The 72089-nt window shown below is 40.1% G+C and overlaps 6 protein-coding genes across 6 annotated transcripts in view; 4 read left to right on the forward strand and 2 right to left on the reverse strand.

The window, feature by feature from the left end:
* Nucleotides 1-710, forward strand: part of LOC134650416 (MAP kinase-interacting serine/threonine-protein kinase 1-like) — a 19504-nt gene extending 18794 nt beyond the window's left edge. The window contains exon 7 of the mRNA XM_063505371.1: nt 479-710. Coding sequence (XP_063361441.1) covers nt 479-710 — 232 coding nt within the window. The remainder of the gene's footprint in view (nt 1-478) is intronic.
* Nucleotides 711-6250: 5540 nt separating this feature from the next.
* Nucleotides 6251-35157, forward strand: LOC134650013 (protein transport protein Sec24A). The gene is made up of 16 exons (XM_063504829.1): nt 6251-6436; nt 6637-8458; nt 15234-15336; nt 16609-16735; nt 17742-17929; nt 18932-19085; nt 20830-20987; nt 22940-23013; nt 23646-23797; nt 24981-25134; nt 26086-26261; nt 28652-28762; nt 29455-29639; nt 30469-30653; nt 31388-31624; nt 35039-35157. The coding sequence occupies exons 2-16, from the start codon at nt 6648-6650 to the stop codon at nt 35148-35150; spliced, it is 3927 nt and encodes a 1308-aa protein (XP_063360899.1). The 5' UTR covers nt 6251-6436; nt 6637-6647; the 3' UTR covers nt 35151-35157.
* Nucleotides 35158-43158: 8001 nt separating this feature from the next.
* On the reverse strand, nt 43159-45972 carry LOC134650508 (cytochrome P450 6B1-like). The gene is made up of 2 exons (XM_063505464.1): nt 44566-45972; nt 43159-43329 (listed from the first exon to the last, which is right to left on the reverse strand). The coding sequence occupies exons 1-2, from the start codon at nt 45923-45925 to the stop codon at nt 43160-43162; spliced, it is 1530 nt and encodes a 509-aa protein (XP_063361534.1). The 5' UTR covers nt 45926-45972; the 3' UTR covers nt 43159.
* Nucleotides 45973-52023: 6051 nt separating this feature from the next.
* LOC134650418 (uncharacterized) lies at nt 52024-55733 on the reverse strand. The gene is made up of 3 exons (XM_063505372.1): nt 55577-55733; nt 54834-54919; nt 52024-52383 (listed from the first exon to the last, which is right to left on the reverse strand). Exons 1-3 carry the CDS (start codon nt 55662-55664, stop codon nt 52024-52026), a joined length of 534 nt encoding a protein of 177 aa, XP_063361442.1. The 5' UTR covers nt 55665-55733.
* Nucleotides 55734-57250: 1517 nt separating this feature from the next.
* LOC134650419 (cytochrome P450 6B1-like) lies at nt 57251-60375 on the forward strand. Its single transcript, XM_063505373.1, has 2 exons — nt 57251-58708; nt 60304-60375. Exons 1-2 carry the CDS (start codon nt 57308-57310, stop codon nt 60373-60375), a joined length of 1473 nt encoding a protein of 490 aa, XP_063361443.1. The 5' UTR covers nt 57251-57307.
* Nucleotides 60376-62465: 2090 nt separating this feature from the next.
* Nucleotides 62466-65354, forward strand: LOC134650014 (cytochrome P450 6B6-like). Its single transcript, XM_063504830.1, has 2 exons — nt 62466-63835; nt 65145-65354. The coding sequence occupies exons 1-2, from the start codon at nt 62476-62478 to the stop codon at nt 65315-65317; spliced, it is 1533 nt and encodes a 510-aa protein (XP_063360900.1). The 5' UTR covers nt 62466-62475; the 3' UTR covers nt 65318-65354.
* Nucleotides 65355-72089: the final 6735 nt, after the last annotated feature.

Raw genomic sequence — 72089 nt, forward strand, 5'->3', positions numbered from 1 at the left:
GCTTGTTTTGCTCTATTTTTTGTTGATGGTGCGGAACCCTCCGTGCGCGAGTCCGACTCGCCCTTGGCCGGTTTTTTGTACGTACGTCCCTTTAAGATTTTACTGCAAGCAAGTAGTTTCGTAGATAGATGTCGGGCAAAGTTGAAAGCTCGAGACCTTAGGCCCCTCCCCCTACTAGATGGTGTTCTCAAATTATGGCACCTATGCAATTAAAACTGCACGAGGCCATGCTTGGCGGGGAACAGAACCCTATGGAGGAACCTGGTCTTCAACAGAAGGACATGTCCCTCAGTATTGAGGGACCGACTGAAGAAGAAGATAGCTTTCACTACTACTGAAGCAGAATATTTTATTTAATGTCAAATCGTGCAATCAATACTGAATATTTCATTAAACTTTATGGAACTTAGCAAACCTGTTAAATTATGTCAATGACAATAAAAACTTATATTTATATTGTGTTTCCCTTTGTCCACAGCAACATGTCGGCGCGCAACCTGTCCAACTTCGCCGAGTCCGCCATGGCGGTGAACCGCGTGATCCAGCAGCACTTCTCGATGAACTACTCGTACCTGGAGCCGAGTGCGCCGCTGCGGTCCAGCAAGTCGTGCCAGCCCTGGCCGTGCCGCGCGCCCGCGCCGCTCGGCCTCTCGCCGCCCGCAGACAGCCAGCTGCTGCGCCGGCGCATGCAGGACGCGCTGGCCCACTAGACACTACTGTCACAGTATGTACAAGAACAGTAGTGAATCTTCATAGAAATGTGCCGCTGCCGGCTTGAATGTGTGCGTGCGCGCCGGGCGCCGTGTACGCACGCGCTGTCACGCACACATTCGCATAAAATACGGGGGAATACGGTGGCGGCAGTGTGGGCCGTACCGCGACTGTGATCGCGCACATTCGAATACGCTCGCATTTGCCTGCTCTTACCGGCCTTAATTTATACCCCATTTATGAATTGATACAACATTTCATTATATTATATAAATAGAAACCTTGTGCTACTCATAATACGCAAATAATATTTAACTAAAAATAAAAGTGACAACCCTAAGCGCCAACGCAAGAGTAGGTAAATAACTTGCCGAGCGGCCTTAGATTCACTACTGTTCTTAGTGTACTGTGCTACTGTTCTCGTACCGTGCCGTAGCCTAAAGCCCGTTACACACTATAGCACCGCGACCTTGGTGCGATAGTGTGTTACGACTTTAAAGTAGGATTCCTTAACACTTTCACAGCCGGCACGAGCTACGAGCGAAACTCCGCTTCGGAGCGGTAAGCGCCTGCGAACGGTGGACCGGCCCGGGTCGCTGGCGGTGATAGCGTAAAGACGGTGGACAATTAAAACTCGTCGAGACTCTAAAAGCTCGGTGTTAGACTGAGATATCATTGTTTCGAGTTGATTTTGTAAGGCTGATCCTGATGCAGATTTCAAAATTGGAAATTCAGAACATTGAAATTAATTCTTGGCGTGGTCCGTCTTACACTGTAGCACTAATCCCTTGGACGAGTTTCGATTGTCGCCCAGCGAATATTCTGACCGCCGATCTGTTTGTCTGTAAGCCACAGAATTGTATATGCATAATCGGTGGTACCGGCAGATTGACAGGTAGACTTCCCGATTTCGCTGGATAGTCTTGTAATTTGTTTTTTTCGTGAACAGGCGGCGGGACGTTAATATAATTCGTAGTAAAGCTGTTGCTTCTAGGCCACATATTTCTTGAAATCTTTTCAGTTTCTATGTAGGCGAGTTTGTTTAAATCAAATTTTATTAACGTTTCGTCGTCCGTATTAGGCGCAGCGTTAAGATTACGTAGCATTTTACGAAGACGAAAGTTAGAATTATCTTGATTACCTGAAGAAATCTAATTTTGAGTGTGAAAAATTGTACGTTAATGAAATACCCGGCGTCTAGTTCTCGATGAATGTACATATTACCGTAGGTACTTGGCACGGCGCGACCCCCTAGAGTAGATGTCCCTAGAACACGCAGGTGTCACTCAGGGCGCCAGACACTGTGCCAACGTATATTCTCCAGTGATACGTCCGATCGCAACCATGTGAACGGTACTTATAGAGCTGTTAACAGTTTTATTTGAGCCTTTAAAGATATATTTTTATGAATAAATAAAAACGACTGAATAGTTTTTATCGATAGAGTATTGTGAGTTTATTTTGGCGGTGCGGAGGCCCGCTCGGACCCCGCGCGGTCTTTAAACGACGTATTAATATTCAGATAGTTATCCCGTTCTAAATGTCAACGCAGATTTAATATTATTATGTTTGGATTTATAAAATCCGTCAATTGAAATTTGAGCTTACTTGTGTAATTACTTTCGAGGCCTATCCTTTGCAATATTGTAAAATATTCTATTTTCGAAGGAGTTATTCGGAAACTAGTCTGTTATGTGATTGTTTTTTTGCATTTTACCAACGATGGAAAACCCACATCTCATTAATTAAGAGTGAATCGACCCTTTTGTATAAGATGAAGTTGATGGCAATATGTGACATTTAGCTACGAGACGCAAGAATGCTGCCGCTCGATTGTTTGTTGTGAGAATGAATCAAAATCGCTTTTTAATTAAATAGTGTTTATAAATTGTAATAGCACTTGTGAGCTGATTGTTTGAAATGTCATATATTTCTGAAGCTGTGGTACGTTAAGTGCATGGAGTTCCATGGGACTGCCATATGAACATGTGATCAGTTTGAATACTTTTATATTGCTGAGCGAGTGAAGTGTTGAAGTAGTGTTAAGTGTAGACCTGCTAGACTGTGTCCTTGATTGGAGAAAGAAACAAACATACAAACATAATACCATCCTCACATACATTTGGATTATTTTTATAATTTATTTAAATACAATCTAATTTTCACTTTATTTTATTTTATTATTATGTGGCTTTATCCAATCAAACCTGAACTTGCGCAGATTCTTGTTAAATTTTGTTTTCGACTAAATCATTGATTTGAAATGTCATTGAAAATACAGTTTGAATTTTGAAAAAGACTTTGTTTCATTCTATCTACCCTGCAGGTTTTTAAACAAAAAATACTGTTTCTCCAGAGTCTCGCCTTTCCACCTATCATTCAGATATCTGGTGAAACGTCACATATTCGCCCAAACGACAATACTTTGGTTCAAACAACCAAACAGGTGAAAAGTAAAACTGACTGCGTAATAGAGTCAGACCAAGAAAAGTCTGCAGCGGATTTGATAGCCCACGCAGTGCAAGTGTTATTTTAAACGTCAAACTTCTATGAAATTATGACGTATAAATAACACTTGCACTGCGTGGGCTATCAAATCCGCTGCAGACTTTTATTGGTCTGACTCTACGCTCCCTGGCTTGCCTGCTAAGGGCCCATTTAGACGATGCGAGAACTCGCATGCGAGTTTCATTACATTGCGGGTTTTAATCGGTCGGTTGAGTTGGACGTAGCCAACAGTCCGCAATGTAACTAAAATCGCATACGAGTTCGCGCGCCATCTAAATCAGCCCTACTCTTTGATCTAAATTATTCTAAATGCAGAGATTAGAGAGCTTAAAGATTACAGCGTAAGTATAAGTAAGTATAGTCTGTTTAAATTTAGCCGTAGTATCTCGTACTTGACACCAAGTCGTAAGGGCTAACGAAAGGGTTTATTGACGTACAGTCAGCAGCAAAAGTTGCTATGCGGGCGAGGTGATCAAAATGACCTTGACACGGTCTTATTCTCTTAAGAATAAAGTTGCGTCAAGATAATTTTGAACAACTGGCCCGCTTAGCAACTTCTGCTGCTGACTGTACTTAAATCATGCCGAGTTTCAATGAAAACTAGGGAACTATAGTGAACCTACTTCGAAGATACAGTACTCTCTTTTGCCAGTATTATATTATAGTTGTTCAAACCATAGAATTAATATGACTAGAACAACTGTCAATCTTCAAAAGTGCGACCAAAAATGAAATGCAAGTGTGTGCGTAAATTGTCTATGTGAGATCAAAAATAGTGATGTCATGTTACAACATATTAATAATCTGTCGATGTTTGATTGCTTTATCGACTACTTTTTCAAATGTGTTATTTTAAACGTTAAAATTCTACGACATTATGACGTATAAATAACACTTGCACTGCGTGTGCTATCAAAATCGTTGCAGACTTATCTTAATGTAACTCTTACTGTGTTGGAAAGTGAAGTTTAAATTTACCGCTAAACATGAGCACCTTCAAAAAGGTATAACAATCGTTATTATTTGAAGTCGGTTATAAAAGCTAATATCTTAATGATGTCTTGTGAAGAAATAATTACATAGCTATTAATATACCGACAAGTTATCGATACTGTCATATGAACATTTTGTCAAGCCCTAGCGTAAAGTAACAGGTTATGTTTTTACACAAAATATTTTAAATTATAGACTAATATGATAAAATATTAGCACACAAAGGAAGAAAAACTTATAATGAACTTTATAAACCGGCTTCCTACACTTTTTACGCTGTTAATTTGACAAAATATCGTTATGAAAATTTCGCTCGGAATATCATAAATCCTCTGAAATGAGTATTTCCTTGGATTATTTGGCACTGTAACACTGAAATCCGGTACACTACAAGACACCATCTTCACTGAATTACTTTATTTAATACTTTTCGTCCTAATCCGTGTATATTTTTCAATTTGAAAATTACCGTGATACGCTCTTGGCCGTCCGCGGCCGTCGTCAAACTCAAAAGTGGTTACGTTTTCTCATTGGTAGTCTGACTTTTTCGCACGCATGGGATGTTCATATACGTGATGGCATCCCTTTCGCACACTTAAGCTGTCTGTCAAGCGCGAGCGCGAATTGTATGTCTGTGGTTCAAACCAATTTGTCCTCGGAATTTGTCAGTCAGTAAGAACCAGGAAAACTATGCTCATCCTTTTCTTTTGGGTGCTGGTACTAGTGTAAGACAAAGATAGTATGATTACTAAGATTCTCTCTGTCTATGTTTGAAATGAGACAGTCCTTTGACAACTATTATACATGATACTATTAAATATACTTGCTTTACTCTTTGCTAAACACTAATAGCCTCCGTGCAAGGCAGCCTAGAGTCAGACCAATAAAAGTCTGCAGCGGATTTGATAGCCCACGCAGTGCAAGTGTTATTTATACGTCATAATTTCATAGAAGTTTGACGTTTAAAATAACACTTGCACTGCGTGGGCTATCAAATCCGCTGCAGACTTTTCTTGGTCTGACTCTAACTATTGTGCCGGACGTGTAACCACGGCAACCTACCCTGAGCATGACCTGGGGGCCGATTTTTGAAATTAGACCGCTCTATTTTGTGTATTACGTTCAGTAATATCTCCACTACTAGGCATGTAAATTCTACTAATAGAATTGAAAACGAGTGGTCAATACCACTAGATTCCCAATTTCTATCGGTCGTATGTCAAAAATCAGCATTTTGCCGTTTTCCACCGATTTTCGAGTGACGAAATCGAGCGATCGAAATTCAAAAATCGGCCCCCTGACCCGACATGCTCTCAGCCGGTTTTTCAAGTTATGTATGGTTAGAAAAAATTGAATGAAACTCCGTTTGTATGGGAAGGTGAAATTCGGCCGAGCTTGCTAAATTTATGCCAAATATTCCCCCACGCGACGAAGCTTGGCCCAATTATTTGATACGAACATAAAAAACATTCTGTCTCTTTTTCTATATTATACACATCGAGGAAAGTGTAAATATAAGTAGCTCACCAAATAAAAATTAAAAGTACCACTTATGTAAATGTAAAATTGCCGCCATAACTATAACGCCATAAATAACTCCTCAGACCAGTCAGACATGAGTCAGTCCCATGTCAGAGGGCCTACCGCGAACCACGTTCGACGTGTTGCCTCCCTGTCACACTTACGTACGAATTTACAAGTGCGACAGAGAGGCAACACGTCGAACGTGGTTCGCGGTAGGCCCTCAGACCCAACCCCAAATATTGTCTACGCCTTACTAGAGTATCCAAGAGACTACCGTGTGGGGTACCGTCAGGTGGGTACGGAACCCTGGGTCGTTTTAAAAACTCGTAACAAACAGCAACTGTATTTGAGGTTTGTTATTTTAATGAATTTGAATGAAACTAAATAAAAATAGATCAACTCCAATAAACATACGAGGCGAGAAACAAAAGCAAACACTTCACTAAAAGAGTATAAAATCGTGTAAAAGTCGCTTTAAATTTAACAGACTTTGTAAACTCAACGTCATTGACGTGACATGTCAAAAATCAATTTGCAGAGGGCGCTGTAAATCGCTCGGCCACGTAAGTCAGGGTCGTATTTTTCTTGACTTTATTGCTTTAATTACGTTGTTTTATGCTCCCTTTTAATATGTGAAAACAGTGCAATAGTGTAAAAGTGTGTGTACAGTATCCTGTCTAAATATTCCGTTCCGATCGCGGTAAGTGTTGAATTCCGTCTGGCAAACGTCTTCGCCCATCCGTCAGTCCAGCAGTGAATTTGCATGTTTAATGCAATAATGTCACTTATATCTCAATTTTAATATAACATGGACATGAAATGATACTATACAAAGCATCTGTGAACGTGTGAGCAGTTAAGTTCGATGACTATGTCATAATATTGCCTTAACTTTTCTAGATTGAGGAACAATGTCCAATTTACCACCAAATCCGTATAGCAACTTACCCGGGGCTCCGCCGACGAACGCCAACATGGGGCCACAGCCACAGCTGTTCAATCAGATCCCTCCTCTCAGCCAGCTGCCTCCCGGCTATGGACAAAAACAGGACACAAACTCAAACACTCCACAACATCTGCCGACGTCGATGCCCCAGAACCACTTCGCCGGACAACCTCCAAATGTGAATCATTTCAATCAAAGTGGAAGCAATTCACCTGCATTCAACAATTCAGGAATGATGCCATCTGTGCAAACTAGTTTAGGCTCATCGCCAATAAGACCACCATTAAAGCCGGTGACTCCAACTGGGTACCAGAATTCTCAGCAAGTTCCTGTCTCGTCAGCCAGCCCACAAACAGTGTCTAATGCAAATCCTTCCCCTAATCCATATCCTCCTAACATTCCACCTCAACAAAGACAGATAAACGACAATGCACCTCCACTCATTGCCTCTAGTCAGTTCCAACCTGTCATGAATGGTCCCGGTCCACAGCCACCAAGCCAGTACCCAGTGTTTTCAAGTGCACCACAAACAGTGTTACCACCTAATGTGAACAGTGCCTACAGACCTATACTTGGACCACAAATTCCAAAAGGAACGGGCTCTCCACTACCACCTGGACCTCAAGGACCAGCCAGTCAGGCTAACATACCATTTTCTGGGCCTCTGCAACCAGGGCAGATGAGAAGCAGCCCATTAATATCTAGTCCCCCCTTGAGTGGTCCACCAACAAGTGCTCCAATCACAAATGCACCTTCAGCGGCAACATCAAATATGCCTTTAGGAGTGAATGGGCCATCAAGCCAACCAGGGAGACAACCACAAGGTCCACCTATATCTGTGCCTAATCTGGGGCCACCAATGGCCCGCCCACCAAATGGCCCACCTTCTACAGGTGGATCAGTTCATCCACCTGTTAGTGGTTCTCTTGGACCAGGCATGCCACCAAAACAGATGTTCCCAGGTCCTAATTTGAATGGACCCTCAGGACCAACACAACCTGCAAGACCACCTGGTTCTTTCCCTCCAGGTTCATTCCCAGCTCCTAATCAACCACCAATGCAAGGTCCTCCTTCAGGACCCCAAAGCTTACCACCTACCAGTCTCCAAAGTTTACCGCCTACAAGTCTACATCAGTCTGGTGTGCCTAAAATGCCGCTTGGACCACCAGGACCTTTAAACATGCAGTCTGGACCAACTAGCATGCCTCCTGGTCCTTACAATATGCAACCGGGGCCCCCTAATATGCCTTTAGGGCCTTCCAGCATGCAATCTGGGCCTCTGGGACCGCCAAATGTTCAACCTGGGCATCATAACATACCTCCAGGACCAAACATGCAAACAAGACCTGGCATGCCTTCCGGGCCAATACAATCAGGACCAAACATGCCACCTGGAATGCCGCCTATGCCTGTACCTCAAAGCACACCTGGAGTCCCAGCAGGGCCACCTAAGAGCAACATGCAGAACAGATATCCACAAATGCCTCAGAGCAACTTAAACAACCAGCCAATGATGCCTCCGCAACCTACTATGGCTCAACCTGGTATGAACAGACAGTATGCCCAACCGCAATACAACGCTCAGCAGTATAATACCCAGGGTATAGCACAACAGATGGGTCAGTTGAGCGTCACGAAGCAAGGCTTTGACCAGCTCTGGGGTCACCAGATGATAGACTTGCTGCAGTGTACAAACATCTTGCCGGAATACCCGGAGGAACCACCTGAGATACGGCTCGGCCACCAATTTGCAGAGTCATCTAACTGCAGTCCAGAGTGAGTTTTGTTTCATAATTATTTCTTGCTTTTCAAAAGTGATTCAGCAAAGCCAGCCTAATTAATACAAAAAAAAATGTATCTATATTTGTGTGTTTACATTTAATTTAATCTCATTTCAATCTTATTTGAATTATTTTATGCTAGCTTTGAAGAATAAACTTTCACCTACTGTTTAAACTCAATAAGTTCCATGAACTGTAGTTTCGAAAAATAGAAACAAACAATCTGTCTTAATTATCACTCAGCTAGGTAAAGACTTTGCAATCGTATTAGTAGTTTCTTAATTCTTTAAAGTTTTTAAATAGAGTAGGTATGTTGACAATTTTACTTGCGTCTTAATAAATAATGTGGTCTAAATCTATCTAATTCTTGCTGCTTACACGTAATTTTAATTTTTTTGGCCAATAAGCGGTTTCAGACTAGCGTTTTCTTCTGCGCTGCCCGCGCTATATTTCGTTACATTCGGTTTATAAAACACGAGCTTAGAGGCGCTTATAAGACGCTAGTCTGAACCCGCACTGAAATGTATCTATTTACTCTATTCATCTTATACGAGTCTAATGCTACTGATAACATGTTACTGAACGTAGTCACGTATAGATTTAAATTTGACATATAACAGGAGATAACTCAGCCACATCTGCAACTGACATGCCCTCGTTTTAAGTGGCTACTAATTGTTTGGTCAATTTTCAACTCATCGTTAAGGTGGTCGTTAAATGACCGTGATCTGCTTCCGAAATGTTGATTTAAAAAATAACTGATTTTATATGGCTTAGTTTTCTTTTCTTTGGAACTGTACTTACGCATTAAATAAAATTGCGGTTTCTGAAAGAGTATCTTAGGTCATTTAAAAAAAGGTGACTAACAAATTATAGTGTGTCAAAGGACTGTCTTATTTCAAACATAGACAGAGAGAGTCATACTATCTTTGTCTAAGACTAGTACTAGTACCCAAAAGAAAAGGATGAGTATAGTTTTTTTTGTTCCTATTTACTGACAAATTGGTTTGACCATCTATAAGTTAAAGGTGTTCGAAAGAGGCATCATGCTCATATTTTCCAAAACACATGGTGTTTAATTTACCCAGGTGTTTAAAAATCCATACATCGTTAGTCTCCTCTCGTAAAGACAATAGTAGCGTGTCATCATATGAAAGTAGTAAAGATAAACTATGTGTGCTTTGTAATCTTTGATAATGATAACGATAAATCAGACGGAAGGTAAAAGTTCTTGGAATAACTTGTTAAAATTTTGTTTTGTAGTTAAACAAGTCATAAGAGTCAGATTGGAAAACGTCGTAAATCAATTATACATATTTTTAGACTAATTTCTAACGAACTGGTGGATGCTAGACTAGATCGGTTTGAATAAACTAGGCTTACTCATTGACGTATAATATCTAAGGACGGGCTAATGGGGCACTAAACATCGTTCGTACTATAGTCCGTCAACCAAATCTTGTCAGTAGCAATGTAAAGCAAACTAAAGTAGGGCAACACTCAAAGAGCAGTATTGCGCTAAGAAAAGCAGCAATGTACATCGAACCAACAGTTTTTTTTTCCGCTGAGCGCGCCCTGCGTACGTCAATTCAAATTGTCACTCGCGGTTTATTGAAAAAAATTGAAACATGGACGGACAATTTAAAAGCGATGTTAAAACAATGTTAATCAAAATGATGAACAAATTTGAAGATATCAAAAACAACTCCATATCGTAGTGCTTATATTCTCTTTGTTCCCTATCTATGTCTTCTAAGTTTACTAAAATAAAATCATATCAAAATGCAGATAATTAGATAGTGCATATATTTGTTATTTACAATATAATATGCCACTTGTTAATGTAAATTAGTGTACTGTTCTGGATGAATATGACATACCTGTGTAATTTTTTTGATTGGTATATATTGTACAATATACATATTAAAAATAAAACAACTGATATTTGGGTGTTTATTTAATTTAAAGGTAAATAAGATAAGGGTCACTTTTCGACTTGGTTGCGTTGTACACGTACATAAACCGCCATAGGTAAGTATTGTCTGAAAATATACTACCTACTACGAACGCCTTATATTGGGCAAGATTTAATCCTGCAACAAACATGTATGGATTAGGTAGATATTGCGAAAGAACGGCGATATAATCAAGGCTCTTAATACTGTTTAAAAGGTTTACCTTTGTAAATAGTCACAATTGATTGCTGAAAATATTAGACATGTGGGCCTATGGACGGTTTCCAGGACACAATTTATGGTCTTGTTGGATAGATTTAGGCATACGTTTTAATTTTATTTATGCCTTTTAACCCTAAAACAAAAAAACTGAACATAATCTTAAAAGTTCGAAAGAGTTCTTCCAATACTTGTCATAACCTCAATTTTTAGTAATGTTTACCATCAACGAGCATGATTGTACATTGTAGGCCCCTTAGCTTTGCTTATTCTTTATTAATGTATTGGTATTTAATGGTGACAGCAGAAATATCTCTTGAAACAGAAACGATTCAGAAATTTCAGAATGAAAACCAAATGAAAACAAATAAGGTGACGGCTGTCATTCGCGATCCACATTCCACAGATAAAACACAGATGACACGCGTTTTGGAATTATTTGAACACAGTGTTGCTAACCCGCGATTTTTCAAATTTGCCGCCTTTTACTACTGACAAGATTTGGTTGACGGACTTTAGTTCAGCGGTGCTACCCACAAATTCCAGCCAATCGTGCAGTCTAACGCGACTAGCTGCGACCAATAGCACGCGTAATGCGAACTCGTCAACCAATCGCGCGCGTGATGCGAACTCATCAACCAATCGCGTTGTAGCGATTTCACACCGCTGTACTGGCCCCTGTCATGCCTCTTTATTATTGCCCGTAAAGCCAGTCCCTAGATATCTATTAGGGATTACAGAACCGGTACTGTTTAAAAGAACCGGGATTTTCGGTACCGGGCAAAAATGGAACCGGGATTTCCCGGTATTTTCGGTACTTTCGGGACTGCCTTCAAAAATCAGTTTTCACATCAATTTTCAGTAAAAAAAAGCGTAAAACGACCACGAATCTTTCTTAAAACAATAAAAAAACCGGCCAAGTGTGAGTCGGACTCGCGCACGGAGGGTTCCGCACCATCAACAAAAAATAGAGCAAAACAAGCAAAAAAACGGTCACCCATCCAAGTACTGACCCCGCCCGACGTTGCTTAACTTCGGACAAAAATCACGTTTGTTTTGTTATATGGGAGCCCCACTTAAATCTTTATTTTATTCTGTTTTATTATTTATTGTTATAGCGGCAACAGAAATACATCATCTGTGAAAATTTCAACTGTCTAGCTATCACGGTTCGTGAGATACAGCCTGATGACAGACGGACGGACGGACGGACGGACGGACGGACGGACAGCGGAGTCTTAGTAATAGGGTCCCGTTTTTACCCTTTGGGTACGGAACCCTAAAAAGTACCACAGTGAATGTACACTTCTTTTGTACCATAATATGTGTCTTTAAGTCACACAATCATTAATATAATTTGTTTTTCTTTTCCTAAACTACATGATATTTTTACTATCTTTGTTGATTTGATTGGCAAAAACTGAATTGTGGCTCTGTAATATCATCTCTTTTTTTTTAAATATGTAAGACGTTTTGTGAAAAAGGATAAAAAAAATGATAATTTTCGCATGCGTTCAACAAGGGCTGTGGACCTTCGAACATATAATAACTATCAATACGACAAATCAAGAAATTATTCAGCCAGAATTATTAATTCATTTAAAATTTTTAAAATATCATTGTCATAAGTGAGTTTCTTATACCGTGTTTGAATTTGAATTAAAAGTAGTATTTTATTAATTACAAAATTGTCTCTATTTTTGCTTTTAGTTAGTATACAAATATGAAATAACTAATTGTTCGTATAAAATTATTATTCGTACAAATATTTATGCCCTTAAAGTATCAAATTACGCAATTTTATATTGTCGGCATTGTCAAACCCATTGACTTTTTTTTTAATGTATTTTAATGTAGTGATCAGCCGTAAAAGTATTACCATCAGCCTTAGATTGACAAAATATATTTATTTTCTTTATAAAACATGATATTTCATGCTAAGTAACAGAAAACAGTCAAATATTGTACCGGAAATTTTAGTCCTGAAAATCCCGGGAGTACCGGGATTTTAATTTTGAAATCCCGGTTCTTTGCTTGGCTCTAAATCCCGGGAATTCCCGGTACTTTCGGTACCGGTATTTCCCGGGAGCAAACCCTAATATCTATGTCAATGGGCTTACTATTAAAAAAAATTGGGTCACGTACAGATTTAGTGTTGAAAGTCTTTTCAACTTATACCTTAAAATTAATATCATAGGGTATGCATTATTACTATACAAATACTGTTTATTGCACACCTCTATACAGTGAACAATATAATGAATACAGCAAATCAAGTAGAGGTAAACAACAGGCGTTCGAGATCTTTTCTAAACAACCTAGCGGAAATTAATAAATTAATGTCATGTCTGTAGGTAGGTATGTCAATAAATATTAACCCCACAAGTTTGATTGATACTCCCGAAAACTAAGACGGGACTATTTTCGGTCGATGTAACGTACAACCAGAATTTAGTCTCTAGAATCCATCCAACTGCGGGTAAAGGAGAAATATTATTTTGTTGTGTCTGCTGTGTATGACCCTTATTGATAAGAACCGACGTTACCGCAGTCCTCTCGCAGTTAACTTGTAATGGCTGTATACAAACGCTAAGAGGCTGTCTGTTGACACTTTCCTGGTTGTTTGATTACGAGGAAAACGCACGAGTAGACTAGCACGGCATTACGTACTGTTGTTTGTCTTTTAGCCGTATTCTCTAATTGGTTGGGCCCTACACAATATACATCTCACTTACCGTTGCCTATGTAGAAGTGTGAAGTTATCCAGTTGTTAGAATCCTAAATTCGTCTTGTAGAATCTTGTCTCGTGGCAGAAATGTCTGCAAACGACAATGCTTAGATATAAAGGAAACGTGGAAAAAATCACTCTCGTGTTTTCCCACTTTTCCTTTATGATCTAAGCATTGTTAGAATCCTTACGCTACTTGCAATAACACATTGATACTCGTATCTTAATTATATACAGTGACGCTAACACGGTTATTCGCGGCCTGTCGCAGGATTTCCTTCGCCCTATCAAGAATAAAATACACAACGCATTTGAAGATAATAATTTAAAGCGATGTTTGTTTTACATATGCAACACGAGACAGGCATGTTATGAATAATATAAAGCCTGACCAGGTACCTATATATGATCACGCGCCATGTTGCGGAATTTCACTGGAACTAGTTTTTTTCATACTATACTGGACCGTCACCCTATACATGAGAATAACAGCATCCTCTTGACAATGATCATATATTACTGGTCAGGCTTTAAATGTTGTAAATACGGGCTATATTTGGACTTTGAGTCTTCGGTACATGCGTCATCGGGCAATGACTTAAATTGATTATGGTTACGATCTTACGATTATGACTGGGACTGGGCACAAAGATGCTTTGTGAAGTTTCCATCTGTTTATAAACAGACTCGAGATAAGTTTTTTTAATTACAAACTGTTGAGCACTGACGACGAGATCCAAGTTGTGACTAACTGGCTCAGTTAGTACCCTTAGTAGATCGCATTTTTTTAAATGGCTTATACACCATATTGTCCACTGCTGAGCATATTAGGCCTCTCTTCCAGTACGCTTGGGTAATAAATGATAAATGCGTGAAGTAAACATTGAAGTATGGATGAAAATGAATTCAATAGTAGTAAAGTATGAATGATAGGTATAAGTAACTACTCCTAGTAGATCACATTGAACAGGGTAGTAAAGTCTATTATTTTATTCGGTAGACTAAAATGACATTTCATAGTATGAACATAAAATGTCATTTCATACTATGAAATGTCATTTTAGTCTACCGAATAAAAAAATTGACTTTAGTTACAAAAAGTAAATGAAGTAAACAGGTAAATGGAATGATATTAATTTATTTTGTTGCATTTTTATTTTGTCAGACTGGCAACTGGCAATGCCAGTTTAGTTTGAGCATCCATTTATCAATTTTCTATAAGTACCTACCGTACGCTACATTGTGTTGAATAGTAATATCGATAAGGTGACGTTTTATCACGATTGTGTCTTTAATTATAGGATTGTTTACGAGCATGCAGTTGCACTATTGCATGCGCGCTTTGTGTGGTATAATTCGTTTCGTAATAGGACATTAGGGCACAATTATATATTAGGAATAACTTTACATTAAGTACATATATATTTTTTATGTTTTCGGAGTTTTTAAGTAACCCTAGAGTCCAGCGGATGCGATATGGAGTCGGCAGAAAAGTTACCTGTACCACCCAAACGATTTCAAATTTATGAAAAGAAAAGTCTAAACCCTAGGAATGGGAATCTAGGGTTTAAATTGTCTTTTCATAATTGTTGATTGCAAAAGGTGTTATGACACGAAAAATCCATCACAATCTGCCAAGATCCAGCACGCAATATATCTTATTTTATTGTATAATTACTCGTATAACAATACAATACAAATCCTCTTTATTGCACAACCTCAATCAAACATTTACAGAGACACGTATAATACATGAAGACAGAGGTAACAACAGGTGGTCTTATCGCAAAAGAGCGATCTTTTCCAGACAACGTAAACCTAAAGCTATAAACTCTTCTATGTTTAACATGTCGTGTTTTCGGTTTCAGGATCTTTCGGTGTACGATCAACCGTATACCCGAGACGAACAGCCTGCTGCAGAAGTCGCGCTTGCCCCTAGGAATACTAATCCATCCATTCAAGGATCTCAATGTAAGTTACATGTACAGTCACCACACGGATCCTAGCTAAATTGGTTGTTCCATACTTTCGCTATGGAATGTCCAGTTTAGCTAGAACCCTAAGCGCCACTTGCACCAGTCCACTAACCCGGGGTTAACCGGTTAAGTCCTTAATCCAGTGTCAAATTGTACTGGTAACCATGTTAACTCCATGGTTTAACCGGTTAACCCCGGGTTAGTTAATGGTGCAAGTGGCCCTAAATGGCGTAACAATCACGGAGCGTGACTGTACTTCTGACCAAACTAGCTAATGCCCACGTCTGCGTGGTATGATGATACTGATGATGATGTTTGATAAAGCAATATCCTTGACCTTCCTCGGGCCTCAAATTATCACCATACCAAATTTTATCTAAATCAGCTCAGCGGTTTAAGCGTGAAGAGGTAACAGACAGATAGACAGACAATAGCTTTCGCATTTATAATATTAGTAAGGATATATCGCAGTAATTAGTTTTTTAAGTGTTACAAAGATCTCAGAATTAAGCATGACTACTTCTATCGGGCACTTTATGCTGTAGGTGTAACAATGAAATAGGGTATTTAATAACAAACAAACTATATCTTATGTCGATAAGCGCGCCTATTGTTGTCATTTCGTGTACTTATTTGCTTATTTGAATGTCATCGCTGCTTGTGTATTTCATATTATATTATCGGTAACGGACCACTGTCGCAGTTTCTTCTGCTGTATAGCTTTCAAATTGTTTAATATTTATTTATATCACGTAAATATGTGCAATATACATTCACTAAATTTCGCGAAGTTTTCACGCGCGCTGCGTGCAAGTGCCTCGTCACACTTTCACTATTATTGTAGGTATTCCGTTCACACCCGCGGTGACCCCAATACCTACTTTAGATTCGTCAGTCGCCTTGACTCTAACCTTCACTATGTGCACGGCGGTGGCGCCTCCTGACGCATGAACGTCATACATGACGTTTGACAAAAGGGACATCCGAAAATGATTTTGACAGTTGGCTGTTGGAATAAGTTCCCAATGTTCCCATTTTAGTCACAGCGCGTGCTAAGATCGTTTCGACTTCGCACGTTGACATTAAATTATCGCAGAAATTCAAGTAAACATTTAGTACATAATGTGCTAATCCATCTCCATTTGTTAAAGAGTAAAAATAAAACTATTTTAAAGAGTTATTGATTGTAAAAGAGATATACTTATCTCAAACCAAAATTAGCGTAGGTAATTACACTAAGTTTGAACAAATGTTGTTCATATTCCAGCACCTCCCGGTGATACAATGCTCGACGATAGTGCGGTGCCGCGCGTGCCGGACGTACATCAACCCGTTCGTGTACTTCGTGGACGCGAAGCGATGGAAGTGCAACCTCTGCTACCGGGTCAACGACTGTAAGTATATACCGTTGTACAAACATGCATATAAAAAAAAAACTAAAAAAATATGGTTTGTTTAAAATGTATATTTGTGTAAGTAAAGTGTCTATTTTCATATCCACTATTTACAATCCTGCACCAAACTAACTGTCTCGTTTGTCTCTGTTTAAAAAAAAAAATATAAAATAAAAATCATTTATCTCAGAAAACAGGTTCATTAATTTGGTTAGTAACTTTTAACTTAAGAACTATGTTTGAAAAAGAAAGCACATAAAATTCGATAAATGAAAATTAAACCTAAAATATAATAAGTAACAAAAATACACAAATATGCGACCACTCCCCTATGTCGCCTCCCGTGAACTCGTCGTTTAGCCCAGTGGTTGACTGGTAGAGAATGCCTCAAGGCGTTAAGTCCGCCATTTGTACTCTTTTTGTGTAAATTTGTGCAATAAAGTTTCAATAAAGAAATATTCCCGCACCTCTCGTTATTCAGAGCTCGACGATACTGTGGCACTAAATGACAGCATAACTCCTAAATATCCACCAGTTGCACCATCCGCACTTGACATATTGATCAACGTCATCCGGCGCCGCGGCGGTTTACTATGAAACTTTCCATACAATAAAATGTAGCGAACTCCTTAACGATGACAAACAGTTTGGTGCAACCGACCCTTAAAGGTTCCGTCACACAGGCGAGTTTTCCGGGCGGGGTGCGCCGCTATTACATATAAAACGCTCACGCCCCGCTTACCTTACCTTACGAACCTTAAAGCGTTCATTTAAGGCAGTGGTTCCTAACCTGGGGGTAATTACCCCCGTGGGGGTAAAACTGGTATTTTACGGGGGTACTAAGCTAACCTAATATAACAATACAACAAACGTACACATTTTATTTTTTATTACCATTGGGAGGGGTAAAATCAGGTTCCCTAGTTAGTCATAGGGGTGACCGGATTGAAAAGGTTAGGAACCACTGATTTAAGGCATATTAAATCTTGTGATTTATATCTTTCAGTACCCGAAGAGTTTCAATACGACCCCGTCAGCAAGTCGTACGGTGACCCGACGCGGCGGCCCGAGATCAAGTCCGCGACCATCGAGTTCATCGCGCCCGGCGAGTACATGCTGCGCCCGCCGCAGCCCGCCGTCTACCTCTTCCTGTTCGATGTCTCGCAGATCGCCATGGACTCGGGGTACCTGCAAGTAAGTTTCTGGGAATCCCTTGTCGAAGAAGCTTATATTAGCTGTATTAGTGTAAGGCCTGAGTAGACGCTCGAAGCGGAGCGTTCGGCGGGGCGTGCAGCGTGGCGTCGGGGTCAGGAGTGATTTGAGCAGCGTGCACTAAGGCCGCTCCTATACGCTTGCATTTGTTTAACATGCACGCCGCACGCCCCGCCCCGCTGCACGCCCAACTCGAGCGTCCACTCAGGCCTTACACTTAGAAGTGGGAGTAGCAGCACTGAGCCGACATCCTTGCGCCATCACGCCCGCTACTGCGGCCAATGCAGGTTAAAGTGCTACTTCAAAGCCTTGTCACACGCTTTAACCAACAATGTATATGACTGTTTATACGACAACGGGTTCACTCACTTGAATTTTTAGTCGCTATTGGCGACGTGTTTTGGGCCCTTCGGGGGTCCATCCTCAGGCTCGAGTGCTCGCGGCGACGAGTGCGGCGGCAGTGCACGAGTGAAACCGTTGTCGTATAAACAGTTTAAAATATGTCTCACGAAAGTTTAATATCAATGTACTTATATGACCTTGGAGGATATAACCAAACGGAGTAGCCATTAACAGGCGTTCCCCTCTGTCGAAACTATGATCAAAGGTCATACACATTGTATGAACTGACGTTTGTCTGACATGGTTATTTTTACGTTACGTGTACATTTGACGTGCTCCTCCCCCGCAAAAATCGGCAGACTGTTTTGTACAGAAAATTACAGACAAGGCGTCCATTTGGTTATATCCTCCAAGTATATGACCGACGTTGATGGATTGATATCGGACCGGACTGTGTTTGCTTTTATATAGGTAAATGGCTATTGCCAAAACTAAACCATTATGTTACAAATATGGTTACACCATCGTCATTCTTCACTAGAGTCAATCTCTAAAATATCTCCCGAGACAATAATAAATAAAAACCTGTAGAATTTTTTCCTTATCACAAATTTTATTCTAATATTGATCTTACCTTTACAGGTAGTATGCGAGACCCTGAAGAACAATCTAGACCAGTTACCCGGCGACGCTCGCACGCAGGTGGGCTTCATCTGCTACGACTCGCACGTGCACTACTACCTCATGAGCGAGGGGCTCACGAGGCCTAAGGAGATGACTGTGCTGGATATTGACGGTGAGTGTTTGTTAGAACAATACAGCAGGCTCTATAGAACAATCTAGACCAGTTATCCGGCGACACTCGCACGCAGGTGGGCTTCATCTGCTACGACTCGCACGTGCACTACTACCTCATGAGCGAGGGGCTCACGAGCCCTAAGGAGATGACTGTGCTGGATATTGACGGTGAGTGTTTGTTAGAACAATACAGCAGGCTCTATAGAACAATCTAGACAAGTTACCCGGCACGCTCGCACGCAGGTGGGCTTCATCTGCTACGACTCGCACGTGCACTACTACCTCATGAGCGAGGGGCTCACGAGGCCTAAGGAGATGACTGTGCTGGATATTGACGGTGAGTGTTTGTTAGAACAATACAGCAGGCTCTATAGAACAATCTAGACAAGTTACCCGGCACGCTCGCACGCAGGTGGGCTTCATCTGCTACGACTCGCACGTGCACTACTACCTCATGAGCGAGGGGCTCACGAGGCCTAAGGAGATGACAGTGCTGGATATTGACGGTGAGTGTTTGTTAGAACAATACAGCAGGCTCTATAGAACAATCTAGACCAGTTATCCGGCGACACTCGCACGCAGGTGGGCTTCATCTGCTACGACTCGCACGTGCACTACTACCTCATGAGCGAGGGGCTCACGAGCCCTAAGGAGATGACTGTGCTGGATATTGACGGTGAGTGTTTGTTAGAACAATACAGCAGGCTCTATAGAACAATCTAGACAAGTTACCCGGCACGCTCGCACGCAGGTGGGCTTCATCTGCTACGACTCGCACGTGCACTACTACCTCATGAGCGAGGGGCTCACGAGGCCTAAGGAGATGACTGTGCTGGATATTGACGGTGAGTGTTTGTTACAACAATACAGCAGGCTCTATAGAACAATCTAAACCAGTTACCCGGCACGCTCGCACGCAGGATGGCTTCATCTGCTACGACTCGCACGTGCACTACTACCTCATGAGCGAGGGGCTCACGAGGCCTAAGGAGATGACTGTGCTGGATATTGACGGTGAGTGTTTGTTAGAACAATACAGCAGGCTCTATAGAACAATTTAGACAAGTTATCCGGCGACGCTCGCACGCAGGTTGGCTTCATCTGCTACGACTCGCACGTGCACTACTACCTCATGAGCGAGGGGCTCACGAGGCCTAAGGAGATGACTGTGCTGGATATTGACGGTGAGTGTTTGTTAGAACAATACAGCAGGCTCTATAGAACAATCTAGACAAGTTACCCGGCACGCTCGCACGCAGGTGGGCTTCATCTGCTACGACTCGCACGTGCACTACTACCTCATGAGCGAGGGGCTCACGAGCCCTAAGGAGATGACTGTGCTGGATATTGACGGTGAGTGTTTGTTAGAACAATACAGCTGGCTCTATAGAACCACCTAGACTAGTTACCTGGTGACGCTCGCACGCGGGTGGCTTCATCTGCTACGACTCGCACGATGTAGATGAGGTAGGAGCCTACCTCATGAGTAATGGGCGGACGACCGATGCAATATACGTCAAAATCATGTCAAACGTTATACGTAATTAAAATTGGTTTAAATAAGACAACACGATTTTGACGTATATTGCATCCGTCGTCCGCCCATTACTCATGAGCGAGGGCCTATTATTATTATTTTCAGGGAAGTATTTGTCCAAAGCGAGTACCGTAGAAACATTCGTTATTTTCTTCTAAATTCGCTGCCAATATAAAAAAAATCCCTCACGAAATTTTGTTTCCAGACATATTCCTGCCGTCTCCCGAGTCGCTACTAGTGAATCTTGGCGAGCGGAAAGAGCTAGTGAAGGAGTTGCTGGCCGTGCTGGGCGCGCGGCGCAGCGCCGGTGCCGCCGGGCCGTCCGCGCTCGGCGCCGCGCTGCAGGCCGGGTACAAGCTCATGGTAACTACTACACCGTCGGTCGACCTTCCGCCGTTGCTATAAGGGCCACATTTGATCAGTTATCTGTGTACATACGACGTTTATTACGAACCTCGGCGAACACAAACAACTCGTCACGGAGCTAAAGAACGTAAACATTACGCGGGTACAAGCTCATGGTAACTACTGCACCGCACCGTCGGTGGAGGTGGACCTTCCGCCACAAAACAGATACAGTACAGAAATCAATCTACATACAAAGTGCGCTCGAGCAACGCACACATAGACACTCCTCACAGACACGATATCTCGGACCGGTTGGGACCAGTGCGAGCGCGAGTGTCAACCGCTTGAGACACGCGTCTGTGAACTTTTTTGTGCAATTATGGAGAAACAAAAATAGTAGTTTATGCAACAGTGATATAATAAGGGTTCTTAAAATTCAAGGGTCGAAGTTACAAAACGAGACGTAGTCGAGTTTTGTAAAAAAAGACCCGAGAATTTTAAGAACCAATTATGAGCTGTTGCATACATTACTTTTTCTATGACAGCTGCAGCAAAAAAAAAGAGTTATTATTAAAAAAAAAAGAGTTATTATTTAAAAAAAATTGAGTTATTATTTAAAAAAAAAGTGTTATTATTGTAAATGAAAACATACCTCTTTCAATCAAGATGATCGGAACTTGTATCTTTAAAAAAAATAAAGCAGTTGTATTATACTCATAAGATGACTGCTAGCAGTCATCTTATGAGCCTATAGACAAATCATTCAAATGACATTGCTTTAGATATCACTGTCAGTCATTTAATTGACACATTTAAGTGCTGGAGTAGAAAAAAAAGTTATTATAACTGTTCAGTGGATGGTTGTTTAAATTCAACATTAAACGGTGAATTGTCGTTTTTTAAGCTACCAGTGGTTTCAGAGAGGTAAGTAGGTATCTGCTTGTATTTCGATGGTTCGTTTTAACATTAAACAGAACAGTTAGGTAGGTAGGTAAACACCCCGCCCCGGCCACTACTAGATACGAGTGCCACTACCACGATAGTTTTTTGTGCATAAATCATAGTTGACAACCCTAGAGCGACCGCCGCGCGTAGGTATGAAAAGTGAAGTACATACATGTGATTGACTTCTGTACTGTATCTATTTTGTGCTTCCGCCGTTGCTATAAGGGCCACATTTGGTCAGTTAACTGTGTACATACGACGTTTGATACCTGGGCGAACACAAACAACTCGTCAAGGAGCTAAAGAACGTAAACATAACGAGAATATCCTAGCGTCGTCGCGGCATCTTTCCCAATTTTCTATTTTTATAATCCCAAAAATGAAAACAGGCTTCCGTTTTTATGAAAGCGACTGCCGTCTGACCTCCCAACTCGAAGATAAAACTAGACCTCATTGGGATAAGTCCGGGTTTCTCACGATGTTTTCCTTCACCGAGAAGCGAGTTATAAACATCAAATCGTCAGGTCATAAATCAAGCGTGTTTTGTTACTAGGGTTCACTATGGTAAATTGGTGGTACTTTTTTTCTTGGACTTTTCCTAGCTAGCTAAATAAATCAAATTTAGTTCTAAGTTAGCAAAAACTATCAAATCTGTAGAAGTCCTAGGGTTAAGTAGCACTTTTAAGAATCTGTTTCTATTTCTTGATGAGCTAATCACTACATAGTATAAAACAAAGTCGCTTTCCTGTCTGTCTGTCTGTCTGTCTGTCTGTATGCTTAGATCTTTAAAACTACGCAACGGATTTTGATGCGGTTTTTTTAATAGATAAGAGTGATTAAAGAGGAAGGTTTATGTATAATTTGTTAAGCTGTGCGAAGTCGGGGCGGGTCGCTGGTACATAATATTTTATTTTTTTATTTAACCTGTATTGTGTCCCACTGCTGGGCAAAGGCCTCCCCTGTCTACATAATAAAATATTGTAGCTAATATATACTGTACTAAATAATGTGTTATGTTACAGGCACCAACAGGAGGTCGCATCACAGTGTTCCAGACATGTTTACCGACCATCGGACCCGGACGGTTAGAATCAAGGTAAGCTGTCACAGACAATCCAACCTCTAGACATAGCATAGTCGCGCTACCCCCTCTGCCACACATACGGTAGCGTTACTCCATCTTCGAGTCAATCCCGTGCCGTGATTGGTCCGTGTCTTTGAACGGACCAATCACGGCACGGGATTCGCTCACCTCGTCCCCCCGCATTTTTGGCAGCATCGGTTTCATGAAAGAATTGGCCTAAGCTCAGTCTAGAGGTTGGATTGTCAGTGTATGCTGTACACAAGCATTGTTTGTTTTAATCATTAAAATTATAACACATGCCTTTACTCATGCTCATCGCTTCGCTCGGGACGGATAATTGGGTATTTTCCTCTACTTAAAATAAATTATTTCACGCCGTGCACGAAATAAAGCACCAGATAATTATTAGAAAAATATAGACAGCAGTTATTTTTAAATACTATTTCTATTTAATAAATTGGATTGAAACATAAAAAGTAGGTGAGTTGACCGTGACGTCACTACACACGTTTTAATATAAATTCCATATTAGAAAATCGTTCTGACAGTTCTAAAATATAAGCTGATTTGACTAATAGGAAAGTAACCAATTTGCCTTTTTGTAAGTACAATCTACTATTTTGACCGTTCTTATTTTTTTTCAGGGAAGACCCCAACGCACGGTCATCGAAAGACGTGGCGCACTTAAAGCCGGCTACGGACTTTTACAAACGCATCGCGTTGGACTGCAGCGGCGCGCAGGTCGCCGTGGATCTGTTCTTGCTTAGTTCGCAATACAGCGATTTGGCGACATTAAGTGAGTATCGAAGCACTTGGTAGCCATTTTCAATGGTCCAAAAAATTCTATTTATTTATTTAATTCTATAGTAAAACGTGTTCGAGCTGATTATAGTATTTTTCAAACAGGAAGGGTACGCTGACAGACGTCATTCAATACAATTCAGTGAGATTTGGCGTTTTGAGGTTGTAAATTATATGGAGATGACACTTGTCAGCATACCTATCGTGTTTGAAAAATATTACGCGTGTCCTACACGACTTACTTGGGTCAATCAACTATTTCTTGTTGTTATTCTGTCCCATCAGCGAGGAGATAATAGTAACATAGATTGTTAGAAGACCCGCTGTACCATGTTCTACTAACATGCTCAGTAGATGTCCCATTATGGAAAAGTCTTACAACTACCATAAAATGCAAGTTTGGTTCATTTAAATACGAAAACGCATCGACACTGTTCGGCTGCATTCCGTGGAAGTTTCAGATATTTGGCAACACAATGCTGGAACAATCTTTCTCCGCCTTTGAGGAACCTGAAAAGTGTGCATAGTTTCAAAGTTACGTTAAAAAAAGAGATATATGAACATAAGCAAAGACAGGAAAATTTAAGTTGTGATACTAGCGCTATATTTGTTAGTCATTTCCAAATAATTAATTTAGGTTATAGTTTGGTCTGTTTAAAACTTTTGCTACTGGAAGTTTTTAAGTTTTCTGCACAAAATATACACGTGGCTTGCTATGTCATAGCACAAATATGGCCGTGCTGGTACCGTGCTGTGTGACGTGGCCGTGACGTGTAGCCAGCTGACAAGGCTGTTCTGGATACGGCAATTGCCTCAATGTTAAATAGTTTAGTTTAATTTTTATGTTTTAGGTATAGTTCTAGTTCTAATTAGTTTAGTTAAGCATAGCCGCCTCGTCGTCGAACGGCGTACGCCTGGGTCACAACGGAAGAACAGCGCTGGCTTTGCCAGCTACATGCTGAGTTGTGACCCTTTTATGGCAAAATACTCTTAATGTTATATATACATTGTACATTTGTCAACAAGTTTTTTGTCATCTGTGTTTGTCATAAATAAATGTATTTTCTTTCTTTCTTTCTTTCAAAATCCTAGAATTTTAAGAGTGCCTCAGGAGACCGTAACCATAGCAACGTGTGACAAGAAAAAGTTGATTAACCCACTTGTTTTTTGGTGGTCAGGTGGCATGAGCAAGTTTAGCGGCGGCACGGTGTACCACATCCCGCTGTTCAAGGCGAGCCGCTCGTGGCAGGCCGCCACGCTCGAGCGCATGCTCACCAGATACCTCACGAGGAAGGTCGGCTTCGAGGCAGTTATGCGGGTGCGCTGCACGAGGTACTGTTACACCCAAGCTCTTTTACACCCAAGATACTAAAATTACAGTTTATTTTTATTTAACATAATTTATTACACGGTAATTACTTAATATAGTGTATATTATTTGCATCCTAGACAGTAATAACAATAAATTTATACAGTTTAGTGAGCTAATAGGCGCTACATATGGGGCTACTTTTCCGCACTAGTGCGTAAAATAGCACTTTTCGTGCATATGTCGAAACTTTAAAGTGCCATATGTACTGTAAAACGTTGTTCGATACACGTGCGAATAGGTAATTCGCAACTCGTTTCGAATTTCCTCTTTTTCGCACTTGTATCGAAAATAGCTATTTTATAAAATCATACTTAGACTAATGCTTATAAGCAAACAACAGCATAACTATTAATACGTTCGCATAGATAGCTAACGTTTTTTGCATACGTTTGATTGCCTAAATTCTATATCACGTCTTGTTTCTTGTCGCAATTAACTTATCCTACAAAGACCCCCGGTACAAATTTTTGTATATATTCCACAATCTATTTTGAACTTTGGTTGAATAACAAAGAGTCCAAATTCAAAAACAATACAACTGCTTCTGGGTCTCAGGAGGATGTTTTTTGGGTGAAAAGAAAATTATGCCGAACTTGGATACTAAAAGCATTTATGATACCCAAAAATGTGCAGAATGTTTCGTAATCGACTATACAAATGAAATTACTAGTATCAAAAGGCCCTTAACAGCGATGTTCCTTAGATTATATTTTTTCCGGTGGTTTTTAAAATTAAAATTTCAAATGATCAAACACCTGCAGCGGTATCATGGTCGCGTTTTTATCACCTGTCACGTCATGCGTCACTTTCTCACCTACACACTTGTTAGAACGTGAAAGGCATGGTAGCATATATTATGATAAAGAGTAGGCCATATTACCCCTTCTGATTTATACCTTGGTTGTTTACAGGGGTATATCCATCCACACGTTCCACGGCAACTTCTTCGTCCGCTCCACGGACCTGCTGTCGCTACCCAACGTGTCGCCGGACGCAGGCTTCGGCATGCAGCTCGCTATAGAGGAGTCGCTGTCCGATCTGCAGCAAGTCTGCTTCCAGGCGGCGCTGCTGTATACTAGCAGTAAAGGTTAGTTGTATTCTAGTAGTATTATATACAGAGGTGTCTCTACACGGACCTGCTGTCGCTACCCAACGTGTCGCCGGACGCAGGCTTCGGCATGCAGCTCGCTATAGAGGAGTCGCTGTCCGATCTGCAGCAAGTCTGCTTCCAGGCGGCGCTGCTGTATACTAGCAGTAAAGGTTAGTTGTATTCTAGTAGTATTATATACAGAGGTGTCTCTACACGGACCTGCTGTCGCTACCCAACGTGTCGCCGGACGCAGGCTTCGGCATGCAGCTCGCTATAGAGGAGTCGCTGTCCGATCTGCAGCAAGTCTGCTTCCAGGCGGCGCTGCTGTATACTAGCAGTAAAGGTTAGTTGTATTCTACTGGTATTATATACAGAGGTGTCTCTACACGGACCTGCTGTCGCTACCCAACGTGTCGCCGGACGCAGGCTTCGGCATGCAGCTCGCTATAGAGGAGTCGCTGTCCGATCTACAGCAAGTCTGCTTCCAGGCGGCGCTGCTGTATACTAGCAGTAAAGGTTAGTTGTATTCTACTAGTATTATATACAGAGGTGTCTCTACACGGACCTGCTGTCGCTACCCAACGTGTCGCCGGACGCAGGCTTCGGCATGCAGCTCGCTATAGAGGAGTCGCTGTCCGATCTGCAGCAAGTCTGCTTCCAGGCGGCGCTGCTGTATACTAGCAGTAAAGGTTAGTTGTATTCTAGTAGTATTATATACAGAGGTGTCTCTACACGGACCTGCTGTCGCTACCCAACGTGTCGCCGGACGCAGGCTTCGGCATGCAGCTCGCTATAGAGGAGTCGCTGTCCGATCTACAGCAAGTCTGCTTCCAGGCGGCGCTGCTGTATACTAGCAGTAAAGGTTAATTGTATTCTAGTAGTATTATATACAGAGGTGTCTCTACACGGGCCTGCTGTCGCTACCCAACGTGTCGCCGGACGCAGGCTTCGGCATGCAGCTCGCTATAGAGGAGTCGCTGTCCGATCTACAGCAAGTCTGCTTCCAGGCGGCGCTGCTGTATACTAGCAGTAAAGGTTAGTTGTATTCTACTAGTATTATATACAGAGGTGTCTCTACACGGACCTGCTGTCGCTACCCAACGTGTCGCCGGACGCAGGCTTCGGCATGCAGCTCGCTATAGAGGAGTCGCTGTCCGATCTGCAGCAAGTCTGCTTCCAGGCGGCGCTGCTGTATACTAGCAGTAAAGGTTAGTTGTATTCTAGTAGTATTATATACAGAGGTGTCTCTACACGGACCTGCTGTCGCTACCCAACGTGTCGCCGGACGCAGGCTTCGGCATGCAGCTCGCTATAGAGGAGTCGCTGTCCGATCTACAGCAAGTCTGCTTCCAGGCGGCGCTGCTGTATACTAGCAGTAAAGGTTAATTGTATTCTAGTAGTATTATATACAGAGGTGTCTCTACACGGGCCTGCTGTCGCTACCCAACGTGTCGCCGGACGCAGGCTTCGGCATGCAGCTCGCTATAGAGGAGTCGCTGTCCGATCTGCAGCAAGTCTGCTTCCAGGCGGCGCTGCTGTATACTAGCAGTAAAGGTTAATTGTATTCTAGTAGTATTATATACAGAGGTGTCTCTACACGGGCCTGCTGTCGCTACCCAACGTGTCGCCGGACGCAGGCTTCGGCATGCAGCTCGCTATAGAGGAGTCGCTGTCCGATCTGCAGCAAGTCTGCTTCCAGGCGGCGCTGCTGTATACTAGCAGTAAAGGTAAACAAGATAAATACGTTAGATAATTTTTGTCTAAAAATGCATTCCCTAAATTAAAATTTATCTTAAATTAAAATTTGAATTTCTATGACTACTGTCTATGACTCCTGATTTTTCTATATGGACAATAAAAAAACCAGAGAGCATAAACAAAATTTAAATGAATGAGTCTTAGTGTGTGAAAGGAACGTTGAAAGACAGTACAGCAGCAGAAGTTGCAAAGCGGGCGAGGTATTCAAAATTACCTTGACACGCTCTTATTCTCTTGACAATAAAGTCGCGTCAAGAACATTTTGAACACGTCGCCCGCTTAGCAACTTCTGCTGCTGACTGTACTAAGGGGAAGAGAGGAGGGTGCAGTGCGACTTCAACATTATTTTAACTGGCGGAGATGTAAAAATAACCTTGTATAGCCGCGGTCCTGGGTTCGAATCCCAGTAAGGGCATTTATTTGTGTGAGCACAGATATTTGTTCCTGAGTCATGGTTGTTTTCTATGTATTTAAGTATTTGTATATTATATATATCGTTGTCTGAGTACCCACAACACAAGCTTTCTTGAGCTTACCGTGGGGCTTAGTCAATTTGTGTAATAATGTCCTATAATATTTATTTATTTATATACTTGTAATAAACGCTATAGAATCATTTATTCTAACAGGTGAAAGAAGGATACGGGTGCACACGCTGGCGCTGCCCATAGCCAACACGCTCACGGACGTGCTGCACTCCGCGGACCAGATGTGCATCATAGGACTACTTAGCAAAATGGGTGAGTACCAGTGTAGTTTGAGTTCTAGGATATTTTATACTTTTTTATAATTTGTATGAAATTTGGGAGGTTAAAAAAAGGTTTTTTTGTGTAACATCGCAAATAATACAACACAAGCATGAAGTCATTATTATAGTATCAAGGATAAATAGTCTGGTGAACCTTGGCGCCTATATTTTTAAATTTTGTCGCTTTTTTCTATTGAAACTACAAAACTGACTATAAAAACAGAGTTTGTAATGAAACTAGCGACCCCGCCCCGGCTTCGCTTCGCACGGGTAAACAAATTATACATAAACCTTTCTCTTGAATCACTCTATCTATTTAAAAAACGCATCAAAATCCGTTGCGTATGAACAGTCTGTCTGGTCTTGGTGGCTGTCCGTCGTGAACTGATCTTATTTTGTCGTGTCGTTGTCATGTCTAATTTTGAATTTAAATGTCCATAGTTCCAAATATGTATGTCAGTCAGCCAGTCAGTTAGTCTATGTCAGGTCGCCACGGAGGTTGGAAGCCACGACAGCGTAGTTTTAATCTGTCCTATCTCAATGGCTCAAATATGGGTCGTAATAAGGCGTCGCGAGGTCGTGGGATCGGAGAGGTAGATATAAGCATACATAGGGACAGACAGATAGCGGGAAGCGACTTTGTTTTATACTATGTAGTGATAATATCTACTTTATTTTTTCCAGCCGTAGACCGATGTGTAGACGCGTCCATGTCGGAAGCTCGGGAAGCGTTAATAAACGTAGCCATCGACGCTCTGTCCGCGCACCGGCTGTCGCAGAACCTGCCAGCCGGCGGCGCGAGCTCGGCGCTGCACGCGCCCGCCTCGCTGCGTCTGCTGCCGCTACTGCTGCTGGCCTTGCTGAAGAGGGTCAGTTTCTGTTTGACTTTGTTTCCGTGTAGTGGAGACCAGCGGCTAATAAACGTAGCTCGGCGCTGCACGCGCCCGCCTCGCTGCGTCTGCTGCCGCTACTGCTGCTGGCCTTGCTGAAGAGGGTTAGTTTCTGTTTGATTTTGTTTCCGTGTAGTGGAGACCAGCGGCTAATAAACGTAGCTCGGCGCTGCACGCGCCCGCCTCGCTGCGTCTGCTGCCGCTGATGCTGCTGGCCTTGCTGAAGAGGGTTAGTTCATTGGTTCGGTTTCAGGTGACTTCAGCTTATTTCAGCGGAGTGGACGCTGGCGGGCAGCGGGGCGACAACCGGCATTTCAAGGCCGTTTCTACATAGGTTCGATCAAATGTACGGCCTTGAACGCCCGCTTGTCACCTGGCGCTAGCGTGCATCCGCGGCCTAAGGGCGTCCAAACGCCACGACCAAACGAGCCTTACATGTTACATGCAATTCCCAGTTTTATTCGCTTAACGACCGTTTACAATAGGCTAGATGACAAGTTTTTAATAATGGTATCAGTCGATCAGGTTTGTTTTGACAATCAAATGGTACCCATTGCATTAAAGCAATGCAAAAATCAGAAAGGACAGTCGAAGTCTAACATTATGTAAGTTATATTGGCTTTTAAAATGGGACTCATCCTATATCGTGAAAGATAATTTTTGACTAATTTTTTTTGGGATTATTCTCATAGTAAAAATCGTTCGATATGAGTTATTTATTCATCTCGCGAAGTAAATCTATGGTTTCAACACGCTGCTTACAAAAATTATCCGTTGCTTACGTTACTAATGTCGTATTTTGTTACAGAAAGCGTTCCGAACGGGCACGTCGACGCGCCTAGACGATCGCGTGGCCGACATGTGCGACATCAAGTCCCTGCCACTACCACAACTAATACGCGCCGCGTATCCCCCTCTCTATCCTATACACGAGCTGTGCAATATGAGGGAAGAGGACCCCATGCTGCCGCAGCTCATGCTCAGTGCGCAGAGGTGAGAATAATGTAGATATCATATCTAGTATCATACTAGGGAGGAGTTAGTAGTGCTCTCTTACCGTTTTTCCGAAAACTTTAGTTTTTTCAAAACAACAAAATAGTAAAAACTGCTAATATAAAATAGTGAAAAATATCTGTATAATTTGGGTTCTTCTTAAACAAAGGTTTATTTCGAGGACACGTTACTTTAACTTGGCCGCAGTCTCATATCGTACTTCTTATACGCGTTGAGATTTGAGATCTCGCTTATATATTGTATTGGCTTAATTTTGTATTGGAAATGGGACGCTTGGCACTGAAAGTGTTAATAAATGAATCACGTTAAATCTTTGGCGCCGCCACTATTTAGTGATTTGACTTTATTTCAACAATTTGAAAAATGAGACTGATCCACCATGGAAACATGTGAAAGATTTCTTAGTGTAAGGCCTGAGTGGACGCTCGAGTTGTGCGTGCAGCGGGGCGGGGCGTGCGGCGTGCATGTTAAACAAATGCAAGCGTATAGGAGCGGCCTTAGTGCACGCTGCTCACATCACGCGTGAGCCCGACGCCACGCTGCACGCCCCGCCGAACGCTCCGCTTCGAGCGTCCACTCAGGCCTTACACAGAATTTGATTTTGAATGTCACACAGCTATACATGGTGATTCAGTTTCAAGTTGCGGTAATAAGGTTGCTATAACAAATTATGTTAACATCAGTTTGTTAAATTCGATGTTTTCTTCAATCAGGATAAACGCAAACGGCTGCTATCTCCTCGACGACTTAGACACGATGATCATCTACGTGTGCCACGGCGTCTCCCCCGCCTACCTGTCAGAGACCTTCGGCGTGGCCGCCTTCAGCCAGTTACCTGACGAAGCCAGAAGTCTACCTGCTATAGAGACGGACGCGAATGAAGCGCTACACGCGTTCATTGAAAAACTTAATGAAGACCGGCCTTATGAGTCCGGGATACTTGTTTTAAGGTCAGTATCTGATACTAGGTTAGTGAGACCTTCGCAGTTGTCGACTTTAGTCAGTTACCTGACGAAGCCAGAAGTCTACCTGCTATAGAGACGGACGCGAATGAAGCGCTACACGCGTTCATTGAAAAACTTAATGAAGACCGGCCTTATGAGTCCGGGATACTTGTTTTAAGGTCAGTATCTGATACTAGGTTAGTGAGACCTTCGCAGTTGTCGACTTTAGTCAGTTACCTGACGAAGCCAGAAGTCTACCTGCTATAGAGACGGACGCGAATGAAGCGCTACACGCGTTCATTGAAAAACTTAATGAAGACCGGCCTTATGAGTCCGGGATACTTGTTTTAAGGTCAGTATCTGATACTAGGTTAGTGAGACCTTCGCAGTTGTCGACTTTAGTCAGTTACCTGACGAAGCCAGAAGTCTACCTGCTATAGAGACGGACGCGAATGAAGCGCTACACGCGTTCATTGAAAAACTTAATGAAGACCGGCCTTATGAGTCCGGCATACTTGTTTTAAGGTCAGTATCTGATACTAGGTTAGTGAGACCTTCGCAGTTGTCGACTTTTAGCCAGTTACCTGACGAAGCCAGAAGTCTACCTGCTATAGAGACGGACGCGAATGAGGCACTACACGCGTTCATTGAAAAACTTAATGAAGACCGAGTCCGGCATACTTGTTTTAAGGTCAGTATCTGATACTAAGTTAATGAGACCCTCGCAGTTGTCGACTTTTAGCCAGTTACCTGACGAAGCCAGAAGTCTACCTGCTATAGAGACGGACGCGAATGAAGCGCTACACGCGTTCATTGAAAAACTTAATGAAGACCGGCCTTATGAGTCCGGCATACTTGTTTTAAGGTCAGTATCTGATACTAAGTTAATGAGACCCTCGCAGTTGTCGACTTTTAGCCAGTTACCTGACGAAGCCAGAAGTCTACCTGCTATAGAGACGGACGCGAATGAAGCGCTACACGCGTTCATTGAAAAACTTAATGAAACCGGCCTTATGAGTCCGGCATACTTGTTTTAAGGTCAGTATCTGATACTAGGTTAGTGAGACCTTCGCAGTTGTCGACTTTAGTCAGTTACCTGACGAAGCCAGAAGTCTACCTGCTATAGAGACGGACGCGAATGAAGCGCTACACGCGTTCATTGAAAAACTTAATGAAGACCGGCCTTATGAGTCCGGGATACTTGTTTTAAGGTCAGTATCTGATACTAGGTTAGTGAGACCTTCGCAGTTGTCGACTTTAGTCAGTTACCTGACGAAGCCAGAAGTCTACCTGCTATAGAGACGGACGCGAATGAAGCGCTACACGCGTTCATTGAAAAACTTAATGAAGACCGGCCTTATGAGTCCGGCATACTTGTTTTAAGGTCAGTATCTGATACTAGGTTAGTGAGACCTTCGCAGTTGTCGACTTTTAGCCAGTTACCTGACGAAGCCAGAAGTCTACCTGCTATAGAGACGGACGCGAATGAGGCACTACACGCGTTCATTGAAAAACTTAATGAAGACCGAGTCCGGTATACTTGTTTTAAGGTCAGTATCTGATACTAAGTTAATGAGACCCTCGCAGTTGTCGACTTTTAGCCAGTTACCTGACGAAGCCAGAAGTCTACCTGCTATAGAGACGGACGCGAATGAAGCGCTACACGCGTTCATTGAAAAACTTAATGAAGACCGGCCTTATGAGTCCGGCATACTTGTTTTAAGGTCAGTATCTGATACTAAGTTAATGAGACCCTCGCAGTTGTCGACTTTTAGCCAGTTACCTGACGAAGCCAGAAGTCTACCTGCTATAGAGACGGACGCGAATGAAGCGCTACACGCGTTCATTGAAAAACTTAATGAAACCGGCCTTATGAGTCCGGCATACTTGTTTTAAGGTCAGTATCTGATACTAGGTTAGTGAGACCTTCGCAGTTGTCGACTTTTAGCCAGTTACCTGACGAAGCCAGAAGTCTACCTGCTATAGAGACGGACGCGAATGAGGCGCTACACGCGTTCATTGAAAAACTTAATGAAGACCGGCCTTATGAGTCCGGCATACTTGTTTTAAGGTCAGTATCTGATACTAGGTTAGTGAGACCTTCGCAGTTGTCGACTTTAGTCAGTTACCTGACGAAGCCAGAAGTCTACCTGCTATAGAGACGGACGCGAATGAGGCGCTACACGCGTTCATTGAAAAACTTAATGAAGACCGGCCTTATGAGTCCGGCATACTTGTTTTAAGGTCAGTATCTGATACTAAGTTAGTGAGACCTTCGCAGTTGTCGACTTTAGTCAGTTACCTGACGAAGCCAGAAGTCTACCTGCTATAGAGACGGACGCGAATGAGGCGCTACACGCGTTCATTGAAAAACTTAATGAAGACCGGCCTTATGAGTCCGGGATACTTGTTTTAAGGTCAGTATCTGATACTAGGTTAGTGAGACCTTCGCAGTTGTCGACTTTAGTCAGTTACCTGACGAAGCCAGAAGTCTACCTGCTATAGAGACGGACGCGAATGAGGCGCTACACGCGTTCATTGAAAAACTTAATGAAGACCGAGTCCGGCATACTTGTTTTAAGGTCAGTATCTGATACTAAGTTAATGAGACCCTCGCAGTTGTCGACTTTTAGCCAGTTACCTGACGAAGCCAGAAGTCTACCTGCTATAGAGACGGACGCGAATGAAGCGCTACACGCGTTCATTGAAAAACTTAATGAAACCGGCCTTATGAGTCCGGCATACTTGTTTTAAGGTCAGTATCTGATACTAGGTTAGTGAGACCTTCGCAGTTGTCGACTTTTAGCCAGTTACCTGACGAAGCCAGAAGTCTACCTGCTATAGAGACGGACGCGAATGAGGCGCTACACGCGTTCATTGAAAAACTTAATGAAGACCGGCCTTATGAGTCCGGCATACTTGTTTTAAGGTCAGTATCTGATACTAAGTTAATGAGACCCTCACAGTTGTCGACTTTTAGCCAGTTACCTGACGAAGCCAGAAGTCTACCTGCTATAGAGACGCACGCATGAAGCGCGAGACGGTTTAGTGCAACCAGTGTTGGCCGAAACGTTAATGCAATTGAAAATGTTGGCCATTAACCATTATAAATTGAACCGTAAACTATAATCGTCCGTTACGGTTTAAGGTTCAATTTATAATGGTTAATGGCCAACATTTTCAATTGCATTAACGTAACCGTATGAAAACCGATTAATAACTAATTGAGTCTTGTAGCGCGTTTATTAATAACACCATTATGCCATTCTCAACCAAAAGGGTACTTATTGTCGGTTGTCAATAAGGCCTTATATCCGTATAGCTTCAGTTTGAAATCTACCTTACCGACAAGCGACAATGTGGTACCTTTTGTTGGAAAACGTCACATACAACGTTATTCACAAAAACCTTTTTCCACAGAGACAACTCGCCCTCGCGGCAACAGTTCATCGAGCGGCTCGTCGACGACCGCATGGAGTCCTCCTTCTCATACTTCGAGTTCTTGCAGCACGTCAAGCAGCAGGTCAAATGATAACGTCAACCGTATAGTTTACACAACTGAGAAGTGAACCTTATTGCAGAGACGTAAGGTCTACTAACGAGCGACAAGGCAGCGTCAGCGGCGGCCATATTGAAGCGAAACACAGCGATCGGACCTTTCTCTATGGCTGCCGCTCGCCGCTGTCGCGTGTATAGTTTGTAGCTTTCTAATAGAGCCCGAAGGCTAATCCTATTGTCTACTGTTAAGTAAAACCGCTCGTGCCACGTGCCACAACCACCTGCATAAAAAATCGGTACTTCGGTTACTGAGTGCCGGCGAGTCGAACGCTACAGAACCAGTCTAAAATGTGTCATCGAGATGCGTAACAAAGGCGCGTTATCGGAAAGCGCACCTACACTGGTTTTTTGAGCGTTGGACTAGCCCGCGCTCAGGTGCCAAATAGAATAATTAGGACCCTTTTGTGCAGGTAAGTAGCACGTGCGGTTTTACTGAACAATAGACAATAGGATTAGCCTTCGGGCTCTATTAGAAAGCTACAAACTATAGTCGTGGCTGGGTCGTAATGTCGTAATCAGTTGAGCGTAGTGTTGGTTTTACTTTTAAGCGACGACTCAGTTTTTCACTCTTATAATTATATAGACACTCAAGTTCTTTTCAACTTGTTAAAGACTTGAGTCCTTTTCAGAAAACTCTCATTATTTTACAAAAAATAAAAAAGCGCATTGTTATGGGTTGTTAGGTACACAAATCATGTAATAACGCCTATTTTCTTTACCGTTATTTAGATAAACCTATTAAATTGTAGATGGAGTCTTTAACCCTTATGAGTTGCGCTTAAAAAGTACTCAATAAAGGACTGGACTCGGGATTTGAAAGACTCGGGAAGTTTTTAAAACGCTGAGATACATGAAAACGAGTCGAGTACAATCTGCATCAAATATATCTGAACGGCCAAGGTGCTCACAGATCTCTCAACACGCCGCTGTTATCAGGACGTTAAAGTGCGTGTTCAGATATTTTTGAGCGCCTCGGCCGCTCCGATATATCTAGTAGCGCCTGTACCAACACTAGTTGAGCATGCGTCACACATCGCTACGTGGCGTTGAGGTACCGACGTTTTGTGAAGCTTATAGCTATACAAAAGTTATGTTGTGTTAGTTATCTGTGCTTTGAAACAAGGGTGTGTTTTGTCGAATGGTTCATTCGTTTGAACAATACTTTCATTTTAAGAAATCTTACCTACTCTTCGTATTTATTTTGCTTATTATATTAATAACTAAGATTTCTTTCAGAAATCGATTAAAAGAATGTTACTAGGACGGATATATTTTCAATGAAAAATACCTATTTTAACTCATTTAAATTATACTATTAAATGATACATTAAATGTTATTATTTTGGCTAAGCTTAGAAAACACTGATTTAAACTTTCACGATTTTTACACATTATTGAATTATACAACGGGACTTAATCGCGTATCTAAGTTTTAAGATTTACCTCCGACGTTTCGAGGACGGCGTTGTCCCCGTGGTCTCGGAGAAGACTGGCTTAAGTTGACATCAGCATCGTCTAACCGCGCGAGTTTTTCGAACTACCCGCACTTGGTTTTGTTTATCCGCTTGAACGTTTTGCGCACTAGGGATGTCACTCTGTCGACACACAACACTAACGATATTCGATTTATCGACTGTCGATATTCGTTTACGCTTACATTTACTAATGACTGGATTCCATGTGGAAACGTCGGAGGTAAATCTTAAAACTTAGATACGCGATTAAGTCCCGTTGTATAATTCAATAAGCTTAGAAAACATTTCATTACAAAGCATATGGCGTAAAAACGCTACCTCAATGCTATGTTAGGGTACTATTCCACCTGTTCAATTTCTTTGTACAATGTGCATTGCGTCGCACTTAATAAGAGTATTAAGCAAAATGTGAGATGCAAATACACATTGGACCAATATATTGGACAGATGGAATACCATCCTTACCGATGTGTACACGACTACAATACTGGCTGAACAATAGCTATCGGCCTTGAATTTGTTAAATAATTGTTGAACTGTAAACGTGACAACTTCATTGTAACATTTATCTAAGTTATACGAATTATACTATGGTTTAAAAGCTTGACGACTTATTACTTTTAGTTTCTGAACAGCCGTTATTGATGCCCTTATGTACAGTCCCCACCATATTTCGAAGCAAAATAGATCCTCACAAATATCTAAACAGATAATTGTCAAGAAGTTAGATTGCAAGATCAGATATTTTTCGGTGTTGTTGGTTATTTTTGATGTAACTGCGTGAACATGGTTTTATTTTATGCCTTTTACCTATTGTATTAGTTAAGGCGGAATAAAATAAAACATTCGGTTAGTGGAACTCCAGTTAACAATTAGCACGGCTTTTGAAAAGCAGCGGCGCAAGATTTGATTTGAAAGTTATTCATGTCCGTCTAAAGAAAATGTAATCACAAAAAAAGTTTTCAGATATTTATACGCACTTTGACCGTTTAGTTATAATTGAAGTCGATTACACTATCTTCCCTTATCTGTTAGGTTAGACCATCTAACACGCTGAAAATGTATAGATATATTAAAGTTGACAAGTAGTTTAACGAAATATTTAATTAAATTACTATAACTGTAAATAAATGTTTAACTTGTCATATAGAGTGCAATCGCACGTTTAAAAATATTGACAAAGATTATTAGGACCTTTTTATTTTCGACCATATTACTATGAGGGTATGGTTAAATATTGAACGCAGCATTAGTGTTTGGGTCTATATTATTAAGTGTGCGATATGTTATGTAGATCTATAGATAACTAAGATTATTCGACTACAAAGAGTTATTCCCATTCGTCCTATAGAACAAAGAGGTACAAGATACAATTTATAAATAATAAAAACAGTCAAAGCATTTAATCCACGTTCAGTAGAAAGTAATGCTACAAATATTCTGTTTTGAAGTCGAACGAAATAAAAGCAATACGGCTTTTGGAAAAGACTGAAGATGAAAAATATACAGGGTGCTTCCTGTAACAGGAGCAATAAATTAAACTAAAGGCTGTACTCCTCAAACTGACCAACATTTGTTCAGCAACTTTTAAAAATTATGAATCCTTTAGACTTCCTCTTTTTATATACAAAATAAATATTGCCTTCGATGTACGCTGACATCAGTGTGTTTGACGTTGCTTGTCACGCTTTAAACATAACAAAATTTGCAATACATTGCATCTTAGAATAAACTTTAAAGTGTAATAAAAATCAAAACATGAGTTATTTTCAAAAGTTGCTGAACAAATGTTGGTCAGTTTGAGGAGTACAATCTACAGTTTAATTTATTGCTCCTGTTACAGGAAGCACCCTGTATATCGAGTAATATGACTAATATGCTACTTACATACTTGTATCAACACATGTGTCTATTTTTAAAGAATGTTGGGGCTAATAGAGGTTTACTTATTACTCGTATTTTTACAGAAACAATACAGCTTCTTCCATGGAATAGAACGAATGGGAAGAACTTACTATAACAAGAAAATACTAGCATAAAAGAGACACTGCCAGACAGGAAAAGCTAAGCATGACACAGCTTAGAGATAGTAGGAGTTAGGGGTCGAATTGTCAAGAGCTTAGTCAAAGGTATTCCACAGCTGATTGTTGTGTTACTTGTTTTGCAAAGAGCTAAGAGCTAATCACGGCGGCTTTTGCAGCTAAGGGCAAATAATATAGCTAAGGGAAGCGTTTCTGGATAAATAAAATACAGTCGTGATGCAGTGACTAATAAAATAAACAAGGTAACACTGATTTAAATTTTCACGATTTTTACTCATTATTGTACAACGGGACTTAATCGCGTAGGTATGTAACTGGCTAAAGTTGACTTCAGCATCTTCTAACCGCGCGAGTTTTTCGAACTGGAAAATGCGCGGTTAGAAGATGCTGATGTCAACTTTAGCCAGTCTTCTCCGAGACCACGGAGACAACGCCGCCCTCGAAACGTTGGAGGTAAATCTGAAAACTTAGATACCTACGCGATTAAGTCCCGTTGTACAATTTAATAATGTAATAAACAAGGTGTTGTCCGTCTTGCTGTTTCTTCGTTGCCGGCTTGTCTATGTGGCAAAGATTGTGCATCAATCCACTTCAACAGGTTAGGCTTTGCGTAGCTTGATAAGGAGATTTTTTTCCCAAAAAGTTGTGCGTAAGCTGAAAAAGTCGCCATGCTCGAAGACGCTAAGTGTCTCTTATAAGTCAGTATTGTTACGTTTTCTCAAGCCATAACTACAGCAGAGCATTTAGTTAATATGACGTGGCTCGAAGGTCCTAGACTTCTAGTTTAGGTATTTCGGGGTTTGCATTCATGCAACGTTGCGTAAAGAGGGTGTAATTTTCGCATTGTGTTGATTTACTTTCATTTTATTAAAAAAACATAGAGACCTCTAGCTTACAGACACATTTTAAAGCTGCTTTTCCTAATGGTATACAATTTTCAAAAGGAAAACCATCGCGACATGATATCAAAATGACATTAAGTTTTCAAAGCCGAGTAGACTCTGTGCGGAAAGAGAAGAGTCGTGGAATGTATTGGGCCCCATACATTCCACGACTTTTCTCTTTCCGCACAGACTATGTCTGCTCGGATGTTTTTCTATCATAGGCACTGTTTTGCTATTCGCCGTTGGGACAGTGATTTAGTTATTTATATCGAATATCTTGTGATTTAATTCAAACGCTGTTTAAAGGATAATGTTTTTTATAAACTGATTTAAATTATGTTGCGGTTTGTATTGTGGACTGAATCATATATGAAAACGAACTTTTAATTTACACGGAATGTTTAATCTACAATTCTACAGAAATGCTACAATTATTTATTATCTAAGTTTCGAACAACATACCTATATATAATATATCAGCGTGCGTTTGACTAATATCAACATGTTTGTTGATAAGATTTTGTTTGTGGAGAGGCTTTGTCTGAGCTTATGGTGACTTACGAGTTGATGGTAAAATGCCATAAAAGGATTAAAACGGAAAACTAGAATCGATAAGACTCGACTTGATAATTATAGTCTGTTATGAACACAAAATACCTGTACCTACAATATAAAATTATTCAATATTTTGTGAGCTGTACGTTATGGAGCAATAAGTGTATTGAATATTTTGTTGAAAGGTCCCTTTTAATTATAGCCCTACATGAAAACTCACTTGGACGTTTAAAATGGCGGAATTAGATTCCGCAGTTTTACTTTTAAACTAGAAGAGATACCGTACGAATATTTGAGCATTAACCTTTTCGACGCCGTGTCAAACACAAAAGCTATCACGCTGACGCCACGTTACCGAAGTGAAAAAACTGAAATTGAATTTTATGCATATGCACGTAGGTCTATGTTGCTCTGTGGTCTGTGACCGATTAATCGGTCTTTGGCGTTAAACCTATCGGTCATTGGCGTCCAAAAGGTTAAATGAATTACATCTAAGTAGTAGTAACCTAAATCTTGGCAAAATCATAAATTATGATTGCAAATAGAGTAAAGCTATGGTTGTTTACTAAAGTGGAGGCTAGGAGCAAATTAACGTGTTAGTCCACTGAGCGAAGCGATGCCTTTTAGTCAACTAGGCGCATAGAATTCTTAATTTGCTCCTTGCTGCTTTTTACTGAGGTGGCTCAGTTATGTTTTGATGTTGTGTATAGAAAATGTTCTTTTATTTGTATGTTGCAACCTCAACGGTTTAATCAAGCGATGGCCCAATGTAATTTGAGCCATTTTCCATCCTCACAGTGAAATGATATCCAAAACGAATGAAATATACCTACATTACACTTTGGGGATGGCGAGGTCTAAACGGCATCAACTTTATAATGGTTTATTTTCCATTTCGAATGCCAGATGTGTATTTTTAATTATATGTCGGTAGTAGGTGTTTCTGTAATTAATTAGTTTTAATCCATGTATTTACTTGATATTACTTCTATTGTAAATTTAATAGAATTATTTATGAAATTTTAGGTAGACGGTTTTATACTGAAATGAGGTCGAGTGAAACATTACGGAAATAGAAATGTCCAGAAATACAAAAACATGTCGAAGTATAGCAATAGTTGTTATATTGCCAGATACATATATGTTTCATAATGTGCAGATATAAGTTATGCCTTATCGCATAAGAAAAGTTGACGCTGTAGTTCTGTTTCGCCGGTTTTATACTTTACCGTGGACATCCACTACGGACGATACGGTATTTCGTGGACATCAACGTCCACGGTAATTGGAAAGTGACTGCATATCTCATGCATTTACATACCCTGCTTTAACACGTTCACTGTCCGCATGACAAAGTCACGTCCAAGTGTGATTCCATTTTGAAGTTTTGAACCCATAGTGGAAGCACGGACTCTTGAAAAAAAAAAACTATGACCCCACATTGGGGACACCCGGTCAGGGAACGTGTTAAGTGTTAAGTTTCGTTAGGTATTTGGTCGATCGACTGAATTTATTGTAGGTACCTACTCTGTAGTGTGCAATGTAGGTATCGAATAATGTATGCAAGTTCTTGAATCGTCTTAAGGGGGCTTGTAATATTTAATGTCGTTGACGTCTATGGTAAAGTATAAAGGCGCCCTTTGTCTGAGCATCGCTTAAGCCGCGTCGCTCGCAGTAGTTGACTGAATAAACATTTTATTGCCACTGTTAGCCGACTGAACTCGAAAGCCTTGTAACTTGTTTCATTATAACGAATCCAAAATATACGCGTTTCAATTCATAGCTTATACCTTTTAGGGCGCGTTTTATATTACATACTTATATACTTTTGACTTTAAGCTTAGAATAAACTTCAAAGTGGAAAACTCACGGCCTCTGGATCGATACTCCAGCGCTCTGCCATCTGAGTCACCAAGACCTCATCCATAGCCAGCAAATCTTTCCACCATATTATGGGTCTAGAGGATCCTAGCGACATCTACCGTAAGAGTTTTTAAATTTATTCTAAGCTTAATAGCATCGGTCGCAGACGTTTCTGCTTGTTAAAAATTAAAATTATTTTTGACGTTATCACCTAAATGAAAAAAGTGGCCAAAATTGGCCGTTTAGTTGATAAAGCAAAAAATATAAGCAAAATAAAACTGTGACGAAGACTAAAAGTTAGGGGAATCAGTAGAATAACTACCTACCTACCTAGCCTACCTACGATAGGTTATCCGAAGCTAAATACATAAACTATTTACAGGCATAGATATACCTTATCCTATTGTAAGTTAGCTAGACGTTTTAAAATGAGAGCCTAACTACGTTGTATGGACAGGTATGGAGGACCCAGGAGGACCGAGCTTGCTGCGTACTCTTAACAACGTTTAATCTGACAGTTTACTAACGGAATTAATTTATCACTATGTTTAAAATGAGATTGAATGGCATGTTTATCTTTTAAGATAAACCTATCTTATAGGTAGGTAAATATTAACAAGTTGGCTACAGATAAAACGGTCGGGACGGTGTTTTTATTTTCTCTATGAAATCAGCATTACAATAGGTATATTATATAATAACAGCAATCAATATAATCAACATAATATAGATACATAATTATGTTAAAGCCAGCGTTAATTACCTACGCAAATTCTCAAATTAAATTAGGTCTATTGAAATAGGAATGAATTATACCTATTATAGGTCTACCATTTAAATCAAGCAGTTGGTTCAAACAAAATTGTGTGTGTGTCATTCCTTGTAGACATATACATTTGCCGTCGGCAAGTTTCCAAAATTGCGACAATTCCACATGGAAAAAATTCTGAAACTTGTTATATTTTTATTTATTTAGGTACTTATTTAAACTTTATTGCACACAAAAATGTTGTAGTAATGTACAAATGGCGGACTTAATGCCTATATTTTTGTATGGAAATAGAAATTTTGCACTTCCTAAACGAAAGATTCCTTTGTTTCCTGTGAAATTTTTCTCCCATTTCCTATAATCCGTTATATAATTTTTTTCGCCTCGAAAGCCGATCATTGCCTGACTGTGAGCTGGAGGGGCAGCCCGCCTCTCACGGCCTGCACGACATTAGACGTCGAGTCCACAGGCGGCACCCGTCTCGTGGTCGCCGCTGGTGCTACGCTGCATACCTGCAAGACCGCAGCTAGGCCAGCCAGCGACTGCATCTCGCCGAGACGCGACCCTGTAAAAACAATTATTATTTTTAGCACGTTTTTTTATTTAGTTATTACCTACACAAAAGGTTACAACTTTTTTGTTATGGACAAAGCTCCACAAAACTACAATTTGTTTGACTGTGTATCAGTCCCACTATTTTATACTTACCTACTTACTTATATTATAAATAAATAGGCTAACATTGGGAGTTATATTACTTAAGTAGGTATGTCATGAATACTCTATAGGGTAACATACCTATTATACTTACTTTACTCATAGGGGTAACAACACATCCCCTATAGATAGAGTATTCAAGAGATACAGATATATTGGAGACTGCGGCAAAATAAAACAGGCACAGCGCATTTCGGCACGAAGGAAACAATAATATAGTAGTAGTAATAATGTAGTAGTATGTATGTAAGCTTGAACTATTTTAAGCTAGTGAAAAGTGCACAGGCAGATCTTTTTTGTAGAAAATGTTACCTATATAAATTACTAGTTCATTATTTATTGCAGTAAAAGACAGGTTAAAATACAATTAAAAAGACATACATACGGTCATACTTACAAACTAACTACTAACTAAACATTGCTGCCGCTCCTAGATGCTTCCGGTACAAAAGTGCCCATAACACTCGCGGCATTGCCGCGCTGGATGGCTATGGATAGCCTTTGCACCAGAAACGCCCCGGAGCGGGGGTCCTCCCCCTTCTGCCTAAGTCGACGGCCTATGTCGCGCACCATGTTTTTCGCGTCCGCCCCCCAGCAGCCCGCCGTTTCTACCGCGAAAGGGACAAAAATGTATCCTGCTCCCAGGGGGGCATACTTTTGCCGCTTCACTGCAGCCTGAGACTCGGCCGCCGCTCCAGCCGCGCGCACCGTGCGACTGATATGCGAGGCGGCGAAGGTGCTGACACACGTAGCGTCCCACACCAAATAAAAAAAAAAAAAAATACTAAAATAAAAAATAAATAAATAAATACTACCTACCAAATAAATTACTTACCTACGTATGTATAAGATGTATAAGAAACATTGATTCTCTGGAGTTCATGTCTCACTCAAGGCAGTAAGTTTTCCAAAGCAAGGCAGTAAGGTTTCTGTATTGTTACCTGGGCTAGGCCCCCTGTTTGTTATTACTTAGGTACTTACGCAAACATACCTAGGTAGGTATGCAAAAATCGACATGCTTCCGTTTGAAGTTAAAACGCATAGTCAATAATTTAACACACACCTACCTATTTACGTTACGTACCTATACACGCCCTGGGTCCATCGCCGAAGGGTAAATATACGTATTTGTGTCTCTTTTTCAATTCCTCAGGAGTGAACCGCTCAGGTTGGAAATCCCGCGGGTTTTCGAAGTATTTCTGGTCGTTTTGCAGCGCCTCCACCGGCACCACGATCTTTACTCCCGGGTCAACGGTCAGCCCCAGCTCGGGGAACGTGTAAGGGCGAGCACACACGCGGTTCAGCACGCCCAGCGACGGAAACATCCTCATTGCCTCCTTGAAAGCCATGCTCAGCAGCGTCATCTCCGCCACGGCGTCGTAGCATAATTTATTATCATATTTCTGGAGAACTTCATCGATCTCCGATTGTATTTTTAATTGTAATTCAGGATTAAACGCGAGCTGGTGCAAAGTATAACTTGTGGTCGACGAGGAAGTCTCAAAACCCGCGCCAAAGAATATGAATACTTGGGCTACCATCATTTTCAAATCCATTTCCATGTCCACAGTCACAGGTGTACCGTCCGGGTTCCGGTGCTCGATTGATTCTCCTACGATCTTTCCCTTGAGTTCCAATTCCAGGAGCAGGTCTATGAAATCATGGCGGCCGGAGGGCTTGCACTGTCTAACTTCTCTTATATTCTTTACGAAATCAAAAAAAGATTCATCGAGTTTCCGATCAAATACATGAATGTACGATCTTAGCGGAGGGAAAAGTTCCCACATCATGAGCTTTATTACCACTGGGAGCGGTCTGAAAAACATGAGTCTGCCGATCTTTCTGAAATGGGAATCTTCGTTGCCAAGGGAGTCGGTCTCGACGCCGAAGCCGCAGGCGCCGATAAACTCGGTGCTGAAGCGCGCCATGAGATCGCGCACGTCACAGGCGCCGGGGCGGGCCGCGGCCGCGCGGGCCACGCCCTGCAGCCGCTCTGCGCACCGCACCACCAGCGGGAACATCGCCTTCAGCCGCGCGGTGGTGAACGCCGGCGTCAGCCGCTGCCGCGTCAGCTTCCACAAGTCGCCGTCTGCGTGGAACAGACTCGCCAGCAACGGCTCCACCTCCGGATTCCTTCCGAGGCCACGCGGATAGAAATGTGCAAAGTCATTGCTTAATATATTCCTCACTATATCTGGGTCCCTTATGTACAGCTCGGGAGTGGATCCTCTATAGTAACCGACAATTTTCTCATTAGGGAACCGGTTGTATACGTCGTTGGCTACCTCTGTAAAGCTTTTCTTTCCGAAGAAGCCCTTGAAGTTGTTTCCGAACAGGAACACGGGCGGGTCGTGCTTGACGTTCCTCTTGGCCCAGTAGTCGTGGTTCCGAGTACCGAAATAGTACACAAGAATCCCCAATAACGCGAGCAGTACAAGAATCATGTTTACTGCTTGTAATACAAATTAAAACTGAGTAGAATCAATAAACGTAGGTACAAATAAATTTAGTAAGTAGACATACTTCAAGTCGATCACGTTTATTTATTTGATAACCTTGTGTCATCGAAGAGTCAGCAGCAAAAGTTGCTAAGCGGGCGAGGTGTTCAAAATTACCTTGACACGCTCTTATTATCTTAACAATAAAGTCGCGTCAAGATCATTGATTTCTACAGTAGAAAAGTACGAGAAGCCATTCAAATAAAAAACAACCGGCCAAGTGCGAGTCGGACTCGCGCACGGAGGGTTCCGCACCATCAACAAAAAATAGAGCAAAACAAGCAAAAAAACGGTCACCCATCCAAGTACTGACCCCGCCCGACGTTGCTTAACTTTGGTCAAAAATCACGTTTGTTGTATGGGAGCCCCACTTAAATCTTTATTTTCTTCTGTTTTTAGTATTTGTTGTTATAGCGGCAACAGAAATACATCATCTGTGAAAATTGCAACTGTCTAGCTATCACGGTTCGTGAGATACAGCCTGGTGACAGACGGACGGATGGACGGACGGACAGCGGAGTCTTAGTAATAGGGTCCCGTTTTTGCCCTTTGGGTACGGAACCCTAAAAAACATAGCAATTTCAATCGGGACGAGGGTTTTAAGATCTCATCCACATGGAATCCAGTCATTAGTAAATGTAAGCGGAAACGAATATTGAGAGTCAATAAATCGAATACCTATCGTTAGTGTTGTGTGTCGACAGAGTAATCAAGAATGCGCCGCCAATATAACGATTTAACAGCCGGTGATCATCGCGGTAGGGGCATTGATATTTTTGACCCTCACATCGCTAGGTTTAGGAAGTGCTTGGCTGGCGTCCTCTTCTCCCACTAAACTGATGACATCTGCCTTAATCCTCTAAGTTTGTTTCATCTGTGATGTTTAATAGTCTATATGTAAAGTTCGTTACTCGTTATCAGGGGTCGGACAAAAAGTGCGGATGACGTCAAACCACTTATAGGTGATTTCAAATAGTATTTTTGATTTTCATAAACAATCACTTATCATTTATCAACCTCGTTATTAAACGATATCGCCACTTGAAATGAGTAAGTACGTTTTTGACTGACACATTGTCAATCAGATGAACAATAAATTGACTTCGTTTGTTTAGCTATTGTATCTTCATGATTATATTTAGCTAAAATTTAGCTATAAAAGTATAATAACATCAAATTATCTTTTTTTATTTTTACTAATCTTACCTACTGTTCCCACTTTTGACTATTAAACCTATTTATTTATCTGAGGATCCCACAGACTTGTTCTAAGTGTTCTAACTAATTTCAAATAATTATACCTTATGGTAACAAGTTTCGTGAAATTTATTTTATTCACTACATCACCCTACCACCTGTATTATTAATTACATGGATTTATTTACGATTATTTTGTTACTTCATTAATACTACTTTGTTACTACATGTCACACGGAAGTTTAAATACAAACTCAAACATCATCCTGTGTGCAGGATTACGTCATTTTTACGTCATCCGCACTTTTTGTCCGACCCCTGCTCGTTATATTGTAATGTTTAGATAGTTTTTTCTTCTCTGATATTTTTCACTGTAGCTATAATATGGTGTTAATTAGTTTGTAATATTTCCGCTAAATTGTAAAACATGCTGTGTACACTTGTTTTGGATCTCGTGCTAGATTTAAGCCATAATGTACAATTGTATTACCCATGATATTGTACGATGTCTGTTTAGTGTACCTAATAAAGTAAAAAAAAAAAAAAAATATGTGCCAAGGTGCGTAAAACGTTCAAGCTGATAAACAAGACCAAGTACGGGGGGTAGTTCGAAGAACTCGCGCGGCTAGAAGATGTTGTCAACTTTAGCCAGAGCCAGTCTTCTCCGAGGCCACGGCGGGGACAACGCCATCGTCAAAACGTGGGAGGTAAATCTTAATAGGTAGGTACTTAAATAAGTCCCGTTTGTTAATGCGTCAAGATCATTTTGAACTGAACACCTCGCCCGCTTAGCAACTTCTGCTGCTGACTGTACATGCAACCAATACGCAACAAAATATAGATTACGTAATAGTTGGATGTTTGCCGTGCGATAGTGAATCATTAATGTATAATAGATTTATACCAATATTTTTTTAACAATTTATTTTTAACCGACTTCCAAATCTCAAAAGGAAGAGGTTATCAATTCGGTTGTATGTTTTTTTTTAATGTTTGTTTGGACTGATTTTGAAAATTATTTTTTTGTTTGTATGTATATACATACAGATTGGTCCCGTTTTTTACAAAACCCAGTTCTGATGATGGAATCCATGAGGAATCGAGGGAACTCCTCAAATCTTAAAGGCATACATATTGTGATTTTTGCAAGACAGAGGAGAATGGAAGAGAAAGGGGTCATTCTCTCATTTCGTGCAAATCGGTGAGATTCTCTCGATTTGTAATTTTTCTTTTAAATGGTAAACTTTTGGGTTTCGTCAATTTGTGGATTCATTTATTAACATTTTTCTGCTAAAGGCACCTTTGTAGCCTTATTACTTTTCATTTAATAAGGCTACTGGTAATGAACTACGCGCTGGTAATGAAATCGGCCGAGATGGTAATTTTATCTGTGGACGGTAATGAAACAAACTTATGAAATCGAACATAAAAAAACTGTATTTCAAGAAAATTAACACCAATTAAAATCGACAATATTAAAAACATGTGTCTTAAGCACTGTGGAGATGATCAAACCGACTTAACATACACTTGGGGTTGACAATCTCAACTTATAATGTTCAAGCTAGATGGTACATTTACCATTTACTTATCATCATTATAAGTCGAGATTGTCAACCCCAAGTGTTTGTTAAGTCGGTTTGAACATCTGCGCACCATATCACATAAAACGTAGTTTTCAAATTTTCAAAAATTAGCATAGACAAAATATATTTAAATCATTCGCGTTTTGTACCTATGTAATTTATTTTTATCGTTTTAACCCTATAGTGTGGGGTGTCGTTGGATAGGTCTTTAAAAATAAATAGGAGTTTGCAAACAACAAAGAATTAAGAACAAATAAAGAATTTACTTTTTTACTTTTTTACTTTTAACATTTTTTGATAAAGTGAATCATTTCGGAAATAATAATTTAGAAAGAACAAAAAACGGTTATTCCTTCTAACTTTTGAAAAATCGATCCAAAAATATGAAAAAAAAAATCATAAAAATAGTGCTTAATAAACTCATTCAAACAAAATTAAAGCAAACTTGATAAGTTAAGCCGTTTATGAGTTATCGCTAAAAGTCTTCCCTTCTTATTTTATTTAAAAGCCTGGCAACCCTTATTTGTGATCGGATTTTCGCAAGCAACCCTATAACCACATAATAGTGACCGGGAAAAGATAGGCAACCTAGTTGATTTATATTGTACAAGTTGTATACTTTCCATTGGAACTTATTTTGTTTGTCAGACAGATCGGTGAAATTTGAAAAAAAAAAATTTTTTTTCAAAAAATAATTAAAAATAGTCTTGACCATATTTCTTTAAGCAACCCTATTTATTTATGTTCAGGAACATATTTTCTTTCATAATATGTAAGTTTCATCCGTCAGACATATCGGTGAAGGTCGACCATCTTAGACTACAAAGGCTCCCCTATTATCATATACAGTTTTAAATGTTTATAACAGCGTAGTATTTATAATTACTAAGCCTCTTTTCATTAAATGCACTGCCTCGAATATATTATCATTACCTTCTTAAGTCATTCATTACCTTCCCCAGTAAAATTGGAAGGAAAAGAAGTGAATGAAACCGATATGAATGAAGTTTTGGAAGTTTTTGTCGCCTACATCAGTTGGCATCAGACCTTAATTTTGCAGAATAAACCATCTGAAAGGCGACACTAAAACACTTCATTACGTATAATTATAATAATGTACACTTGCTACTTACTGTATAAATCACGCGATGGCGATGAAGACTATCGAGAACCACACTCCTTCCCGACCCGAGAGATCGTATATATTTTCGCTAACAGTGGCACACGGGCATCCGCTACGAGATCATGCGGCCAACTGACTGACGAACAATGTGTTGCATCGGCGGTAGGCGCTATATACCCTCGCTATGTAGCAAAATATAGCTAATCTATTTCTCGCGTCGGTAATGAAGAAATTACTTGAACCATACACTTATAAGGCTGTATAGTTTTTATTATTTATTTCTAGCTTCTAATATTATACGATTTAAAACATAACTAAATAAGTCATTTATTGCACAAACAACGAATTTTCTATTTGTAGTATCTTAAGGTTAAAATGTAGGTCAAAGTTATATCTTCACGCGTTACATATAGAGATGAATGAAAAAATTGGGTGTTAATTGTACATATAAAGAAAATACTAACTTTTTTAGAATTGTTCATTGGAGATACATATACTTTAGGCCCTATGTTACAACCTTGCATTAACAGATATTCGAAAACGCCACCACATTTTTGGTAAATTTCCGAAAACACCGATTTGCACGAAATGCGAGAACGACCCAAAGACATGTTGTCCCGACCCCACATAACGTGGGATAAGGGCAGGAGGAAGAAGAGATTGTGATTTTTGTGTTTTTATCGACAAATCAAGCATATACATTCAAAAAAGTGACATTTGAGGAAGTGGAACTGCTGAAGATGATCAGAACGGAACTCTTCAACGACGTATTATAGTTCACGTTTGGCAATTTGTCCTCTTCGTTATGTTTGTTAAGTTTTTAAGACACATTTTTCTTTTAAAGAAGTTTCTTTTAAACCAATCGCATGTTTGATTTTTTCGTATGTTTTATTATCATAAGAGTTGGAAGCGAAAAACATGATTATTCCATTTCCTTTTAAAAAGCGCCTAGATCTCTTCTATTCTAGCTCATTGGTCAGTTCCTATTGTCCTCTCTAACTACAACCACAGCCACACCACAGAGCTGTGGTTAATACACATCAAAATTCGTATTTTTTATACAATGTTAATATCTAGAGAGGGAAATGACGGCTACGTCATTTCCCTCCCTAGCGGTCGTCCCCTTTCGTTTAAACCTCAACTTTTAACAACCAGAGTTAATGTATGATCCTGTCCAGCGCCATCTATAGAAGCACGAATTTATCGTAAAGGCCAATTCTAACGTACACTGATATATTAATTTAATAAAATACAGTGGTATTCTTAAATAAAGTCATCTATCAAACTCGAGAATGAGTTTGACTGTGACTTAAATAACGTTGGTATAGTAGGTAACTAAGTAATTACTACAATATAAGGTAATACTTATTTTTTTAATTCATAATTTATTTATTTGCGTAAGATAGTACGTATGCAGGTTCATATAAGATTACACATAGGAATCGACTACCTCGTCGCATAGTGACATGCAAATAATATTGGTCTTAATCTATTTACATACCTATATAAAATGAATCATTGAATATTGATCTTAGTTGTGAGCCCATAGCTGTCAAGAGCATAACTCAGAAATGAATCTACAATTTAAGTGACATGTATAAAAAACATCTACTTCCACCAACCCAATAACGCGGGGTTAAGCGGTTAAACCGTTAATCCAGTTTCAAATTGGACTGGTAACCATTGGTAACTCCAGGTTTAAACTTTAAACGGGTAACCCCGTGTTAGTGGAATGGTGCATGTGGCGCACATGTGCTAATAATATTGAAATAATACTAGAAAAAACATATCACAGTCATATTACTTCTGGTCTGAAGGTATTGTAAATTATTATTTTTTTATTTATTTAAACTTTATTGCACAAAGATATACAATTATGTACAAATGGCGGACTTAATGCCAAAAGGCATTCTCTACCAGTCAACCATAGGGCCAAACAGAAACACTAAAAGATGGTGCAAGGAGAAACGAACAATCCAGTACCTATCTAAAGACAATTGGTGTTGTTTTAGCTATAATTTGTAAACAAAATTGTTATTTATTAGAATAATTTAGATTTAGGCTAGCTTGTAAGATTTGCATACTGTGCATGGATGGCTAAGAGGACGGACTTTGTTTTGCAAATAAATTATTATGAATTATGAATTATCGACCACTCTTTTATTGCTCAAATCATATAGCAAATTCTGCTTAATCTCATTATAATTTAACAGCTTTTTATTTTCGGCGTCAGCGTTCTCCCGAGTCAAAATACCGCAGCATCCCACGCAATTCAAGCAGGTAGCATAAGGTTTGATGTTTAGATCAAATGGCCACTGGTCTTGGCAGGGCGTTCGCTTGAAAATGTCTTCGTTGATGAGGCGGGACAGCCAGAAGTAGTCGCGGGCTCGTTGGAGCTCGTCGGAGGCTACTAGGCAGGCCTGAACGGCGCGCGAGGCGACCGGGTCCGAGTCGCATTCCATGTTGATTAGCAGATTGCGGATGTTGCAGCGGAACACCTGAAAGACAACATTGCTATTGTATTTATTGTTTAACAGGACGTAAAGCCAGGAGATTAGAGAGAAACAAAAAATAGGCGCGTGCGCGAGTCTTGCGACGGAGGATTTCGCAGTCGCGCGGGTTTTGATATTTTCCCTCAATATCTCTAAAGTATAATTCCGTTTCTAATTTTGCTTGTTCCCTTCGGCTATATCATTAGCTATTTTATACTAAAATTATAATGCTATTGTAAGCAGGGTAATGATATACCTACAATTGAAAATAAATGAAAATTAGACATGATTTCGTGAAACTGCAACTCTCTTAAAAGTGATATACCACAACGGTTTTTTCCATCTTTCATTAAACCCAAAAACCCAGAGGGGCTACCGCGAAAACCGAAATTCGCAAATTGCGGGGATCTTTCTCCTTTAATCCAATTATGGCGTAATAGTGACAGAGAAAAATGCCCGCAATTTGCGAACTTCGATTTTCGCGATTATAGCTCAGCTCAGACAGCTACGCCATGTTGCCACACGACATAAAAAGCTGATAAAAAGAGAAATAATTATCGAGCTCTTCAAGATCAGGTATGTAAAAAATGTTCATGGCGTAGACTATACAAAGGGATAGTAATCTGAGAGGTAGAATCTAATCTCGCTCTGGAAAAGTAGAGCTATCTAACCTAACCTACTTATTATCAAAGTACTTAATGCTCATCATGATATCAGTCACGCAAGGTGAAGGTAAGGCGCAACACAGACACGTTACGTGATATTGATATATAATAAGTAGTGACCGGCTGATATTTCAGTAGGGAATGCAATAACAGGCCAAACTTCATAACCGGTTTCGGTTACGGTTATGCCCGAAAAATTACCGAATATCGGTTATAATCGATTACTACGGTTATTTTCGACGAAAAATGATAAATTTACAATAAAGTAATTAAAAAATTACGAAAATAAAGGTACAGTATTAGGGAATGTGAGTATAAGTCTTCGTTTTTTAATAAAATACAAAAATACAGTAAAAGTAAAATATGACCTTGGACGTGATACAATATTCAATTTAAAATATTTCATAAATAAGGGAAGTAAATTTGGTATATTTTAATTATTAAAATACACGAATGACAAAAATTATAATCACAGGCGTCACAGCCAAAAAAAGCAGGATTTTGTAATCATTAGATGACAAAAACATAGACTTTATGTCATAAATAAATACCCGAAAGTAACCGTAACCGGTTATTCGAGTTTCCAATAATCGGTTACGAAAGTTTGTCAAAATAATCGTTTATAACCGATTCTTTCGGTTACGGTTATAACCGATTTGCATTCCCTATATTTCAGGTAGGTACGTATATATATAGTACGTATAACAGACTACCTGACGTTATAAAAAAAGATGCAACTTCTGTGGTGGTCTTCAAAGCTAGATTACGCAAGTAGCTTCTTGGTCATACATTTTATTCAGTAAAAGAGTTCTACGAACTCCCTACGATATAATTTTTCTAGTCAGTATTTTAATGTTTTACTGTTATACATATTTAAATGTGTAGATATAAATTAAAATTAAAATGTTCCAATTTATTTTAAATTCGATATGGAATGTACCTACCTGACATGTAACTTGGCGTTATTAATAAATTATTTGTATTTGTATTTGTATTCCGCTTAACACATTCAGTGCCGAAAACCCGACTAAATAAAATAAATAAAATAAAAATAGCCTTTATTCCACCATAATTAAATTTTTTCTTTGCATGCATAATTACATTTTTTTTAGTTGCATATTCCATTTTGTTGTATTTAAAATATAGTATTGTATAACATTCTAGTATAGGTATTGTTCATAAAATATAATAAAAATCCATTTGACATTTAATTTCGATTCCATTTCCATTATCTATTTTTATCACAGTCATTTACATTTTTCATTTTAATGCCAATTTTACTATTATAATTTTAAAATTTATCATATTAATATTAGTATAAATTTATTTATTACCAGTATCTACTTTATCATTAATTTTAAATACTTAATTTGATTATCCTTCATTAATTATGGAAGTCGCCTGTTTGGCGTAGGCCTCCCCCAGTGTTCTCCATGTGTCTCTATCTTGAGCTAAAACCCGACTATCGGGTATTTTATGATTTCGTTCCCAGACCGGACGACCCGATAGTCGGGAAGTCGGGATCGTGGTACTACAGCTTTATATGACGAAATTTTTGTGGCCTGGCGCGGATGTGTTTTTGGCTGGGTGGCAATGAATGTGTTAATCTTAAAAAATGTCTAGTGAATGCATTGCGAGTGCGCACGCATTATGTTAGCGTTGGCTAGAACTGGAATTACTGGATGCACATTGACGAAATTAGGTCGTACATAAAAAAATAAAAATCGTTTATTCAGATGAAATAAACCCACAGGTACAGGTTTGGTAGGTAGGCAGGTATGGAGTACATACCTGGTACCCCATAATTTCGAAAACGCAGTAGTTGATGTACTCCACCGGGTTCAGGTCCACTCGATAACCTAACCGCCGGAGCTTATCTATAATTTAGAAGCCGAACATTATTTATATAATTTATTTATTCGGGGCATTATCTATGAAAAAGGACCTTATTGTCGATGGCGCTTACGCCGCACAGCGTAGCGCGGCATTGTATTCATATCGGAGCATCGTTAACAATGGCGTAACGCCATCGACAATAAGGTCCCTTTTCATAGATAACGTCACATTTATTTTGAGGTAGTAATCTAAACGTATTATGACCAAGCGACTGCGAATATAAATGTAAAAAGCTATACAATTGCTTAAAAACTGCTGAAATGGCTGAACCCACTTAAGGCAAATTCATGTGCTAAAGGCAGGCGTGTCTCACTCCGCGATTTCGTCGCTTTGCTACAGGTAGCTAAAAGTACATCCGTTCGGCCCCAATTTTGGGGAAAGCCATAAGCCGCGCGTGGCGCTGTCGCCACCTAGGGGCCATATCTGTGCTGATCGTAACAGACGCGTTTTGTTAGAGAGTGAGTCTTCTGTACTTAGTACTATTATTTATTCTGTGCTAAAGGCGAATTTAGGGTACGTGCTTTTGCCAACCCTGCTGTACATTCATTTTCATTTCATTCATTTTATTGAGAATTGTTATTTCTTAGTATATATTTCAGTTCTTTCATTATGAGGACACGGCAATTGCATGAACTCACCTCTTATTCCTTTTAATTTAGCAGGTTTGTGCGAGGTAGTGTGAAACGCCTCGTAAGGACCGTAATGAATTTTCACGTACTGCGACATTGGTACCTACGCCAATAAACGTTCCCCGAATACAAGAGGAATTGATTTTAGTTACACCATCAGATTTTAAACATAGATATTAACAAATTCTACATTAAAGTCTAAGTAAAATGTATTATTTTTGTATTATGTTGACAACGCGCCAGTGGCGCCATTATGACAGGAGCATAATAATAAAATAAAATGAAATGAAACCTACTCGTTTCGATTCTTTAGGCAAGTTGGAGAGTTGACAGGGCTCATTTAGACGGTGCGAGAACTCGCACGCGAGTTTCATTACATTGCGTTATTTGATCGGTCGGTTGAATTGATGTCACCTCAATAGTCCGCAATGTAACTAAAATCGTATACGAGTTCGCGCGCCGTCTAAATGAGCCCTATACATGAATCTAGTATAACTGGATTGGGCATGAGTGGTGGGGATAACTGACAGAACGGGATAGTCTTATGTATCTTTCAGTAGGAGTAGCAGCGAAAGCGCTATTATTGTTTGTCCTTGTCACAGTCTCACATCTTGTTTTATTCCCCACCGTAAATTGACCACCGTGATTGGTCGAATTCATTTGTTGCCCACCATAACAAATAAATTCGACCAATCATAGCGGCGCAATGCGCGCGCTATGATTGGTCGAATTTATATGTTTTGTCCCTCACGGAGGCACGCGTAGACCACTTCTATAGGATGCTACCTTCTATGGCCCTATAGGGGATATTACTGCAATGTTCTGCCGCCAGAGTGCATACAGGCCTAGTTGCCTGAATTTTTAAAAATAAAATAAATTAAGTTCCTATATGGTTTACGATGATGAAATCATTTTAAAATTACTGCAGTTTCCTAAAAAACGTGTTTTTCCATAAATATTGCAATTTAATGTTTTTCGCAACCTATGGATTATTATTATTATGCCAAGTCATGCAAAGTCTCCGATTGAAAGTAAGTTCTAAGGAAAAAATCATGGCCATACGTCTATTACTTTAATTAAAATAATTAAGTAGGTACTGATGATGCAAATTTGCCTTGTCTTTTTAGTTTCCTCGTATTCGATATGAAAAGTAGATTGTTTAACTCGGGTAAAAGGCACCAAGCATCATTTCATCCCTTTGTTAATAATCTTCTAAACTAATAGCTCCAGTTTAGACCATTATGGCGGAAGGGTAACTACACTGATTCTTTGAATGTGACATTCTTATTTACATGGTGGAAAAGTTGTTATTAACCCCTCTTGCTAATATTGATAACTGAACAAGCGAAACATTCACAACATTCATTCTCGTATTACAAAGTTTATAATTTATACAATGGGATAGTCTGTTTTCTTGTTTAAATATTCTCGATTCCCACCAACGATTCTCTTTGCCACCTTTTGTATTTTTTTGTAATTTGGAAGTAACCAGCGTTTAAACTACAGTCCACTTGTTATTTCACCACCTTTACACATCCTTTACAACACCTGAGACCAGCGAAGATTTTACATGGTAACACAACTACAGGTAGAGCCGATTCAAAACGGGATCTTCTACCTAATATACTTTCGAGCATTAGGTATAACAAAGGTCGAGCGCATCAAAAGTGAAGTGTAATATATAAACTTTTGTTTTCCGTTGATTCTACTCAGTTATCGTTAGTTTTTCAAACAGTCAACATGATTTTTGTACTGCTAGCATTATTCGCAATCCTTGTGTACTATTTCGGTACTCGGAACCACGACTACTGGGCCAAGAGGAACGTCAAGCACGACCCGCCCGTGTTCCTGTTCGGAAACAACTTCAAGGGCTTCTTCGGACGACAAAGTCCTACAGAGGTAGCCAACGACTTATACAACCGGTTCCCTAATGAGAAAGTTGTCGGTTACTACAGAGGATCCACTCCCGAGCTGTACATAAGAGACCCAGATATAGTGAGGAATATATTAAGCAATGACTTTGCACATTTCTATCTGCGTGGCCTCGGAAGGAATTCGGAGGTGGAACCGTTGCTGGCGAATATGTTCCACGCAGACGGCGACTTGTGGAAGCTGACACGGCAGCGGCTGACGCCGGCGTTCACCACCGCGCGGCTGAAGGCGATGTTCCCGCTGGTGGTGCGGTGCGCAGAGCGGCTGCAGGGCGTGGCCCGCGCGGCCGCGGCCTGCCCCGGCGCCTGTGACGTGCGCGAGCTCATGGCGCGCTTCAGCACCGAGTTTATCGGCGCCTGCGGCTTCGGTGTCGACACCGACTCTCTTGGCAACGAAGATTCTCACTTCAGAAAAATCGGCAGGCTCATGTTTTCCAGGCCGCTCCCGGTCATAATAAGGCATACGATGTGGGATCTTTTCCCTCCGCTAAGATCCTACATTCATGTATATGACCGGAAACTTGATGACGCTTTGTTCAGTTTCGTCAAGAATATTAGAGAAGTTAGACAGTGCAAGCCCTCCGGCCGCCATGATTTCATAGATCTGCTCCTGGAATTAGAAGTCAAAGGAAAGATCGTAGGAGAATCAATCGAGCACCGGAACCCGGACGGTACGCCTGTGACTGTGGACATGGAAATGGATTTGAAAATGATGGCAGCCCAAGTGTGCATATTCTTTGCCGCGGGTTTTGAGACGTCCTCGTCGGCCACAAGTTATACTTTGCACCAGCTCGCGTTTAATCCTGAATTACAAATAAAAATACAATTGGAGATCGATCAAGTGCTGCGAAAATATGATAATAAGTTGTGCTACGACGCCGTGGCGGAGATGACGCTGCTGAGCATGGCTTTCAAAGAGACAATGAGGATGTTTCCGTCGGTGGGCGTGCTGAACCGCGTGTGTGCTCGCCCTTACACGTTCCCTGAGCTGGGGCTCACCGTGGACCCCGGAGTGAACATCGTGGTGCCGGTGGAGGCGCTGCAGAACGACGAGAAATACTTCGACAACCCGCGGGAGTTGCGGCCAGAGCGATTTAGTCCCGAGGAAATAAAGAAGCGACATAAATATCTGTATTTGCCCTTCGGTGATGGACCCCGAGTGTGCATAGGTAAGTCACTGGAACTTCTGTATGTATTAGTGATATATTTGGTACCTACTAACGGATGTATAACTGTATATGTACACCTCCCTAAACAAACGTGTTCCATAATAATTTGTAATCCGTCTGTGTAGTGTCTTGATTCGGTTAAATTGTTTTTTGAAAAACAAATTATAGCCAGCCTTTTATGAATGTAGTATGATACCTTTGGGTATGGTGCTTTACGCACACTAGCGTCCCAATCCATCCTCCTGCCACATAGAAGGTAGCATCCTATAGAAGTGGTCTACGCGTGCCTCCGTGAGGGACAAAACATATAAATTCGACCAATCATAGCGTCGCATTATGGTGGGCAACAAATGAATTCGACCAATCACGGTGGTCAATTTACGGTGGGGAATAAAACAAGATGTGAGACTGTGACAAGGACAAACAATAATAGCGCTTTCTCTGCTACTCCTACTGAAAGATACATAAGACTATCCCGTTCTGTCAGTTATCCCCACCACTCATGCCCAATCCAGTTATACTAGATTCATGTCCTGCCACAACCCCCCTTTTAGTATGAAATATGATGTGACGTTTTTTTTAATTTTTGAGAAAAGTATTAGAGTTTAGAACAAAGTGTGAAGGTAAGAAATAATCCTTAATACATTTTAAACAAAAAAGGTTATATGCCACTTTTTGGTAAGACTCACCATATTCATGTATTAACTTGTTGAAGTTCAATGTGACAATATATATACGTGATAGTAGTGACAGAAATCATATGGGAGAATCAACTTGTTCAATGGTTAAATTTTGTTGAAGTTCATCTAGCTATAACATGAATATGGCACATAGCAAAAAAAAAAAAATAACCTTTTTTTGTCAAGAATTTAATAGGAATTATTTCTTTCATTGACACTTTTTGCCTATATTATATACTTTCCCCAAAAATAAAAATAAACTGCCAACCGGGACATATTTCATCATAGATGTATTATTTTTAAAGATGAAGCCCAAGCCATCTGTCACCGTAGCCTCACACACACAAACGCATTTTATATACGATTTACAATGAGGAACCAAAGGCATGTGGTCATGTCGATAAAGTCATATCGATAAACTATACGACCTTTTTACAATTTAAATTTTACTTGAAAGGATTTAAACTACCTAAAATTAACAGATAACCATTATAACATAACTCTATATACAGTGTGTAAATCCAAAACGGGCGATAAATTAAACCAGATATATAATTTATCCTTGTAAACATTAATTTATAAGTTTTTTAAGTTATTCTTTATTATGACGACAATTATGACCCCGTTATAATTGTGCGTCGAAGCACCATATATAAAGGTATTTACTACATTCATAAAAGGCTGGCTATAATTTGTTTGTCTTCCCCATACACTAGAACACAACTTAACCGAATCATCTGTGTAGTATACTTTGAAAAATCTATAATTAACTTTTCACAAACAGTGAGAAGAACTCATTATTGCTCACTGTGTGAGACAAGGCGTTTCAAAGTGCTGAGTATATCTGGTTTTCTTTTTCGTTAGCATGTAGCATTATCGTCACTTGCTTTTTCTTGTAAAATATACAAAAGTAAATTAGCATTTTTATTTATACGTCTGACACTGACATTGACAAGCAACTAGACGAACGCTGCTGCGACTGCACGACGCAACAGCAGCAGTCGCCGCCGCTATCGCCGCTGCAGTAATATCGCGCCAGTAACGTCGCAGCGGCAGTGCAGCTGCAGTTGGAAATGGACTGTCACCTTAATGATGCTTGCCATGGCGTAATCTATCTATCTATCTATCTAATACCTTTAAACGAGCAATTCTTGCATATTTATTTATTTATTTATATGTATATATATTTCGAGGATCTCGGGAACGGCTCTAACGATTTCGATGAAATTTGCTATATGGAGGTTTTTGGGGGCGAAAAATCGATATAGCTAGGTTTTATCTCTGGGAAAACGCGTATTTTCGAGTTTTTATGTTTTCCGAGCAAAGCTCGGTCTCCCAGATACTTTCATGTTTAAACAATACAGAAGTATAATGTAGTTACGAACTATGTCAGGAGCTCTCCTCGGACTTCGGATAAATTAATATAGAATAGAATAGAATAGAATATATATCGTTTTTACAAAATTTTATTTGACTTGCCCTGTTAGTTTGACTCTCCACCTTAATAGGTAGGTAATAGGTAACTCCGATTGGTTTTAGGCGAGTTGGAAAATTGAGAGTAAGGTTTGTGATTGTAATTAAATGTGCGACTAAAGGCAACTTTTACAATTTAAACACCTATAACATCTTGAGTATAATCATTGTAGTCTGCAAGACGTATCAACAATGTCATTGACCTAAGCGATTCTATTAGTCTAAAACCCCGCTCAATGTTTAAGTGTAGTATGTGTCGTTCTAAATTATGTTGTTACAATAGTAAATTGATAAGTTATTTATAAAACATACGTAAACAAATGTCTGTGGAGAAAACTATTATAGATTGTCAAACCAATTTGTCAGTAAATAGGAACAAAAAAAACTATACTCATCCTTTTCTTTTGGGTGCTAGTACTAGTGTTAGACAAAGATAGTATGACTCTCTCCGTCTATGTTTGAAATAAGACAGTCCTTTGACACACTTTACTTTATTTACATGTTAGGCATGGCAACGAACTGTATCGCTGTATTTTGCGCTAAAGTGTCATTCTATGGAACTTGCTAACTATGTAAATAAACTGCCATAAGTATGGAAATTGTAAAAAAAATAGTATTTACTAGTGACTTTTGTTTACATAGTTAGCAAGTTCCTTAGAATGACACTTTACAAAGAGCCTTATAAGCGATTACCTACCTAACCCTATAACGGAGTGAAAATAGTTCTAATCAGAAATGGTGCATTCACCACAAATAAACAGTCTACTTTTAATTTAAAATGCGAGGAAAGTAAAAATGTGTATTTTACACTTTACAAATAATTACTAAGTATAATCTTGTTGTATTTTTACGGTTCCGTACTCCGCTGTCCGTCCTTCCGTCTGTCTGTCTGTCACCAGGCTGTAACTCATGAACCGTGATAGGCAGCTGAGACGGTTATAAAAACAAAATAAAATAAATTTAAGTGAGGCTCTCATAAAACAAACGCGATTTTTTTTGCGTAATGGTACGGAACCCTTCGTGCGCGAGTCCGACTCGCACTTGGCCGGTTTTTTAAGTTACGTTCTCTGAATAATTGAGGGGTAAAAGCATCCGTTTCTCATGGAATCGGGAGAATGGAAATGACACGGTAAATTCTATTTTAACCGAATTTTCATTGTTAATCGTGAAAAGGGTAGAAATGTATCACTTTCAGCCCGATTCATAATCATACGTAAACAATACACCACTTTCAGATTATGACAGTTAATGTATATTTAAATACCTATTCACTGCAAGTATGTTTACATTTTTTTTCCAATAATTATCATGAGTTCACTTATTTATTCAATGGGATAGTAAAGTTCGTTTTCTTGTTTAAATGCGACAACGACAAGTTGACCCGATTCAAAGCGGAATCTTCTACTATACACCTACGAGCATCTATGATAAAACGTCAAGCGCATCAAAAGTGAATCTAAGGTTTAAGGCATAAGGCCGTAAATAGTACGATTATTTGCAGTAATTATATGTACGAGTTTTGCTTCGAAACTGGGTTCAATAGTAAATAAAAGAGTAGACAGATTAAAATCTTTTATGCACGTATTTTATTGTATAAGATAAAAGTATATTTTGTTGATTCCACTCAGTTATCATTTGTTTTGCAAGCAGTAAACATGATTCTTGTCTTGCTCGCGTTACTAGCACTTATCGTGTACTATTTCGGTACTCGGAACCACGACTACTGGGCCAAGAGGAACGTCAAGCACGACCCGCCCGTGTTCCTGTTCGGAAACAACTTCAAGGGCTTCTGCGGGCGGCAAAGCTTTACAGAGGTAGCCAACGACTTATACAACCGGTTCCCTAATGAGAAAGTTGTCGGATACTACAGAGGATCCACTCCCGAGCTGTACATAAGGGACCCAGATATAGTGAGGAATATATTAAGCAATGATTTTGCACATTTCTATCCACGGGGCCTCGGAAGGAATCCGGAGGTGGAGCCGTTGCTGGCGAGTCTGTTCCACGCAGAAGGTGACTTGTGGAAGCTGACGCGGCAGCGGCTGACGCCGGCGTTCACCACTGCGCGGCTAAAGGCGATGTACCCGCTGGTGGTGCGGTGCGCTGAGCGGCTGCAGAGCGTGGCCCGCGCGGCCGTGGCCCGCCCCGACGCCTGCGATGCGCGCGAGCTCATGGCGCGTTTCACTACCGAGTTCATCGGAGCCTGCGGCTTCGGCGTCGACACCGACTCCCTTGGCAACGAAGACTCCCACTTCAGAAACATCGGCAAGCTCATGTTTTCCAGACCGCTCCCGGTCATAATAAGGCATATGATGTGGGAACTTTTCCCTCCGCTAAGATCCTACATTCATGTATTTGATCGGAAACTTGGAGAAGCTTTTTTCAGTTTCGTCAAGAATATAAGAGAAGTTAGACAGTGCAAGCCCTCCGGCCGCCATGATTTCATAGATCTGCTCCTGGAATTAGAAGGCAAGGGAAAGATAGTAGGAGAATCAATCGAGCACCGGAACCCGGACGGTACGCCTGTGACTGTGGACATGGAAATGGATTTGAAAATGATGGTAGCCCAAGTGTTCGTATTCTTTGGCGCGGGTTTTGAGACGTCCTCGTCGGCCACAAGTTATACTTTGCACCAGCTCGCATTTAATCCTGAATTACAATTAAAAATACAATTGGAGATTGATGAAGTGCTCCGAAAATATGATAATAGGTTGTGCTACGACGCCGTGGCGGAGATGACGATGTTGAGCATGGCTTTCAAGGAGGCGATGAGGATGTTTCCGTCGCTGGGCGTGCTGAACCGCGTGTGTGCTCGCCCTTACACGTTCCTTGAGCTGGGGCTGACCGTGGACCCCGGAGTGAAGATCGTAATCCCGTTGGAAGCACTGCAGAACGATGAGAAATACTTCGACAACCCGCGGGAGTTCCGGCCAGAGCGATTTAGTCCCGAAGAAGTAAAGAAGCGACATAAATATGTGTATTTGCCCTTCGGTGATGGACCCCGAGCATGTATAGGTAAGTTATTGGAACTTGTGTAAGTGGTTAGTGATATTTGGTACCTACCTACGACTGATGGGGAAACATTTCTTAACAATCGTGTTGCAAAGTAATACCCATGTCGTGGACTCGTTGGCGTTAAGGCGACGGCATGATGTAGGCGGGTTGGCGAGCAGCGGCTGGGCGAGTTAAGCTAGTTGGCGGGTCCGGGCAGCGGCGGGTGAGCTAAGTTCCCATTGGATGCTAAATTTCGACCGAATGGACGCCCCGACTTCGTGACATACCTACATGCGACCATGCGTGTATGCCGCGCGTCCGCGTTATCAGCAGCAATAATGCAGGCTTCCCGCTTTTTTGAATCTCGAAATTCTTGACTGATTTTGAAATAACTAAGTATTGACCTTCGAATGGTGGGGTTGGGTCCGGACGGAGAATGTCGCACCGATTAAACACAGGATGTACAAAAAATTCCTGGCTAGTACTCTGGCGTGTAGGTGCCGCTGCATACAATGAAATATTTTCCTGAATCCTTCTTACAAGCTTGTTGTTGGTTTCAGGTCTCTCAACGGTCGTGAATAAGTCGATCGACAAATTAAACGTATTGTATTGTAATCCTCAGGTGGCTTAATCGTCCTGCCATATAGCATCTCCGTTGCACTGAAATATGTGTCGTTAAAATGTAGCTTGTAACCTTTTATAATAGGTACATTCTCAGATTTCTTGAAGACAGCTGGAAGGATTAAGATAAAATTTGGCCCCATTGTCACCACGTTAATACGAACTTATGATGTGATCCTGGAGAAATTGAGGGAACTCTTTATTTAAATAATTAAAGCACACCTAGGTATTTAGTGATTTGGGTATTTTTAACTCCCATCAGTGCTTTCGGAAAGCATCATTTGGTGAAGTGGAATTTCTGACGAAGACTGTACTGTGGCTCTGTGAGCTGTAGAGCTCGCGATAACTTTCATAAGCTTAAAAAATGTAAAAACCAAAAATACTTAGTTGAGTCATTATCACAGCGAACACCAAGTCACATCAGTTCTTAAACTTCTTAATGCCAATTTCCACCATTTTAAAACATTGTCCAAAAAACGAAACGACAGAAAAAATATATCTAACTACACACCCTACTCACAAAATTTCACGAGAATCGGTTCAGAAATGCGACCTGCAGAGGAGAACATCCGGATACACGAAAGCATTTCTGCCCAAGTTGAAACGGAGCATTAGCGAAGCTCGGTCTTCTCTCTTCTTCAAAAACTTACAAAGTAATCATTTGTGAAGTAGGTACGCTTTTTTTAAGTTTATTATGTTCTGTGTGCAGGATCGAGACTGGGCGAGATGCAGTCGCTGGCCGGGCTGGCGGCGGTCCTGCAGGTGTGCAGCGTGGCACCGGCGGCGACCACAAAGCGGGTGCCGCCGGTTGACCCGCGCTCTAACGTCGTGCAGGCTGTGAAGGGAGGCCTACCGCTCCGGCTTTCTGTTAGGGGCCAATGAGTCGGAATCGAGATTGAAAAAACTGGCGAAGCGTATTTTTTTTTGATGTTCACTTTTTTAAACAAGATAATTGCACATAAATAAGATTGAAATTACAATAGGTATGTGGACGTCTTTTTCATAAAAAATAAAATGTCTAAAATGTCATTCAATAGAACTTGCAAACTATGTAAACAAAAGTTACTAGTAAATTGACATTCAGTGTCAATTTTAGTATGGCGGTTTGTTTACATAGTTAGCAAGTTCTATTGAATGACACTTTATTATGTAGGTACCTATTACATACTTGGTCTAATCTTAAGCTCTTTTTCTTGGATTCTAACTGTTCAATAAATTAAATCTTCGATAGGGACTTGTTTTTCTAAAAATCATTCAAATATATAAAGGTATAATTTCCAATACCAATGAAAATCAGAAAAAATATTGTCCCAAATACATAATTGCTTGGTTTTGTCACAGCCAGACATGCAGGAATTTACCAATCAATAAATGTCAATGTATCCTCTAAAGATAGTTTATTTTTCAAGTATGCATATTACAATGCGTTTATGAACGTCAAATAAAGCTACTAAAATAGCTCTATAGCACATCTCAACATAGATAAAAAATCTGTTTCTCAATCTGATAGGTAGGTACAGGACTACAGGTACAGTCAGCATCAACAGTATTGGATCGGATGGAACAACGCGCAAAACATATCGGCAACCCTCGGCCACTTGCACCATTCACCAACCCGGGGTTAACCGGTTAAACCTTGAATTACCATGGTTACCACTACAATTTGACGCGTAGTCTAATCCGCTAAACTGACGCTGACTGTACTTCAATGTCTGATAATAAGTATCAAGTCAAAAAATGATTGATAATGATAACATATCTCTAAAAATTTAGGGTTGTTACACACTGCTAAAATGAAGTTATTCATAAATAGTCGAGAGTGGAGGCCCTAAACGACGGCGTTGCATTAACAAAAGATTTCCTTTGGCAGGATTGGTCAGGACCCAAGGATGGATTTATGAAGTGGAGCCACCAAGATTTTTGTTGTAAATTTTTAGGGTGGGGGGGGGGGGGGGGGCGCTCAACCTCAATTTTATCTTGATATCTATATCATTTTAGTTACTAGGCCAAAAGTTGAAAATGATACTGAACTTGACTTAGAACCTAAACTTAAAGAATTATTAACCTCAGGCATCGCAGACGCTTAAAAACCCCCCACCTGCATCTAAAATCTGGGTGGCTTCACTTCTTAAATCCATCCTTGGGTCCTAAGCAACATGCTGAGATGAGGCCATTTCGTGGCACTTTAATCTTATTTTGTGTTTTCTTTCATATTATGTATTTATTGTCTGTGCTTACGAATAAATTATATTCTATTCTATTCTAAGGACCAATCCAATAAAGGAAATCTCTTGTTCACGCAACGCCGTAGTTGACCTTGTTATGCTCTGAGCACACTCGACTAAAACGCGTGTTAAGCCAGTTATGGTTAATTGCGATTGCACTAATTGCAGTGCGAAGGTGGCGGTGGTGGGTAACCACTGTTTATACGAGTATGAAAATAAATATGAAGCAAGGTATTTTTATCGGTCCTAATTTTGGACGTACATATTTAAATCTGATAACAACCGGAACAGTCATTTAGTCATTTATTCAATATTGCATTGTCATGATGATTGTCATGTTACATAATAAGGTGTTACAATTTATGACAACGTAGGGTGCACAATAGTAGGTACTTATTTACAGTTTTATACGACTTTAGACAATTCTATAAGGTGATATATAATCATTTAAACTTATCAATTATTCAATAAAATAGCAGCTAGTCACATAAATCAATTCAGGATTAAAATGTAAATACATATCATACTGAGCTAGTTATATTCTATATTTGTATGCTAAAACAATGTGTCCTAAAATAACTGCATCATGCTCTTACATTCCGATGAAATAAGCCAAGGTTACGCGAGCTGCGATGTCGTGTGCAAATTGCCAGGGCCTTTCTCTTATAATCACAATGAAAACAAACACAATGAAAAACTGGAAAATGGGACACAAAAGTGGGGAAAAGGGGGTAAACGTCCACTTGAAACTTTGTTTCCCTTTTTATTTTTTTAATTACCTATAATAATTATATTACCTACATAAAGCTATATTCATGCCAAGTTACTTTAAAACTTGTTAGGGACATGAGTCGGACTATCCGTACTAAATATACCTACAGATTTAGTTTACCTATAGTTTTCTAATTTCACACATAATAAGAGGTATTAATGATAGTATACCTACACAGTAAAATAATTATTAAAACTAAACTATTATAAAACTTAAAAATAATATCTAGGTCGCCTTTATGAGTAACAATGCCTCATATCATACGTTACCTATTTGGATGACCAGCGGGCTCAGCACGGTTCCATTTTTATCGACTCATCACTATGCCCGTCACTTTCGCACTTACATACTTGTTAGAACGTGACAGGCATGGTGACAAATGATAAAAATGTGACCGTGCTACTAGGGCAGGCTTAAGAATGACTCACGCTAGACCAGGCCGTGCCCGCGCCGTGGCGTCCAATATGTCATGTTCTATGACGGCTGATCGCTGATCATGTGGTGCTTTCCATAGAAAACGAAGCGCCGGAAGTTCCGGCCCGGCCCCGATCCGGTCTAGCGTGAGTCATTATCCCCTTGGTTGGATAATGACTCACGCTCACTCACGCTGGGAAATCTCTTTTAACAAGACTTTCGCGCTGGGCCCCCACGGTCCCAGAGTTTCCTCAGATTTACCTAGGTGAATTCCGCGGCTATTCCAGTCACACAAAGAATGTGAAGGGTAAGTGCAAGTGTAAGGCCTGAGTGGACGCTCGGAGCGGAGCGTTCGGCGGGGCGTGCAGCGGGGCGTCTGGCTCACAAGTGATTTGAGCAGCGTGCACTAAGGCCGCTACTATATGTTTGCATTTGTATGCCCCGCCCCGCTGCACGCCCAACACGAGCGCCCACTCAGGCCTTACACTAAGATGAGAATCGCCTCTGTGACTGACTTGAGGAAATATAAATCACTCGGCGGAAGCTCCGACGTCTATGATTCAACGAAGATTACGAATTCTTTTGTTCGTCTTGATAAACACATTTTAGAAAACGGTCACTTCTGTGGACAATATTATAAAAGTTAACGATTCTGGTATCCCGTTTATACGTATTCATATAGGTTCAGGCGGAGTATGTCACTTTCTTAGGACGTCACATTCTGAGTTCGTCACTTTCGGACTTTGTCACATTCTGAGTTCGTCACTTTCTGAGGACGTCACTTTCTGAGATCGTCACATTCTGAGTACGACACTTTCTGAGGACGTCACTTTCTGAGTACGTCACATTCTGAGAACGCCACTTTCTGAGGACGTCACTTTCTGAGTTCGTCACTTTCTGAGTTCGTCACTTTTTTAGCATAGGTACGATTTAACAGTATAATATACCTGCACGAAAGATGTATACTGCCAGCAACCAGATTAATAGCTGTTTGACATACGGTCGCTTTTATATCCTACATACCAATACCAATCTCTGTTTGCCTTACGCCTGACTCGTAGAGAATTCCATTTGGCAAAACGTCCTATGTTTCGTGCAATAAAGTGAAAATAGAGAAATAAGTAATAATAATAAAACAATCTATTCTGTTTCAATCAGAGTATTTAATTCAGAATAAGTACTTAGAAACTACAAGCACCAAAACATTTAGCCACAGATTGGAGTTAGGCCGGCAACAGCTTCGATTCAATACATATAAATGTTTCGCACAGTAGGAACCATGATTTTATCATTCGCCGCTGTGATTAGCTCGTGAAGGTATCACGGCAAGCTCGCTGACACCAGTAGAAGGTCATTCCAACATATTTACATTTAAACGGACTGCCGCTCCTTTCGTGACAACATATTCTTCAGCATCTTCTGTCATGTCTCCATAAACTCAAACGTCTTTTTTTCTGATGGTAGTGTAAATTTTGGATACCTATCTGCGTATAAAATCAGCATTGCAGTTTTGTTTCAGACAATATTTCTTCTCGTGTCATCTGTGGAGAATAGGCGTCAATGGATTTTTTCTTCAAAGCGTTGCCGAATTTCAGAATATATGTTCAGCCATCAATCACTTCTGCGTATGGAGTGATCCATACTCTCATAGTTCTCATGTTCTTTATTTGTTTGTTTTCTTCCTATATGTATAGGTTACACGATGAATTTTTAAATTAATATTACATCATACTTTTAGCCTGACAATAAAAATCTAGCATGTCGCCGATTTGACATCGCTGATTTCTTTTCTATTTAAAATGCGAAACTACAAAAAGGTTATATATAAGTAGTCTGTCAAAGGACTCTCTCATTTCAAACATAGACAGAGATAATCATACTATCTTTGTCTTACTCTAGTACTAGCACCCAAAAGAAAAGGATGAGTACAGTTTGTATTGTTCTTATTTAATGACAAATTGGTTTGACTAACTATACTTACAGTCCGTTAACTCTCAGAATGAAATTCGTTTTTCGGGTAAAATCGGACGTAATCGCGTAATAGAAAATATATTTTTTAATGTTGATTCTAGCGAAAAAAAGTAGCATTTATTTTATAAGAATAGATTATTTACGTAAAAGATATTTTTTTGCTGTGGGCTACCGTTTACGAGTTATTTACGAAAAACTAAAAAATAACAACCTTGGAATAAATTATACGTGACTTTCCCACTTTAATATATTTTAAAACATTGATCCTAGCGAAAAAGTGTACTGAATCTTTTTTGTAGGAAATTTTATATGGATTACTTATGTAGTAGAACATTTTTTGCTACGGGCCACCGTTCAAGAGTTATTTACGAAAAACTCTAAAAAGGGACCTTAACACCATAATAACATAATTTGACAGAGTCGCCGGTCAAAGGAACCGAGGTGGAAAGTTCCCAAATTAGTAATCTGATAGCCCACGTAGTGAAGAATCTAAAAAAAATTTTTGGACATCGAGGTTTGTACTACCTTGTATAGAGTAGTTAATACCACCATAACTAGTAGGTAAGTAAATATTTAAATTCATTAAAATATGTGACTTTTAAGTACTTACTGTATATTTACAAATTAAATTTAAAATTATTGTTTTAGTTTATTCTTTTGTTTTAAAGTAAATTTGAATTAAAACTAGAGATAAAATAAAAAACACAAACTATAAAATATACTTACTTACCTACAAAAAAAAATGTGACTGTTATTACCACTCTATATAATTTCAGCCAGAAGTAGTAAATGACGGTGTGACGTTCTGCTTTCAAATTCTGATTCTATTTTATATAGAATATGACAAAAAGTCAAATAGCAATATAGTCATCAACCAAATATTAAGCATAACGTCATTCAATTAGGGCTTATTTTACATTGAGACAATAGGTATCCCTAACTTTTTGCGGTAAATTTAAAACTTTTTGTGAGTGAGTAAGAAAGCAGAATAGCAGTATCACCTTCGCGTGTTACCGCCGATACCCGATGTAAGTATCTTTCTGAAATCCGAAGGTCATTAGAGTTAACGGACTGTAGATAATATGTTGCGCTAGCTTCGACCCGCGACTTCATCTGCTTGGAAATAATGATGATGATGATGATTTATAAACAATAATTAGGTCCTTCGCGTCGTAGCGCAAAAACAATCAAATTTTCGTTCCCCTTTGAAACCCTTAAGTAATATTTAAAAAACACGAAAAAAAAAATAAAGAAAAATGTTTATAGGGTTGTATCTTCTAAACCGAGCGCAAAAATATTAAAATGTTCATTCCTCTGTAAGAAACCCCTAATTAATATTAAAAAAAAAAAAAAAACAAAAAAGGAAAAAAAAAGGAAAATAAAAACTTTATAATGCTGTATCTCCTAAACCGTGCGTCGTAGCGCAAAAATAATCAAATTTTCGTTCCCCTTTGAAACCTCAAAGTGATGTTTAAAAAACACGAAAAACAAAAAACAAAAAAGTAAGAAAAAGGTTTATGGGTTGTATCTCCTAAACCGTGCGTCGTAGTGCAAAAATAATAAAATGTTCATTCCTCTGTAAGAAATCCCTAATTAATATATAAAAAAACAAAAAAGAAATAAAAAAAAAACAAAAAAAACTTTATAATGCTGTATCTCCTAAACCGTACGTCGTAGCGCAAAAATAATCAAATTTTCGTTCCCCAAGATTTGAGGCCCGGGGAAGGACATATACTTGGTCAACCAGATCTTGACAGTAGAAAAAGGCGGCAAATTTGAAAAATGTAGACGCGAAGGGATATCGTCCCATAGAAAATTTGAATTTTGCGCCTTTTTTTACTGACAAGATTTGGTTGACCAGCTATAATTATTATCATCATATTTCCACGCAGATGAAGTCGCGGGTCGAAGCTAGCGCACCATATTATCAAATTATAGTTGGTTAAACCAATTTGTCATTAAATAAGAACAATACAAACTATACTCATCCTTTTATTTTGGGTGCCAGTACATACTAGAGTAAGACAAAGATAGTATGATTATCTCTGTCTATGTTTGAAATGAGACAGTCCTCAAACTATATATAACCTTTTTGTAGTTTCGCATTTTAAATAGAAAAAAAATCAGCGTTGTCAAATCGGCGACATGCATGCGACATGCTAGATTTCTATTGTCAGGCTAAAAGTATAATGTAATAATAATTTAAAAATTCATCGTGTAACCTATATAGGAAGAAAACAAACAAATAAAGAACATGAGAACTATGAGAGTA

Source organism: Cydia amplana, chromosome 8 (assembly GCF_948474715.1).
Source record: "Cydia amplana chromosome 8, ilCydAmpl1.1, whole genome shotgun sequence".
Lineage (NCBI taxonomy): Eukaryota > Metazoa > Arthropoda > Insecta > Lepidoptera > Tortricidae > Cydia > Cydia amplana.

Excerpts from the sequence above, each read along its gene's own strand:
- LOC134650418 (XM_063505372.1), bottom strand. The coding sequence starts at position 55,664 with ATGTCGCAGTACGTGAAAATTCATTACGGTCCTTACGAGGCGTTTCAC. Across the intron at positions 54,920-55,576 it reads TAAATTAAAAGGAATAAGAG|ATAAGCTCCGGCGGTTAGGT; the intron begins GTGAGTTCATGC and ends TCTAAATTATAG. Across the intron at positions 52,384-54,833 it reads TCGAAATTATGGGGTACCAG|GTGTTCCGCTGCAACATCCG; the intron begins GTATGTACTCCA and ends GTTGTCTTTCAG.
- LOC134650419 (XM_063505373.1), top strand. The coding sequence starts at position 57,308 with ATGATTTTTGTACTGCTAGCATTATTCGCAATCCTTGTGTACTATTTC. Across the intron at positions 58,709-60,303 it reads ATGTATTAGTGATATATTTG|CAACTAGACGAACGCTGCTG; the intron begins GTACCTACTAAC and ends GACATTGACAAG.
- LOC134650013 (XM_063504829.1), top strand. The coding sequence starts at position 6,648 with ATGTCCAATTTACCACCAAATCCGTATAGCAACTTACCCGGGGCTCCG. Across the intron at positions 17,930-18,931 it reads TGGACTCGGGGTACCTGCAA|GTAGTATGCGAGACCCTGAA; the intron begins GTAAGTTTCTGG and ends TTACCTTTACAG. Across the intron at positions 30,654-31,387 it reads CTCATGCTCAGTGCGCAGAG|GATAAACGCAAACGGCTGCT; the intron begins GTGAGAATAATG and ends TTCTTCAATCAG.
- LOC134650508 (XM_063505464.1), bottom strand. The coding sequence starts at position 45,925 with ATGATTCTTGTACTGCTCGCGTTATTGGGGATTCTTGTGTACTATTTC. Across the intron at positions 43,330-44,565 it reads TGGACCCAGGGCGTGTATAG|GGTCGCGTCTCGGCGAGATG; the intron begins GTACGTAACGTA and ends TTGTTTTTACAG.
- LOC134650014 (XM_063504830.1), top strand. The coding sequence starts at position 62,476 with ATGATTCTTGTCTTGCTCGCGTTACTAGCACTTATCGTGTACTATTTC. Across the intron at positions 63,836-65,144 it reads TGGACCCCGAGCATGTATAG|GATCGAGACTGGGCGAGATG; the intron begins GTAAGTTATTGG and ends TTCTGTGTGCAG.